Source organism: Bidens hawaiensis, unplaced genomic scaffold (assembly GCF_021521415.1).
Source record: "Bidens hawaiensis isolate Kalapana, Puna unplaced genomic scaffold, B.hawaiensis_p1.1 tig00006395_1, whole genome shotgun sequence".
Lineage (NCBI taxonomy): Eukaryota > Viridiplantae > Streptophyta > Magnoliopsida > Asterales > Asteraceae > Bidens > Bidens hawaiensis.
The window spans coordinates 892,593-964,681 of record NW_027491433.1 but is presented as its reverse complement, the minus strand read 5'-3'; positions in this window follow the sequence as shown (position 1 = coordinate 964,681).

Sequence of the window (72,089 nt, the reverse complement as noted above, 5' to 3'; positions counted from 1 at the left end):
TCTGTGCGAACTACGATAAGGTGAGTTTCACGACCCCCGCTTTCTAAACTGTTTTACGAACTTTTGGGGTGAAAAGCATGTTTACATAAACTGTTATAGTTGAAAACGTGTGATGATGTGGATTATCTAAGTACTAACACTTGACAAGTCCCCACAAACACAAGTGATTAACTTCGTGCCGGTGGCGTGTGGATAGTACTATCGGTTTGACAAACCCAACTGTGACAGAGCCGGTGGGGTAAGCCGGAACATATGTAAAACCAGTTGCACATTGTCATTATATATTTACATACTGCTATGTGGTGTTAGACATAGTACATACATGGGGCAAAATTGGCTGTTAAATGCCAACAGGAGTGCATGGGCAGGAGAGGCCATGCAGTATAGCTCGTTTCGGTTTCACTTGTGGCTTAGTATAATGCATCATACACAGACATATATACATACACACTGTAAACTTTACGAACTCGTGTACTGATTTCATTGAAACTCGTGAAACTTGAAACTCACCAACTAGACGTAGTTGACCCGTTTTACATGCTTTTCAGGTAAAGCAAAAGTGGAATGATTTGCTTACATGCTTGGTGTTAAAAAGACAAGTTGAATAGCTGTGAATAGACGCTGATATAATACTGTTTAAGAAGCTCGTAAACCGGTTATGTGTTTTTCACCTAGTTTGTAAACATAGTACCTACCAATGTAATATGATGTAAATTAGCTGTTGAATTTTCTTTATAAACAATGTTGTTGATACCAGTGTTATCTGTTACATTCCCGTATTACGCTTCCGCAACTACCTAGTCGGGGTGTGACAGAAGTTGGTATCAGAGCCATTGGTTATAAAGAGTTAGGATGTCCCTTAGGATACCCTAAGATAACCGTAGGCTCGATTAACTCTGGGAATAAAATAATATTAAAAAATATACACGAATGATTCTTGTGATGAACACGAATGGACAAGTGGGTTATTATGGTCCGGAACGTAATAACGGACTTGTTTGTACGAGGAAATTCGAGAAGAAGTCGATAAACAATCGGATAGGTAAAAACAGCAACATATGTGTATAAAATATAATAATAGATAAATATTTGAGTATATAAACGATTATTTGTGCTTATGTGTATAAATACTTACATATATTTTACTATGATTAATATAGAAGGATATTATTCTTATCACTAACAATTGTGCAGGAATATGTCAAGATCTACTGATCGTGTACCTAATACCCAACCAACAGAGCCTGAGGAGGAGGAAGAGGATCCGGAAGAAGAAACTGAGGAGGAGCCAGAGGAAATAGGAGAAGGTGCAGATGCGGTAATTCCACGTGAGGTACCCGCGGATCAACCCGACTTATCGGGTTATCGTTGTGACACCTATCCCCCTAGGGAATCCCCTAGGAATGCTGCAGGACAGGGAGCTACTAGTGCTTATCGTTCACCTGTTAGAGCACCCAGATCCCCTACTCCACCTGTACAGCATGCACCAGTACCCCCACCCACTATTAGAAACCGTCAGACCGCTCGCATTTCAGTGCGTCCACCTAAGCACACTTCTCTCCCACCTCGATCTACGTACCATAGGGGAGAAACATCGCGTGTCCGGGTAACAGAGATACCTGTTCCTACTTGGGGTTTACCCGCCCCGGTACCCGAGCCACCTCGTTATTCTGATTCAGCATGGTTTAGTTTAGCAACTGATCAGCTCTTAGAACACTCACACATGATAAATAGTCTAAACCAGCATAGACACGATATGTATGATCACATGAGGTATATGCAGCAGGAAATCAGAATTGTACAAAGATCCAGTGCTGATAGCCACGGGCGTCAGGATCGAGCGATGATACTACTGGGGGCGTGTTTAGCAGTTAATGCGGCCCTAGTGGCTGTTGTGATTTGGTTGTGGTTCCATGTTGCAAAGAATGGATAGGACCTAGTAGTCTGGTCTTATGTATATAGTCTTTTGATATCCCAAGTAGCATTTTGTACAGCGTGTTGGGCTGACTTGGGAGTTGTTGGTGGTTTAGTACTATTTCAAGCACTGGCCCTTATCGGGTTAAGTCTACATGTCACTTGGTGACAAATTTTGATACGCATATACAAGCGCTGGCCTATACCAGGTTAAGCCTATGCGCTAATTTTGGATGCATATGTACAGTAATGATTATAATTAATACAAACGTGTTTTCTTTGGCATAGTTATGTGTTGTGAAGGTGTAATATTGTAAAGTTGTGTTGATCATAGTGAAACGATATTGATTATTATATAATTGATTATTCTATAGAATGGCCCCGAAGAAAGTAAACACTTTGTCTGAGGCGGAAGTGGCCGCAATGATTGCTCGTCAACTACAAGCAGTGATACCAACAATTGTAGCCCAAGTCACTGCAGGCATACGTGCTAACAATACTGTTAATCAACCTACGAGCACCACCACGGCCACTGTTAATACACCTCCGCCGGACACTAATGTAGCCCCGGGTGTTACTACCCCGGTGAATACTGATAATGTCATAAATAATAATAACACTCTCCCAACTATGAATGTCACTGGGAACCCAGAACCTGTTATGCACCCTGATAATATCCCGAACCCTGTACCGGTTGTTAACACAACTAATAACAATAATAATAACCGAGAACCCCCGCGTCAGGAGTACTCATACAAACAATTTACATCATGTAAATCGATTGAGTTTAAGGGTATTGAAGGACCTGGTGGACTGGTCGAATGGATAGAAGACACCGAATTAGAAATTAATATCAGTAAGTGTCCACCGAACCGCGTGGTCAAATTTGTTACCAGTATGTTTCTAGACCAAGCGCTGATGTGGTGGAACACGGTAGTCCAAATAAGGGGACAAGATGCCATTAATCGTATGTCATGGGCTGAATTAAAAACCCTTATGTTAGAACAATTTAGCCCAAGAGATGAGATCCTGAAATTAGAACACGAACTTTGGAATTTGGAAATGAGAGGCACTGATCATCGAAGTTACATAAATCGTTTCATTGAATTGACTCGTTTGGTACCATGGTCAATTATTCCGGAATCCAAGCGCATTGAGCGTTATATTTGGGGACTAACCCCAGCTGTGAGAAGTATAGTCTATTCCGCAGCCCACCCAACTTTAGAGAGTGCCATGTTACAAGCCAGCATCGCTACTTTTGACCTTACAAGAAATGGTGTATTAAGAGTTCCAGGAGAATCATCCAGTTTGAAACGAACTAGTTATACCTCTAGAACACATGTGAAATCTCAGAATAAACGATTATGCCCTACAACTCAGGACTATGCTATGACCAGTTTCGACATGAAACATGATACATACAAGGGGTCATTTCCGAAGTGTGGAAAGTGTAATTTTCATCATACTGGAAATTGTCAAACGATCATACGTCAGAGAAGCGGAAATATTGGGCATAATACCCCAAGTGGTAGAACAATAATGAATACTTCAAACCGACAGTTTCAAACAACCCAACCCCGTCGTTCACAAACACCTAGTCACCAACCAATCCGACAACAATCTAATCAGCAAACTCCATCTACAATGAACCCTCATACATGTTATAAATGTGGCAGTACGGGACATTTTCGGAGATACTGCCCCAATTTGAACCCGAGTACAGTGAGAAGGCAGAACCAAGCACAAGCATCAACCTCAAACACAGCTAAGGGACGTGCGTTTGTATTAGGACCGGGTGAAGCGCGTCAAGATCCGAATGTGGTGACAGGTACATTCTTAGTTTCGGGTCAATATGCTTCAGTTTTGTTTGATACGGGCGCCGATAGAAGTTTCGTATCTGTTAATTTCTTACCTTTAGAAAATATGCCGGTTAGTGAACTAACAAAACCATATACTATAGAACTCGCTAACGGTAAGTCTATACTTGTTAACCGAATAGTCCAAGACTGTTCCCTTATCCTAAACGACCACCCATTCCTTATTGATTTACTTCCAGTGGAATTGGGAAGTTTCGATGTTATAGTCGGTATGGACTGGCTATCTAAGTATAAAGCTGAAATTGTCTGTAAGGATAAGACCGTTAGGATACCTCTTTCGAATGATGAAGCTATGATTGTTCAAGGTGAGAAATCTGGTACAGTACTGCCTCTCATATCTCAACTTATGGCATTGAGATATTTACGCCAAGGTTGTACTTTATACTTGGCGAGTGTAACAGTTAAGGAACCCGAGGAAAAACGAATGGAAGACATCCCAGTGGTACACGAGTATTCAGATGTATTCCCCGATGAGTTGCCTGGTTTACCACCGACCCGACAAGTTGAATTCCGTATTGACTTGATACCGGGAGCAGCACCCATTGCTAAGGCACCTTATAGACTTGCGCCTTCTGAAATGCAAGAACTGTCCAACCAGTTACAAGAATTACTGGACAGAGGTTTTTTTCGCCCTAGTTACTCACCGTGGGGAGCACCAGTGTTGTTTGTAAAGAAGAAAGACGGGAGTTTTCGAATGTGTATTGATTACCGGGAATTGAATAAAGTGACTATAAAGAATAGATACCCCTTACCTCGAATTGATGACTTGTTTGATCAGCTCCAAGGTGCGAAGTATTTTTCAAAAATTGATCTTAGATCTGGTTATCATCAAGTAAGAATTCAGGAAGAATACGTACCAAAAACAGCCTTCCGAACTCGGTATGGTCACTATGAATTTTTTGGTTATGCCGTTTGGGTTGACAAATGCACCTGCAGTGTTTATGGACCTCATGAACCGAATTTGCAAACCTTACCTTGACAAGTTCGTGATAGTGTTTATCGATGACATTTTGATATATTCGAGAAGTAAGGAGGAACACGAACAACATTTGCGGGAAATCTTAAAATTATTGAGGCAAGAGAAGTTATACGCAAAGTTGTCCAAATGTAAGTTTTGGCTACAAGAAGTACAGTTTTTGGGACACATTGTGAACCATCAAGGGATCCAAGTAGACCCAAGTAAAATTGAGGCCATTAAGAATTGGCAAGTGCCTAAGTCACCAAGAGAAATTCGTCAATTCTTAGGACTAGCCGGGTATTATAGAAGATTCATTGAAAACTTTTCAAGTATTGCACAACCTCTAACCCTCCTAACTCAAAAAGATCGAGCATATGAATGGGGAGAAGAACAAGAAATGGCCTTCCAAACGTTAAAACAGAAGTTATGTGAGGCTCCAATATTAAGCCTTCCAGATGGAACTGATGAATTGGTGGTATACTGTGACGCATCTCGTAAAGGTTTAGGATGTGTACTGATGCAAAGAAAGAAAGTAATAGCATATGCTTCCCGACAATTAAAAGTACATGAAAAGAATTATACGACCCATGATTTGGAATTGGGAGCAGTTATCTTTGCATTGAAGATTTGGAGACATTACTTGTATGGCACTAAATATACCATCTATACTGATCACAAAAGCCTACAACACATATTCGATCAGAAAGAACTAAACATGAGACAAAGGAGATGGGTAGAACTGTTAAATGATTATGATTGTGAGATTAAATACCATCCGGGTAAGGCCAACGTAGTAGCTGATGCTTTAAGCCGAAAAGACAGAATCAAACCATTAAGGGTACGAGCACTCGGAATGATTGTTCAAAGTAGCCTAACCGAACAAGTTCGCGTTGCACAAGATGAGGCCTTGAAGGCAAATCAGCTAAAAAAAGAAGAACTACATGGAAATGAAAAGAATTTTGAAAAGAAAATTGATGAAGTATATTATTACAAAAACCGGGTCTGGATTCCAACACTTCATAAACTCCGAAAGTTGATTCTTGATGAAGCACACAAATCCAAATATTCTATTCATCCAGGTACTGATAAGATGTATAAGGATGTTAAAGAATTTTACTGGTGGACTGGTATGAAAAATGATATAGCCGTGTATGTAAGTAAATTTGCAACATGTGCAAGGGTAAAGGCGGAATATCAAAAACCTTCGGGAATGTTACAAAAACCCGAAATCCCACAATGGAAAATGGGAACAAATTACCATGGACTTTGTGACACACCTCCCTAAAACTTCTCGAGGACACAACGCAATTTGGGTAATTGTGGACCGATTAACCAAATCCGCACACTTTATTCCCATCCGTAACAACTACACCACCGAAAAACTCGCTCAAATTTACATCGATGAAATAGTATCTCGACACAGAGTACCTCTTTCGATTATTTCCGATCGAGACAGTCCAAACCGATGGTCAATTTGAACGAACCATCCAAACTTTAGAAGATTTACTTCGTGCTTGTGTACGGGACTTCAAAGGGAATTGGGATCAACACCTCCCGCTCATTGAATTCTCTTACAATAACAGTTATCACAGTAGTATACAAGCAGCACCTTATGAAGCTCTATACGGGCGAAAATGTAGATCACCACTATGTTGGACAGAAGTGGGTGATACTCAAATTTCAAGATCCGATTTAATTCAGGAAACCACTGATAAGATTCACCAAGTTAAACAAAAATTGAAAGCTGCCCGTGACCGACAAAAGAGTTATGCCGATGTTCGCAGAAAACCGTTATCTTTTGAAATAGGTGATAAGGTATTTTTAAAAGTATCACCATGGAAAGGTGTTATAAGATTTGGAAAGACTGGCAAACTAGCCCCGAGATACATCGGACCTTTTGAGATTGTCGCAAAAAAATTGGTCCCGTAGCTTACCGATTAAAACTACCCTTAGAACTGAGCACTATTCATGACGTGTTTCATGTATCGAATCTGAAAAAGTGTTTGACTGATGAAACGGCAATAGTACCACTGGAAGATGTTCAGATCAACGAAAAACTCAACTTCGTAGAGGAACCGGTAGAAATTGTAGACGGGAAAACCAAACAGTTACGACACAACAAAATTTCATTAGTAAAAGTTCGGTGGAATTCAAAACAAGGACCCGAATATACTTGGGAACGAAAGGACGAATTCCGAAAGAAATACCCACACCTGTTCCCTAGAAAACCGATGACACATTAAATTTCGAGGACGAAATTTCTTAACGGGGGGAGAATGTGACATTCATGACAAAACGAGGTACACTATATTCATTACGTAACAAGTAAACGATAAATCGGTTAATTCGTAGTGCTTAAACGAGTAATCGACCGATACTAATTATGACCCGTATACATACTGAGGGGTCATATACGAGTTATATATATGTTATAGAGGCTAACATATTGATATTTAGGCCCCGGTACGTTTAAAACTCTATAAACGAAAAAGGTTTCGTTTATCGATATGCTATAAGCTTAAACGCAATCGTTAATATCAAAACAAGCATTGTAGCATCCGTTAAGCCGAAAAAGATTTATAAAACACTTATATGACATGTTCTAAGCAATCCGTGAAAATATTTTGGAATTTTACAACGAGTCAGTACGTTTTTCTTATTTTACAAGAATAAGCTGAAAAACACTCGTTTTTGCGCTATTTCTCACACCCGAATTAATTTTCTTGCGAAAAACCGGACCCGAATTAAATTTTGGACCGAGGCCGAACCTGGACACGCAAAACGAGGAAATAATGGGCCAAAATAAAGACCCATTGGGCCTTTACTTCTTCCGTACGCAATAAAAGGGAACCCCCCCTTTTTGATATTATATATATATATATATGCCACTTTACTAGAAGTGTCTACATCCCAAACCAAACATAAACATACCAGCCCTGTTCTTGAAGTTTTCTAGCAGAAACTATAAAGGTATGGATCAAATAACTATTTTTAATCTTGTTTTACTCACCCTATGATCATATAAACATGTTTTGATTAGTGTTAAACATGTTTAACCATCCAAAAACCCTAAAAATCAAGTAAAACAATGTTTTGGTGTTAAACATGTTTACAAACCAGGAACATATACTTTTTTGGTCAAAAACGCGGATTAGAACATGAATACAACGTTTTTACGGTTAGAAAGTTCGGTTTGAACCCAAAACCGAAACCCTAATTATCAAGGCTGTTACATGGATGATTTATGCTTGGTTTGATGTTATATGATATGTAGATATACTGAGTTTGCAACCCGAGACCCGGAAAGTCGTTTAAGCTAGCCAAATTCATCGGAAACCGACAAGGTAAACCCGTAATACTCGTTTAGGGGCTGTTTAGTATTAGATTGTGACGTGCTTGTTGTTAGCTTGTGAAAATTTGCAGGGACATTAGGGATCATATAAATGAGTCCCTGTTCAAATTTGGTAATTTTTCGATAAACGGAGAATATTTGGTGAATTTATTCCCGTTTATGGGCGTTTATTTGGGAAAAATAGCAAAACATATTGAAAAATTATGAAACTTGGTTTTGGAGTTTGATATGGGATGGTAAGATCACTGGTAAAGTTTGGGAATCATTGGAAATGTCTAAGTATGGTTTGTGCAGCCATGGTTGAACCGAATTTTAACAGCCGAAAAACGCACAAAAAGGCATTTTGTCAAAAGAGTTAAGTTCTGGAAATTTTGTAGGGGCTATGTAATAACATTGAGGTCATTGGTAAAAATTATCAGATTTTTCGGAGGTCGTTTGATATAAACGGGCCATTTATTACACGATTATAACCTATTAAATGAATTTTTATAAATAAATAAATAATCATAAAATTTCTGAAAATATTTTTATAAAATTCTCCATGTCTTAATGTATTTTTACAAAAACTTTCATAATTTATATATAAGTACATATTTAGTTATGATTAATCAAAGATTAAAATTATAATTGTTTTAACGAAACCGGCAGTTTTGTGTTTAACGGACTGACTGGTATGTCAAAATGTCAAAAGTGGCCAAATATCATATTTTTGAATGATATTACTAAAAACGAACTTTTTACGAGAATTCCGGACAATTCGGGTGGATTGTGCGCGTTTTGTATAATCAAACCCGTGTGAAAACGGAAACGAACCCTGCGATCAAACCAGACACCGAAACCTTAAAATTCTTTCATAAATCGAATCATTTTATCAATCAATATATTTACTTAAGTTTTATGTGATCTTACCTAATCCCGAAACGTATAAACGATCAACTGAGCTAGGCTCGGAAAACGGTGAAACTGAGCCAAATCCAGTTTTAAACATTTCATAGTATACAACGTCACAATCTAAGACTATGGTCATGTTCTGGGCCTAACAGCTATACCCAGATTATCTATACAGCCCGACTTAGCTTGAACACTGTACTAGTATTAACGATACGATACCGTTTATAGGAATCAGGCTATAAACGAGACATCTGACTATTTGATACGTGATTTCTGTGCGAACTACGATAAGGTGAGTTTCACGACCCCCGCTTTCTAAACTGTTTTACGAACTTTTGGGGTGAAAAGCATGTTTACATAAACTGTTATAGTTGAAAACGTGTGATGATGTGGATTATCTAAGTACTAACACTTGACAAGTCCCCACAAACACAAGTGATTAACTTCGTGCCGGTGGCGTGTGGATAGTACTATCGGTTTGACAAACCCAACTGTGACAGAGCCGGTGGGGTAAGCCGGAACATATGTAAAACCAGTTGCACATTGTCATTATATATTTACATACTGCTATGTGGTGTTAGACATAGTACATACATGGGGCAAAATTGGCTGTTAAATGCCAACAGGAGTGCATGGGCAGGAGAGGCCATGCAGTATAGCTCGTTTCGGTTTCACTTGTGGCTTAGTATAATGCATCATACACAGACATATATACATACACACTGTAAACTTTACGAACTCGTGTACTGATTTCATTGAAACTCGTGAAACTTGAAACTCACCAACTAGACGTAGTTGACCCGTTTTACATGCTTTTCAGGTAAAGCAAAAGTGGAATGATTTGCTTACATGCTTGGTGTTAAAAAGACAAGTTGAATAGCTGTGAATAGACGCTGATATAATACTGTTTAAGAAGCTCGTAAACCGGTTATGTGTTTTTCACCTAGTTTGTAAACATAGTACCTACCAATGTAATATGATGTAAATTAGCTGTTGAATTTTCTTTATAAACAATGTTGTTGATACCAGTGTTATCTGTTACATTCCCGTATTACGCTTCCGCAACTACCTAGTCGGGGTGTGACAAGAAATCAGTGATTAATGTTAACGAAGCAAGAGACACGAATTAACTACAGTTGATAACAAATCAACTACAGTAAATAACGAATCAGATTGTTAGAAGGTTATAACAAACTCTGACACGTGGCACGAATCTGTTCAGAAAAACGAATGAGGACACTTGTGTAACGAATCAAATATAACGAACCAAATCATGTAATGAATCAACCATAACGAATCATCTCCATTATTGAATATTCAAACCTTCAATCTATTTTTCCAGACCAGATTCAGGAACACGCTATCCCATTATCAAATTTGTAAAAGAAACTCAATACTCAACCAAATCGTTCAAATTATGGCTCAAAATACTCGGAAATCAAACGCGAATCCAATTAACACATTCCCATAACCTTAACCGATCAATCAAACCAAAAACAAACCAAAATCAATCCAATGTTCCATACATAAACTCATCCAAACCAAAACCAATCTAAATCCACACCAATTCACCAGTCAATCCACACACTATCACCTCAAACCTTCCCGAACACAAACCAAAACAAATTCAATCCATAATTGACAGATCCAATTATTAATTCAATCAATTCAAATAAACTCAATAACACCGAAAATGATTCAATAAACAGATCAATAATGCTAAATCAAGAGCAATCATAACACCGAAAGCTCTGATACCACTTGTTAAACACGAATCCGATCTGAATGGTATCGATTATCAATTATAGATCTAATACTATATAGGATCTAGTTTATGATTATACTCTTAATCAGTTATATATATATATAGGTATTAGTTATTAGATATGTGTATTAGTAATACTTTAGGTGAAGAATTGAGAGAGAGATAATCTGGACAGAGGTTCGTTACTTTAATCTCAAAAACTTAAATTAACAGGGGTATGAACACCCTATATATAGACGATGGAACCAATTCGTTACACATCCTGTAGCGAATTGGTATCCAGTTCGTTAACTTACAAACTCAAAAGGAAAGCATAACGAATCTTTGATTCGTTATTCCCCATTCGTCAACATTCCATGACGAATGGGAACATACATAACGAACTAGCAGTCCATTCGTTAAACATTCTTAACGAATGGACTTTACATTAAGGGTCTATTTGTTATGGGGTAACAGAATGAACAAGGGAATGAAATAGGTAAAGGAATGGAATGAACACATGAATGAAATGAATCATTACTATTCTATTGTGTTGTTTGGTTACCACATAGGAATGAATGAATCGTCACTTTATTATTATTTTTTATTAAATAGTAAATTATTCAATCATAATATTTTTTTTTGTCAATTAATAAAACGATAATAACATAATGCGATATAGTAATAAAAATATAATAACAATTATTATTTAATAAAATTTATAATATAATAAAATAATAATGATGATAAAATAACAATAAAAAACAGTTGGAGTAATAATAATAATAATAATAAAAATAATAATAATAATAATAATAATTATATTATAATATTGATTATTTTCCATTTCATTCCTAGAAGGAATGGAAGAAAAACCACATTTTACTAAGGAATGAAAAATGTTATATATGGAAGAAATTACATTCCATAGGAATGATTCATTCCATTATGAATGAAAACCACACATGTTTTATTTCATTCCTTTGGAATGAGTCATTTCATTCCACCTATCATTACTTTATACCAGACACTACCTAAACGAACTAGCTAATTCATTAAACATCCTTAACGAATTAGCCTTACATTAACGAACTGACATTAATCTTCAAATAAATACAAAGACTCGAGATGACAAAATCGTGCACTAACAATCTTGACTTGTAAAGTGAGTGGAAAAGCCTTTATCACATATTTGTGAAATACTCAGCAGATTATTCTCCAACTCAGTGATGTAGTTCACATTCTCAAACATCATTTTCCCATTTGACAAAGTACACTCAGCAACAATTTGACATCCTAGATTTCTTGCAAACCCCACATATTCTCCTCGAATTGATTTAACATTATTTAGCAAATGAAGAGTTCCAGTCATGTTCGAGAGGCTCCACCATCCATAATCCAACGTGAGTCAATATATCTTGAAAGCCACTACAAAAGTATGCGACTCAAACAACGAACAACAAAGACTCAACAGATGAACATGAACTAGATGAAACAGACATAGAAGACTCACTTTGTTCAATAGTTGGATTAACTTGTTCATGTTGTTCAATAGGTGGTTTAACATTTTCATCTTTTATTTTACCCTTTACCATCCAAATCTGCCCAACAGAACTTGATTTCATATAATAACCATCATTAACTTTCTTCACATTTGAAGATTCACCAACCTCAAAATTGTTTTTGAACAATTCCTTCTCCATAACTCTTTTTAAAATCTTTATGGGTGTAGAAGTAGGTCTCCCAGATGAAACATTCTAATGGGGTTTCTTGTTTACCACATGCTTTTTCACTTGGAAATTTGAGAATCGCTTGGGACATGAATAGAACAAATGTACTTCCTTATTACAACAAAAACATATCCTCCTGTCAACAAACTTGTTAACTGGAGAAACTTGATTCTCTACCCGATCTCTTTCAGCCTTAAGTCTAAAAAACTTATCATTAGATTATTTTCAAAAGATGGCCTCTTTTTGATCCTCAGAGGTCTCACCATTAACAAAAACAATCTTTTGAAAACCATCATTCGGTTTTACAGAGTCTTTTTTACCCTCTTTGAACCCGATACCTTTTATTTTGTAGTAAAAGATGGTTTTAACAAATTTAGAATTCTGATTATCAGTTTTATTACGTGATTGAGTTTGAGATCTAGTTTTAACATTTTGATTACCAGTTTTATTACTTGATTGAGTTTCATATTGTACCTCAGAAAGCACAAATTCAGCTGCTTGTTTACCCACCTCACTCTCACATTCGGAACTGTGATAAGACTTAATAGCTTGCTCATCACATGAAAGAGATGATGGAATATCATGATGTGGCGAATCGATTACCACAGTCATCGCCTTGAAAAACCCTTTAGGTTCTTTTGGAACATAAGAGCTTCAAATAGGTGGCGGTACAACATGATATTTCGAAATCTCTTTTGGAACAATATGATCAAGGACATATGATGAAGCGGAATAACTCTTTAGTATATAGCATAGTTTCAACTCTTTCAGTTTCAATTTTAATTAGTTGAAGTTCTCTTTTAAGTTCCGCTTTCTCATCAATATGCCTATTGACGGCAATCTGTTTGTCCTGAACCATGTGTTTAGGCATAGAAATTGTTTTCTCATCTTGTAGGATTTTCACCCATAAGTTTTAATATCACACATTCAAAGCTTGTCATCAGCCTCTTTTATGTTTTGATAATCATGAAACATTTTATTGTAGTCGTTTATTAATAAGTTAATCACTAAATCTTTATAATCATATGATTCACCAATATGTTTAACCTCTTGAGTAGAAAATGTTACATGCCCACACATGTTAGCATGATGAATGGTTGCTTTTGGAACATCTTCATTTTTCACTTCATCAAATGTTGTTGGAACACCTTGAGCTGGCACAGTTGTATCTCTCAATTCTTCATTATCTATCTCAATCTCATCTTCTTCATCAACCCCAAAATCAATCTTTCCATGAGGCACTTCCTCTCCATTAAACCAACCTGCAAAACTTTTAAACACATCAGGTGGCAAAAATGTTTTAAAAAAATTCATTTGGAATTGAATCAAAACTCTTAGGAGCATCTGTCCCCTCATGATCACTTGTCATTTCCTCATAGTTGTTCTCCACTTGATCATCATATGTACAATCAATCTCCGTCTTTTCATCATCAGTGAGATCAGCTACTTGGTTCTCATTGTCTTCATTTTCCACATCTTCCACTACTTCACCTGCATTCACAAAATTTACCTATTCTACAGCTTGTTCACCAATTACCTCAGCTGCATTTTCCTTGTGAACGATAATATTCCAGTTGAACCCTTCATCCAGTTGTGCGTGACAAGCTTTTGATGACGAGGCATCGGGTGGATGATTTAGCTGGTGCTAGAGAGCTTTGATGATAAATGGTTTGTTTGTTGTAGTCCCTACCAAAAGGATTAGGACTAGTTTCTCCAATTTCTAGGTTCGTGCATTCCCTTTTGAAATGTCATTTCTCCTTCCATAGAAAACATCGTTCCTTTGACTTGTCAAACCCCAGTTTTGAAGTCGTCTCATCAAGACAGTTCTTCCTAGCAATTTCCCTAAATCTTTGAGCTCTTCTGACAACACTAGCCATACACCAACGTATATCCAACATCTCCATTTCTTCAGGATCAATTTGATTATAATCCTCCTTTGTCATGTTGTAGTTTCCAATTCTTCCCGCAATAAAGAATTCATATGACTTAAGGACGAATCCTAGAAACGCCATATGTTCTTGAACATTCTCGACAGTAAGTCCATTGTTGTTCTTGAAGTTAACAGCTATATTGCATTGCACAACATCAGATGATGAACTCGTGGGTTTTGAGGTTTGATCATGAGCAGAGTTGGTTCTAGTGTAGGTGCTTGTGTAATGTGGTATGTTAGGTGGTTGACTTGATTGAGAACTACCACCAAAACTACTATTAGTGACAAAAGAAGTTTGGATTTTCGGGCTAGGTGCCACCACAGATTGTGATGCGTTGAAGTATCATCCGATGTCTTGAGTTACTATAGTATTCTTCATTTTCTGCTTCTTGCAGACTTCAAGCTGTTGTGCTTCCAATTTTTCAATGAAACGAGCTAGAGTCAATCTAGCATATTGTGACAACCGGTAATTTCCCAAACCCATAAGCTAAGTAATCAACCTAATAATTAGGTGATTGTAAATATTAAGCGCGTGCATTTGTTATATGCACCCTGCGCGAGCGCACCATGTTAAGAACCAGCGTGAGCATATGTTATATGCGCCATGTGTGAATGATTTGGCTTTATGTTTTCATGTAACTTAAACGTTATGTTGTCCATGGGTTGACCATCCCGCATGATGCTAAGGCGGGTGCATCCTACATCGTTTATGCGCGTGCGGAAGGGAACTAACCTACCCGCATGGCGGGAACGTTGAGAGCTAGTTTGTCTGAAGCTCCAAGATGGAATTGACTTCAACATGACTGATCACTATGTTGAAATACCAAGACCACCTGGAGAATCTACAAATGAAACTCAAATGTCCCTAACTGCGAGAAGGTTACGCCCTACCCGCAGCAAAGACATGTCCTATACGCAGAAAGCTATGCGCACCAAGTTATACGCGCAGAACACTTGGTCTATTCTCCAGTTAAGGAGATTACTCCCGCCCGAAAGGAAACAGTAGCGTGTTTCAGAGATTTTCCACTTTTTACTGTACACTGACAAAAGTACCTGAAAAAGCACACTGTAACATGAAAAGTCAACTGTCAGCCACCCTATTCTCACCAACCCCAGACCTGCATGTTCTGTCCAAATCAAATCAAAATCTTTTATCCACCACTCCACTCTTAAGTAAATAATAATAACTTCCATACTTTATCATCATTACATTTAGATATGAAAAGATTTCAATCCCCTAAAGCAAGGGATTGTGTTCCCTTGAGTTTGCCTATAAATTTGTAGCCTAAATTATCACCCAAAACACACTTCAAAGAACTACAAACTTGCACTAATCCTTTCCCAAGCATCCGTTGTTTCCAGCTCCGATCCTGTTACTAGGTAAGCCGAGAATATAACCTTGAGACCTACTATCCAACCCTTATATTCTCCTATTTCTTGATCTTAATATATATACTTGTTATTTAATCGTATTCTAGACCTTCGATTCCGAGGCCAACACCAAGAAAACCCGAATCTCGATTAATCCCTTAACAAGAACCACAGGTGAGTCTCACAGCCCCTATTTTCACTGTTTTCACTGTTTTTAAACTGCTTTCGGGGCGAGGGACACGTACTTAAATAATGTTTTATCATGGTATACTTACAAGCTATGCAAGCGATTATGTGTTTAAGTTATGTTTCATGATGAACAATGCAAACGGTTATCTAAGGTTTTCAATGTATGTGCGCTAGAACTCGAGTAAGTGATCACTTTACCATTGGAACTCTAAGGGTAGGGACTGCTGGTTTGATCCGCCCACTCGTAGGGGTCGCACCTCTTTGCATGGACGAGTGCCTGGCATGGGGCAGTACTATGGGGTTGAGCCCGCTCGTAGGGGTCGCGCCTCTTTGCATGGACGAGCGCCTTGTTTTCCGGCACAACGTCTGCGCGTAACCCGCGGGACGGTATCCTTAGCTCGTAGGGGCAATGCCTCTTTGCATGGACGAGCACAGTTTCTCAGAATTGTTCGCGCGTAACCCGCGGGACAGTATCCTTAGCTCGTAGGGGCAATGCCTCTTTGCATAGACGAGCATAGTTTTCCAGAAACGTCTGCGCGTAACTCGCGGGACGGTTTTACGTTATTTTAGCTCGTAGTGGCTGTGCCACTTACATAGACGAGCACCGTATCCAGAATTTGTTCACGCGTAACCCGCGGAACGATTTTTATCAGAATATTGTCAGAATTATGTGTTAATACGATTTTACCAAGCAGATGTTAATGATGTTGCCAGAAATGTTTCAGAATGATTTTATCAAGTTACTAAAACTTGTGAACTCACTCAGTTTATACTGATTCAAATGTTTTTACGTGTCTTTCAGGAGATAACTAGGTAGCGCATGGAGTCACACTTAGAGCACCACACGCTGAACATCTAAAACAAGCTTTTTGGAAGATTTTGGTTTTATCCCCTCGATGCGCACGGTTACCCGCCGCGCAAGGGGATATGGCGAGGAAATCTTCAGTGTTATACTTGGATGTTTCTTTTTTTGTAATCTTTGAACAATGTAATGTGTTTGTACTAAACTTCTCATGCGCAATAAAAACCTTTGAATGTTTTGCAATGGCCCGTGCTTAATTATCAATCCCCACTCGTGCGCGCCCGGCTGTTTCCGCTGCTCAGGGCCGGGTGTGACAGATTGGTATCAGAGCACTGGTTATAGCGAACTAGGAAAAGAAGTTTTTAACCTAGACTATAACCTTTGGGGAATCGCATGAAATATTTTTCAAAGAATATTTTCAAAAGAATATTTTCAAAAGAAAAATCACACACGCACTTAGGAACACGGGTCACAGTGTCTAGAGATAAGAACATTATGTGCTCTGAGTACATGCGCTAAGTTTGTTATATTTTCTTTTTATGAAAAGAATGCCTCCAACCAGAGCCAAGGGAATTACCATGACACCCGAGGAGCTCGCAGAAATAATCGCGCAGGCGATTGCAACGCATGAGGCCAGCAAGGCCGAATCTAGTCAGGGTCGCCAAGAGAACGAGACCCCAGAACCCGAATCAGGAGCCTTGAACAAAGGATGCTCCTATAAAACATTCATGGCCTGTAGGCCTTGGCCGTTCAAAGGCACCGAAGGAGCCATTGGGCTCTACAATTGGAATGACAAGATGGAGACCGTTCTCTCCATCAGCGGATGTAGTGAAAACCAGAAGGTCCTTTACGCGACCTGCATGTTCCAAGAAGCAGCTTCGTCTTGGTGGAAGCTCCAAGTAAAGACTTTGGGGCGAGAAGTTGCTCTTCACAAGACCTGGGAAGAATTGAAAGAAATGATGATGAGAAAGTTCTGCTCTCGCGCAGAAATTCAGAGCTTGCAACAAGAATTCTGGAACCACACCATGGTAGGAACGGATATCGATGCCTACACCAATCGTTTCAACGAGCTTTGCCAGCTGGTGCCAGACATGGCAAACACAGAAGAAAAGAAAATCGAGAGGTACATCTTTGGGTTACCTCCTGTCGTTAGAGTCCCGCTCAACGCCGCCGCACCTCCGACCTTTGACGAGGCGGTTGCGCGAGCCATCACCCTTACAAGGGATACGGTTCGTGCGGGTATGTTGACCGTTCGCTTGAACGAGCAGCGAACCTCTGACTCCAAGAGGAAATGGAACTCCCACCGAGGGTCAGACTTCAAGCAGCCACCGCCCAAGAAGCAGGAAAGCACAAGGGTTTACGCGATTCAAGCCGCGGAACCATCAAGGAAAGGATACAGCGGGCCTCGCCCATGGTGCAGCAAATGCAAGTATCACCACGAGGGTGAATGCGCAAAAATCGAATGCGCCAAATGTGGCAGACCAGGACACAAGGCGATGAATTGTCGCATCAGAGAAGCTGGATCGAGCGACAGCTGCTACGCATGCGGGAAGCCTGGACACTTCAGTCGGGATTGCCCACAGAAAGGAAACCAAGCTCGCGGGAGAGCTTTTGTGATCGGCGCGGGTGAAGCAAAGGAAGAGCCGAATGTGGTAACCGGTACGTTTTTGCTTAACGGTCATTATGCATCTGTCTTATTTGATACTGGCGCTGACCTAAGTTTTATATCCCATGAGTTTAAAAACTCCCTGGGCTTAGCGACCAGTAGGCTAGACAAACCTTATACTATAGAACTAGCCAATGGTAGGCAGTTATGCGCGAATGAAAGGACTGAGCAATGTGTATTAGTCATGGGAGGTCATGAGTTCAATATAAACTTGTTGCCAATAGATTTGGGAAGTTTCGATATTGTGGTAGGTATGGATTGGTTGGTCGAGAATCTCGCGGAGATTGTTTGTCATGAGAAGCAGGTTCGGATTCCACTGTTGAACGGAGAAACTTTGATGATTCAAGGGGAAAGAAAGGGAGTTGCGACGAAACTGATTTCGTGCCTAAAGGCGCGCAAGTGCCTAAGGAAAGGGTACTACGCCTTCCTGGCGCATGTAATAGAGAAGGGAGATGAGCGAAGAATTGAAGACTTACCTGTAGTGCGCGAATTTCCAGAAGTTTTCCCTAAAGATCTGCCCGGATTGCCGCCACCGCGACAAATCGAGTTTCGAATTGATTTGGTCCCAGGAGCTGCGCCAGTAGCCCGAGCGCCTTATCGATTAGCTCCATCTGAGATGCAAGAGCTATCCAATCAGTTACAGGAACTTTTGGATAAGGGTTTCATACGCCCAAGCTTTTCACCTTGGGGAGCTCCAGTACTGTTTGTTAAGAAGAAGGATGGTTCGTTCCGGATGTGTATTGACTACAGGGAGCTGAATAAGCTGACAGTCAAAAATCGGTACCCCTTACCGAGGATTGACGACTTATTTGACCAGTTGCAGGGATCCAGTTATTATTCGAAGATAGATCTACGGTCAGGATACCACCAACTTAGGGTCCATGAGGAAGACGCGCCAAAGACAGCCTTCCGAACCAGATATGGCCATTATGAGTTCTTAGTGATGCCTTTCGGGCTAACTAATGCGCCGGCTATATTCATGGATCTGATGAACCGTGTGTGCAAACCATACTTGGACAAGTTTGTGATTGTGTTTATAGATGATATTCTAATTTACTCTCGAACCAAGGCCGAGCATGAGCAACACTTGAGGTTGATTTTGGAATTGTTAAGGAAAGAAAGGTTGTATGCAAAGTTTTCTAAATGTGAGTTTTGGCTTAGAGAGGTTCACTTTCTCGGTCACGTTGTAAACGAGAAAGGAATACACGTCGATCCTTCTAAGGTTAAAGCCATCGAAAACTGGGAAGCGCCAAAAACCCCAACTGAGGTGAGGCAATTCCTTGGACTAGCCGGCTACTATCGACGCTTCATTGAGAACTTCTCCAAGTTAGCTCTACCTCTGACCGCGCTAACTCAGAAAGACAAGGCGTTTATTTGGGGCGAGAATCAGGAAGCGGCATTTCAAACGTTGAAACAGAAGTTATGTAGTGCGCCAATTTTATCTTTACCAGAGGGGACGGATGACATCGTCGTTTACTGCGACGCTTCACACCAGGGACTCGGATGTGTCCTTATGCAGCGAGACAAAGTTATAGCGTATGCCTCGCGCCAACTCAAGACCAATGAAAAGAACTACACAACGCATGATTTAGAACTTGGAGCGGTTGTCTTCGCGCTAAAGATTTGGCGCCATTACCTCTACGGTACGAAATGTGTAATCTTTACGGATCATAAGAGCCTCCAACATATATTCAATCAGAAGGATTTAAACATGAGGCAACGAAGATGGGTTGAATTGTTGAATGATTATGATTGCGAGATCAAGTATCATCCGGGGAAAGCGAATGTGGTAGCAGACGCGCTAAGCAGAAAGGAGCGAATAAAAACACTACGGGTCAAGGCCCTAAAGCTAACAATTCACGCAGAGCTCTCTACGCGCATCCGAGACGCTCAGCAAGAAGCCTTGAAACCAGAGTTTGTTAAAACTGAATCCCTTGGGGGTATGATTAAGAATTTGGAACTTAAAGGGAACACTCGATATTTTGCCAACCGCATATGGGTCCCTCTCAAGGGAGGACTGCGCGAGCAGGTATTAAACGAAGCTCACAAGACGCGGTATTCCGTACATCCTGGCGCAGACAAGATGTACCAAGATGTTAAAATGTTGTATTGGTGGCCCAATCTTAAAGGCGCCATCGCGACACATGTCAGTAAGTGCCTGACGTGTTCAAAGGTAAAGGCTGAATACCAGAAGCCGTCGGGGTTACTTCAACAGCCAGAAATTCCCATGTGGAAGTGGGAACAAATCTCCATGGATTTCATCACCAAACTACCAAGGACACCTGGGGGTTACGACACGATATGGGTTATCGTAGATCGGCTAACTAAGTCAGCGCACTTCCTGCCGATCAAAGAAACTGATAAAATGGAAAAGTTAGCCCGACTATATATTCGAGAAGTAGTTTCAAAACATGGAGTCCCAGTGTCCATCATTTCTGATAGAGATAGTCGGTTCACCTCAAGGTTTTGGAGATCATTACAAGAGGGGTTAGGTACTCGACTGGACATTAGTACGGCTTATCACCCCCAAACAGATGGACAAAGCGAACGAACGATCCAGACATTGGAAGATATGCTGCGCGCGTGCGCGATCGATTTTGGAGGTAGTTGGGATACCCACCTTCCGTTGGTTGAATTTTCTTACAATAACAGTTATCACACAAGCCTCAAGGCAGCGCCGTTTGAAGCGTTATATGGGCGCAAGTGTAGATCCCCACTGTGTTGGGCTGAAGTGGGCGACAAGCAAATGACTGGTCCAGAAGTGATCCAAGAAAACCCGAATCTCGATTAATCCCTTAACAAGAACCACAGGTGAGTCTCACAGCCCCTATTTTCACTGTTTTCACTGTTTTTAAACTGCTTTCGGGGCGAGGGACACGTACTTAAATAATGTTTTATCATGGTATACTTACAAGCTATGCAAGCGATTATGTGTTTAAGTTATGTTTCATGATGAGCAATGCAAACGGTTATCTAAGGTTTTCAATGTATGTGCGCTAGAACTCGAGTAAGTGATCACTTTACCATTGGAACTCTAAGGGTAGGGACTGCTGGTTTGATCCGCCCACTCGTAGGGGTCGCACCTCTTTGCATGGACGAGTGCCTGGCATGGGGCAGTACTATGGGGTTGAGCCCGCTCGTAGGGGTCGCGCCTCTTTGCATGGACGAGCGCCTTGTTTTCCGGCACAACGTCTGCGCGTAACCCGCGGGACGGTATCCTTAGCTCGTAGGGGCAATGCCTCTTTGCATGGACGAGCACAGTTTCTCAGAATTGTTCGCGCGTAACCCGCGGGACGGTATCCTTAGCTCGTAGGGGCAATGCCTCTTTGCATGGACGAGCACAGTTTCTCAGAATTTGTTCACGCGTAACCCGCGGAACGATTTTTATCAGAATATTGTCAGAATTGTGTTAATACGATTTTACCAAGCAGATGTTAATGAGGTTGCCAGAAATGTTTCAGAATGATTTTATCAAGTTACTAAAACTTGTGAACTCACTCAGTTTATACTGATTCAAATGTTTTTACGTGTCTTTCAGGAGATAACTAGGTAGCGCATGGAGTCACACTTAGAGCACCACACGCTGAACATCTAAAACAAGCTTTTTGGAAGATTTTGGTTTTATCCCCTCGATGCGCACGGTTACCCGCCGCGCAAGGGGATATGGCGAGGAAATCTTCAGTGTTATACTTGGATGTTTCTTTTTGTAATCTTTGAACAATGTAATGTGTTTGTACTAAACTTCTCATGCGCAATAAAAATCTTTGAATGTTTTGCAATGGCCCGTGCTTAATTATCAATCCCCACTCGTGCGCGCCCGGCTGTTTCCGCCGCTCAGGGCCGGGTGTGACACATATGCAATTGGGTTTGATTGTTGAATCATAATGAATGTCTCCCATTCGACATATAGAGAATCAGAAAGTTTATCAATGTACTCATACTCTTGCTTATCAATGCCCAATCTCTTCATTTCATTGACCAAATGACAGTACCTCTCGATCAATTATGCCATTGATTCTCCTTTTACCATGTTGAAGATATCAAATTATTTAATAGATTAATCTTAGACTTTCGCATATCTGGATTCCCTCTGTCTTTGTTAAGTAAAGCTTCCCAGATAGAGTGACACGGGCCATTGTGTTGTAACAATTGGAAAATCTCAAACTTAATGGCTTGTTGGAAAAGATTCATCATTTTCTTCTCTCGAAGACATCTTGCTTTATCACCCTCAGGTATTTGAGATAACCAATCATTTGTACCATTCTCATCACGTGGAATGATGTATTTCACTTTAATCACTTCCCATGCCTCATAATTCACATCTTGAACATAGGTCTCGAACTTATCAGCCCAACGTGGATAATCTTCCATCCTCAACAACTTCGGGGGTTTAGTAGACGTCCCCATTTCATTATCCAAATTTATATTCTGAAGTATCCGCGAAGGGTGTGTCACGAAAACATTCAATTCTTTCATCGTTGCACGTAAATCAAGATAAAACAGCAGCACTGGCATATATGTTAATGAAATGTGTAATTTTGAACGTATAAGTCTTTACAGCGTGTAAGTATACTTATACGTGAAACACAAACTTATACGGTGAACAATCTTCAACATATAACACCCTTATACGTTTATACACACACTTATATAGAGAAACACCTTATATGTCAAAGCAAACATATACGGAGAAATTCACTTATACGGCTTGATGAACTTATACGTTGAGAAGCTTATACAGTGAATAGTTTATACGGAGATCAGAGAAACACTTATACGCTGCATCTTCTATGATCATGAAACTTGATCTGATCTTGATGAGTTTGATTGAACTGATTAATATACTCGTGTAGAAATGATCAACACATGATTACGAACTTGTCACTGAGTTTAATTTGATTTTGAACCATAGATGAGTGAGTAATTTAAGAATAAGAATCTGTTTATAACTTTGACTTTGTAATCTTCAAATATTCAAGTATAAACGAGTTGATGTGTTCAATTCAGTAGTAAACACGAGCTATAAGCTCTGATACCACTTGAAAGACCTGATGCCCGATCATAATACTTTATCATAAACGTGTAGATACGATATGAAATGGATCGATAACGTTGTGATTACGATACTATGCTAAATGGTGGAAACATGTATCAAAGGAACTAAACACATGATTTCCATATTACAACCTACTTCAAAATGTGACAGGTTAAGCCAATTTATACAGGTCCTATGGAACCGTATAAGTTTCCTCAGTGTATAAGACTTATACGCTATGTATAAGTCTTATGCATTGACTACCAACTTTTACGCTCCTTTAACAAATCCTACTAGTGGTTCAGCTCGTTTAATTAATACAAGACCTAGCAATAGACATTATGCACTAACAATACCCTCCGGAAGGGTTAGAATCAGAGCATTGCAAAGCATGTCCTTTAGGGTTTGAAAGGCTTATTCTTTCTTCGACCCCCACTCATAAGGCTTACCCTTGTGAGTTAAGGCGGTGAGAGGTTAAGCAAGTTTAGAGAAATTTTGAATGAAACAACGGTAATATCCCGCTAAACCAAGAAAAGATCGAACTTCAGTGGGAGAAGTCAGAGTTTTCCAATTCTTGACGGCTTTGATTTTGGCGAGATCAACGTGAATACCTTTGTCGTTTAAGACATGGCCCAAAAATTGAACTTCTTTTAGCCAAAATTCGCACTTAGATAACTTAGCATAAAGTTGTTCTTTTCTCAAGAGATCGAGAATAGAATGTAAATGCTTCTTGTGATTGGTTTCGGTTTGAGAATATATCAAGATGTCACTAATGAAAACGATTATGAATCTTTCCAAGTAGGGTTTGCAGACTGGGTTCATGAGGTCCATGAAAACCGCGGGTGTATTGGTTAGCCCAAAAAAGGATAGCATAAAATTCATAATGCCCATATCAAGTTCGGAAAGCCGTTTCTGATATATCTTCTTCATTAACACGTAGTTGATCATAACCCGAACAGAGATCGATTTTTGAAAAAAAAGATACTCCTTGAAGTTGGTCGAAAAGGTCATTGATACGAGGTAAAGGGTAACGGTTCTTGATAGTTAGTTTGTTGAGTTCATGATAATCGATGCACATATGGAAGGTTCCGTCTTTCTTTTTTCACAAATAAAAGTGGTGTGCCCCACGAAGATGAACTAGGACGAATAAAGCCCTTGTCCGAAAGTTCTTGGAGTTGTTTAGAAAGTTCTCCCATTTCGGAGGGTGCAAGACGGTAAGCTGATTTGGCAACAAGATTAGCGCCAGGTACAAGATCGATAAGGAACTCGACTTGTCGAGGGGGAGGAAGTCCGGAAACTTCTTCGGGGAAAACGTTGGGAAAATCACAAACGATCTGGATATTGGAAATTCATCTTATCTTCGGGATTCTTCTCGGTTACATGGGCTAGAATAGAAAAGCACGTATTTCTTGCATAAACAACATTGGGCTTTAAAACAAGACATGATGTTAAGTTTCGGATAAGGTCTTTCTCCATAAACGTTTAAGACGACACCATTCGGGAGGGGAATTCGGATATATTTCTCGAAGCACAAGATTTTGGCACAGTGTAAGGTAAGGATAACCAATCCATGCCTACTGTAACATCAAAACTTCCCATCTTCATCGGTATGAGGTCAATAGAAAATCTATATTAGTTGAGGGTGAGAGTGCAATTACAGATAACAGAATCAATAAAAATCGAACTACCATTAGCAACTTCTACCGAGAAAGGCTTAAATAACTTAACACGAGGCTTGGAAAGTATATACTCAAAATGAAAGTAAATGAAACTCCTATCGGCACCTGTAACAAATAAAACCGAAGCAGAATGATTATTCATGAGAAACGTACCGTTCACCACATCGTTGGAGTTTTGGGCTTGGTTCACATTAAGCATGAAAAAACGCCCACGAGCATCTTGGGTTGCTTGAACGGCTTGGTTTGGTGGTGGAGCTTGAATAGCGGGGACTAGAACGGGTTGCATGGGGGCCATGAACTGAGGGATTTGAGAAGCAACAAGTTTTGGGACTTGGGGTTGGTAGGTTTCGACTTGGTAGGCTTGGGTGGTGTAGTAAGGAGTGGGTATAACTTGGGCTTGGTGAGCATAAGCAAGTCGAGGACAAGCATTGCGGAGATGATTAGGGTCTCCACAGTTATAGCAAGCCTTAGAAGGAGCGTTGGGTTGAGCAAATGACACGGTACGGGATTGAGAGTTTTGCGGAATGAACCGTTGTGTAGCGGTTTGTCCAGGCATAACTTCACGGAAAATGTTTGAAAGATGACCATAACAGTTACAATTGGTGCACAACCTACATGAAGAGTAAGCGGGATGATGACGTTGGCAAGTGGTACACAACGGGTGAGCCCCGGTATAGGGTTTCTTGTTGGGATAGGCTTGTTGGGCTCGAAGTGATGGTTTAGATTAGGCTAAAGCATAGTTATGCTGATCAACCTTTTGTTTGTTTTTGTTAATATAGTAGTGGTTATCATGGTTATTGGTTTTGGAAGAATATTCTGCCATGACCTCCTTTGCGGGTTCGGTCACGACCTTCTCGGCGATTTTCTTGATATTTTTCCTCGTCAAGGTCTCGGCCTTAACGTGGTTTTCGGTTAGAGTAGCAGCAATAGTGATGGCAGCTTGAAGGTTATTGTGGTTTCTACTTAGAACGGAGTCTTGGATTTGCATGGGCAACCACATTATATACTTATCAATGGCTCGGGAGAGAGGAGTGACCAAGTGAGGAACCAATAGACTTAGTTCATGAAAACGGTTGTTGTAGGTGTCATTTTCACCGCTTTCTTGCTTATGTATCCAAAATTCAGCTTCCAATCTTTGTATCTCGTGCTTTAGGCAAAACTCCGTGAGCATGATTTCCTTGAGGGTGTCCATGACATAGCCATGGAAACTTCGGCTCCACATGAGTATTTTTCATTGTTCCACCATGTAAGGGCTCTTTTCTCGAAGACACTTGAAGCATAGGTGGTTTTCTTGTACTCGGGACATTGGCAGTGGAGGAAAACACTCTCCATGTGTTTAAACCATTGGAGGAGGATAATAGCATCCTTATCTCTAACAAACTGGGTAGGTATAACAGAGGTGAATTGCTTATAGGAAAAAGCAACGGGTTTTGCGATGGTGGCATTAATAGTTTGCATTTGAATCATGAGTTCGGGGAGCATGGTAGCCATCTCCTTGGCAAAGTATGAGGCCATTTTCTTCTCAGAGTCCTTATTTTTTCTTGCGGAGCAAACGTAGCGACCGGAAGACATTCTATAAGGAAAAAATATGAAACTTATGAGACGAAGGAATTCATGAGTTATTATGAAAATAAGGTATCAAGTTTGGTCTTTATTGTGTGGTTGTGATTGTGTTGTGATTGAGGTTCAAGATTTGAAGGTTTAAAATAAATTATAAAAATCTTAAAATCTGATAATTTTATCGGATAATTGAAACATGCATGAACCACCATGAATTTTTATGTTTCTATTAACAATAAAATTAAAAATAATTAAAATAGATGAATGTATTTTTCATGAACCACCATGTGTATCCAATAAAATACTTGAAATTCAAAATAATAATCAAAATGTTGGGTGTTGGGTTGTCCATGAACCACTATGGATCTTCAACAAAACAATAAAAATAATAATAATCAAGATGAAGGGGGTTGAAGTGAACAATTGAAGTATTTTTATGAACCACCCCATTACTTCACTCATTCATTCAACAAAACAATAATAAGAAAACCGAGTTTAGCTACGTATCACCGTGAATTCGGTTATAAAGGAGGAACGTAGTTATCTTTATTCAAGATAACCACTAGACTACTTAAAGCTTTGAAGCATGTGATATGTTTTCGCTTTGGCCTATAAGATCGAATACTATGTTCGGATTTAAGCCCTGAGGAAAGGAATAGTATCTTCCCTTTGATTCTCGGTAATCGTTTTGCCAAGGTCCGTTCATAGTATTCTCCCTCTTCCAGTTACTACGAAAACATGTCACACCTTCCCATACTTTAAGGAAGAAGGGAAAAAATCGAGGGAATTCTTAAGGAATATCCCAAAAAAAAATTTAAAAAAAAATATCTAAAGTTTAAAAAAATAATTTTGAGAATAAAGATAACCTCATAGTTATTTGAAATTTAAGTAGTTAGTTAACAAGCTAAGTCAATCAAATATGTAAAATAAAACAATTAGGGTAGCACATAAGCACATATGGGCCCCTAAGCATGCTATTAGGTCGTTTTTCTAACCACCTATCTTATAGCCTTCGGCTCTGATACCAAGCTGTCACACCCCAACCTACGACGAAATGCCGGGACGTAACAGATTTTACAACAGATCACATGACACTAACAATTTTATATTGACAATAAGTAATTCTTTAATTTCAAAATAACCAAGTACATCACAATTTTAAATAAACACTATCCAAATAAACCATAACTTAAAACAAATAAATTTCAAGATAAACATTCGTTGATATCCTAAAGGTATCAAATCTACTTGTCACACCCGGCCCTGAGCGGCGGAAACAGCCGGGCGCGCGCGAGTGGGGATTGATAATTAAGCACGGGCCATTGCAAACATTCAAAGTAAGATTTTCATTGCGCATGAAATGTTTAATACAAACACATTACATTTACATAAAAACATCCAAGTATAAAACTGTTGAAGATTTCCACGCCATATCCCCTTGCGCGGCGGGAACAACCACGCGCATCAAATGGATAGAACTAAAATCTTCCAAAAAGCTAGTTTTAGATGTTCAGCGTGAGGTGCTCTAAGTGTGACTCCATGCGCTACCTAGTTATCTCCTGAAAGACACGTAAAAACTTTTGAATCAGTATAAACTGAGTGAGTTCACAAGTTTTAGTAACTTTATAAATCGCATTGCATCATAGTCTTGTTAAAAATCATATTGAAACACATTTCTGATTTCATGTCTAAACATATACTTGATAATCCGTATGAAAACATAGATCTGACACATATTTCTGATAAAAGTCGTTTCGCGGGCTACACGCGAACATTACTGTAAGTGTGCTCGTCCATGCAAAGTGGCGCTGCCACTACGAGCTAAATAATATAATGCCGTCCCGCGGTTTACGCGTGGACGTTGTGCCGGAAAACAAGGCGCTCGTCCATGCAAAGAGGCGCGACCCCTACGAGCGGGCTCAAACCCATAGTACTGCCCCATGACCATACTAGGCACTCGTCCATGTAAAGAGGTGCGACCCCTACGAGTGGGTGGATCAAACCAGCAGTCCCTACCCTTAGAGTTCCAATGGTAAAGTGATCACTTACTCGAGCTCTAGCGCACATACATCGAAAACCTTAGATAACCGTTCGCATTGCTCATTATGAAATATAATTTAAACACACAATCGCTTACATAGCTTGTAAGTATACCATGATAAAACATTATTTAAGTACGTGTCCCTCGCCCCGTAAACAGTTTAAAAACAATGAAAACAGCGAGAATAGGGGCTGTGAGACTCACCTGTGGTTCTTGTTAAGGGATTAATCGAGATTCGGGTTTTCTTGGTGTTGGCCTCGGAATTGAAGGTCTAGTAACAGGATCGGAAACGAAAGCAACAGATGCTTGGGAGATGATTAGTGCAAGTTGCAGTTCTTAAGAGAGAAGTTTGAAGTGTGTTTTGGGTGATAATTTAGGTTACATATTTATAGGCAAACTCAAGGGAACACAATCCCTTGCTTTAGGGGATTGTAATCTTTTCATATCTAGGTGTAATGATGATAAAGTATGGAAATTATTATTATTTATTTAAAAGTGGAGTAGTGGATAAAAGATTTTGATTTGATTTGGACAGGACATGCAGGTCTGTGGTTGGTGGGAGTAGGGTGGCTGACAGTTGACTTTTCATGCTACAGTGCGCTTTTTCAGGTACTTTTGTCAGTGTACAGTAAAAAGTGGAAAATCTCTGAAACACGCTACTGTTTCTTTTTGGGCGGGAATAATCTCCTTACAACTGGAGAATAGACTAAGTGTTCTGCGCGTATCACTTTGTGCGCATAGCTTTCTGCGTGAAGGACATTTCTTTGCTGCGGGTAGGTGCGTAACCTTCTCGCAGTCAGGGACATTGAGTTTCATTTGTAGATTCTCCAGGTGGTCTTGGTATTTCAACATAGTGATCAGTCATGTTGAAGTCAATTCCATCTTGGAGCTTCAGGCAAACTAGCTCTCAATGTTCCCGCCATGCGGGGAGGTTAGTTCCCCTTCCGCACGCGCATAAACGATTTGGGTTACACCCGCCTTAGCATCATGCGAGACGGTCAACCCATTAGACAACATTAAGTTATAGAAACATAAAACCAATACACTCGCGCATGGCGCATATAACATATGCCCACGCAGGTTCTTAACATGGTGCGCTCGCGCAGGGCGCATATAACAAATGCACGCGCTGATTCTAATATGGCGCGCTCGCGCAGGGCGCACATAACAAATGCACGCGCTGATTAACATAGCGCGCTCGCGCAGGGCGCACATAACAAATGCACGCGCTGATTCTAATATGGCGCGCTCGCGCAAGGCGCATGTAACATAATTACCTAATATTTAGGTTGATTTAAGGGATTGGGAATTTACCGGGTGTCACACTACTTGCTTCAACTTCTTTAATCTGATATATGTACCTGAAACATGCGTGTGTGTATATATATATATATATTTATTTATATACTGTAACACAACGGTTGGTGAGCAAACACAAATTATCTTGATATATACAATACTAATAACAATTCAATGTGGAATACGGTAATTACAACAATTAATTGAAATAATAACAAATAAAGTCCGTTCATCATGACACTAAGTCATGCTACTAGGATAGATGTATGATCATACCAATAAGGATGAGGTTCACCATAACAATAAATAAACAGCTTGACAAATAAGCATATAACAATTAACTAGCAATTACACGTAAACGCATTAATATGAATTGTGGTTGAGGACTCGTTTAAAGTAAATATTATAATTTGCAGTACGCATGCTACCCCAAAAACAAAACGGTTTAGGGGTGTGAATTACTCACCTTATAATATAGATTTTAGTGAGAAAAATATTTAAACGAGTTGGTTAGTTTTTCGGAGATTTCCGACTATTTTGCCTATAATTAAACTTATAAACATATAAATAATCTAATGAGTACAAATGAGTAAAGAAATACGACATAACGGATTTGGGATCGGCAGGGTTTTAAGTAAAAATAATGTAATTAAAATATTATTACTTTTAATAATAACATTATTATTATTATTATTAATTGGTTTTTAAAGTGTTTAAAAGCAAAAATAAATAAATAAAATACAAATCGGGCCTAGGAAATTTGAACCCGCGCCCTAGGCCGGTTCAAAGCTTTAACAAACATCAGCTGGCCATCAGGAAAGCCTCTCAATTTGTTTATCTGACCGAAACAAAAATAAATATAACCAGATTATATTCAGAACCCCAATTTTGATAAAAATTATAGGATTTTAATCCTAATTGAGGATCAATTGCTCTATGGCAATAGAAACTGACTTAGGGCTTTTAATCATTGTTTAATTCCGCTTAAGAACGTTAATAAATTTCAAGAAAATCGTTTGAATTGACAGTGAAATGATATGTTAGTGTTTCGGCCAAGAACACGAGATTAATCTCGATCCTAAACGACTTCTGAGGTGAAATTAAATTTGTGGATAGGTTAGCGATGGTGAAATGATTGTGTGGTTTCGTTTAATTGCGTTATGGACGTGTATATATAGCGTAACAAGGTCGAATTACCCGTGGTATGATAAGATTGAACATTTGAATCAATTAGGTGATATATATATATTAAGATAAACGATGTTTTAAACGAATTTTGTTAGATAATGGTGAAAGATTGTTCCAGAAGTATTAAATTTGAATTCTAGCTCGAATTGGATAGAGACTTGAAGATAAAATGAACTAAAGCGGGCTAAACGAGTCATAAACGAGCTGAACCGGCCACGAAACAGACCAGCTGCTGCAAACCGGGTTAAACAAACTGAACACAAACCAACTAAACTAACTACAATTTATGCATTTGGTTATAATTTATATAACTTGATTTTTAATATATATAAACGAATTATAATGATACAAACATAAAATAAATGAATAAACTTCCATTAATAATACCAAGGCCCGAATTATAATACGGGTCAGGTACAACGAAAACGAAAATAACAAATGTTACACTATTGGCCATGTGTGGCAACGTTAGCGATAGTGGGCTTTGCTTGTTGTGCACTCTAAGGGTAACTCGATTTCCGACGAATTTTGCTACAATTAGAGTGTCGCACCCCGAAAACCTTTATTTAAACAGCGGAAGACTTTTATCCAAGTTGTTCGGGTTGTGACAGTCGCTGATAGCCAATCATAATAAAGTATAGTAAAATAATAATCAATGTTTGACTTTTCAAAGAAACTTTATTATTACTAAAAACATAAGTTTGCACGTGTATAAAAACATGGTTATTACACATCCCAGTTTCTTCCCATATTCAAACACCGCTCGCCTCTTTTCCTCCATTATCACAAAGCCATCACTTACCCGAAAAGCATATTAAAATATCGATTGTCAACACATTGTGTTGGTCAGTTTCTCTTTATAATAAAATAGTTTGTATATATATATGTGTGTGTGTGTCGAAAACAACATTCATATAATGATCTTTTGTCATTATATATCAATATCACTTCGTGTGTAATCGTCACCACACCCCGAATGATATCAAAAACATCCCATGTATAACGGTTTATCACCATTATAACACAAACCCATGTGCAATGATCTACCGTCATTACATCACAATAATAGGCATTTTACTTCTTAAACAAATTGTGTTGTTGTAGACGAGCAAAGAATACAACATTACGTATGACTATCATAGTGATAACCTGATACATACCAGACTCAAAATACGCCCACTTCTAACCCAACATGATGGAAGTAGGGGGCGTCACACTGATAGATCTACCTATATTTCTGTGCCCCTTTCTAGGGTTAACCGTTATTATCCAACTAGACTCATCTCGCGTTTGACACAGTTTGTAAAATAAAATGCCTTCAAAAATATCAATGAAATCAATATGTAATAAATAATATACTTTTCCCCTAAAACACAATAAAAACATTTAAAATGATTCCATTTAAAAATGAGGGGGTTCGATAGAGAAACTCACGGTTTGAAGTCCTTTCCTCCTAAATACGCGTGTCCTATAGTAGTGCACGTTTTGTTAATAAAACTTTGTTTGAGTCTTAGTTTATAAAATTCTTTTACTTATTATCCCTACTCTAATGTCCACACAAGCATGCAAGCAAATAGAGTCCTAACAGTTTAACACACGTGTCGTTCGGTTTTTCGTCGATTATTGTTTGTAAAATAATTTAATTAATAAATAAATATAATATATAATTATATTAAATATTAGGGTTTTAGTTGCTGGAAAGTTTAAGAAAATATTAATTTATTTATTTTTAATAATTCTTGTCAATTTCATCGGTTTTCCGGTTTTGTCGGCTTTCGGGTTCAAAAACGAACCGATCGGCATTTCGTATAAAATATAATTTTTACGACTTGGAAAACATTTTTTACATATATATTAGTTAAGTTTTATAATTTATTTTATAAAAACATGTCATTTCTCTTTTTTGTTAATATTTTCTTAAATTAGCAACTTTTGACGTTTTCGTGTCGGTTTTTCCGACACGAATCGTCTTTGACCAAGTCTAGTCTTTTTGTCCTTTTCTCACATATCAACTTATGTTATATATGAGAGTTATACCACTTTAGGGGATGTTCTAAAACAGTCCCTAACCATGGTGTCGGTTTTACGTTAAAAAGTCAGTTTTTTGACCGTTAAAGTTACCAACAAGTAAACTACACTTAGAAATTTCTAACCAAACATCATACGCACTAATCATACACATCATAAACCATAATTTGTCCTATATTTCCAGATCTCAAAAATTTATTCAAATTATCAAGCTCATGTATTCCATAATTTCCTAAGTGTTCATTTTACCAAGTTTCCTACTTTAGTAATTTGCAACTCTTGTTACCCTTTTTCATCTCAATATTTACAAGTATTATCAAGTAGCAAACTTGTTTATCTCATTCAACTAGTTGATCTAGATTTCATGCATCTTACGATTCTATTCAAGTTTTAATCTCTTAGTATTCACTTTTCCAAAGTTTTCATTCATAGTAAATATATATCAAGCAATTCATGTATTTAAGTTTTTGATCATAATTCAAGTTTGTATGAATTTCTAACATACAACCTATCAATCAATCATCCATTTCAGCCATTCCAATCCAAGTTTCATATCACAAAGAATAATTTGTCAAAATTCTTACAAGTTAACAATTAAAGTTTTCTTAATTAGTAACTTTAATAAATTTCTAAATTTTATGTTTCAACTTCATAAATTTTGATGGTTTAATCTAGCATATAACCTATTCCATTTCATCCTAATTTCACCAATGTCATTAATTTATCCAATATATTTAAATAAAATCAAAAATTCCAATTTATAAATATAAACAAGTTCTTGAAATCTTTAAATCAACCATTACCCATTTTATGATTCAAACTTTTCCAATAAATCAAAATCTGATCCTAACACCTAACAATCATCAATGCAAATCATCAACCTCTCATTAATATTAATTTCTAAACATCTTTTTATCCATGATTTTATCTAGATATATTAAAATTATTTCTAATAAATCTTGTAAATCAAAAATCAACTTTATGGTGAATGTATGTATGCATGAGTGAGTTTAATGCTTCCACACACATACATACACACATTCACGGCACCCATATGCACACATATACATATACACGGTTCACACACACATACACCCAAACCCATTATAATCAATCCTTCAATCCCAATTCCAACCCAAGAACATCGAATCTAGCTTATGGAATCATAAAAATTTAATTACAATCTCTACTTACTTGGGTTTTTGATAATGAGAAGTTGATATTGATGATATTATGAGTGTGATTATGATGTTCTTCTTTCCTATCCTTCCTCCATAGCTAATTGATCTTCCTTGATTTTTAATTAATCTTCCATGGATTTTATGTGTATGTGGGTAATAATATGGATTTTGATTATGATGATGGAGTGATGGTGGAGGGTGGACGGTTTGTAAGGAGAGAGAGAGAGAGAGAGAGAGAGAGAGAGAGAGAGGAGGGAATAGTGTGGTGATGTGGGTAGTAGGTTGATGTTGTGTGAAGGTTCAGTTAATCCAACACATGAATCTAGGTTTAGGCATGGTGATGATGATATTTGCATGGAGGATAAGTGGATGTGAGTTGTCAAGAGAGGGGGAGGGGGAAAGTGGACGGCTAAGGGGGGGTGTGTGTGGGGGGGGGGGGGGGTAAGGGTTGGTAAATAATAATATATATTGTATAGTTTAGGTAATAAGGTTAACGTAAAGCGTAATTTATCTAGTCCAACGAAGTCCGTTTTTAATAATTTTTGTCAGACTTTGAGCGAAACTAAATTACGGTCAATGTCTGCCTAATAACTTAGTTTTCTGAAAATCTTGATGTCGGGCTCTTACAGTGTCCTCTACTGGCTTTTGGTTACTTATTTTCTAATTTTCACGATTCGAACCTTCTAAAATTAAGTTTATAAATTATCTAGACTACTTTAATTTGTATTTTAATTTTCGAGATCATTTAACCCCTTTAATGAATTATTTACTTTCTGACATGTTACCCGGGGCCATTCCATGTCAGATTCGTTACGTGGCGATTTTTGCATTTTTTGTTGACTTTGAAACATATAGATCACTAATAAAGAAGATTCTTCCCATAATGACGAAATTTTATTGCTAAACATGATTTATTAACGAAACTTTTTGGCATATGTTACATAGAGGGTCTGTGTTGGGTGCCCAATGTCCATTTCGGTGTGAATCTGTCATTGTTCTCTATGGTTTTTGGTTATGATTATGTTCCTGTTTCTCGCGCGACAATCTATGTTGCAGCCAACCGTTTAGCGGATCTGAGCATTGGTTAACAACCCCGCGTAAAACTTTTTAGTTTGGCTTATGATGTTCTTTTTGAGTCAAGATTTTGCAAAGTTCGGTTTATATTTTATTTGGTTTGACTCTTCTTTATGTGTTGTCGGTTAATTTAGTGATATATGATTTGATTTGGCTCTACTTTGTGTATTGTTACTAGATGTTTATATTCTGTATGTGAGTTGTTCGTGCAACCATGTGAATCTCAAAGACGAACTTTGTTTGATTGTTGGGTTTTTGGTTTTCATTATACATCATATTTGGATGATAAAGGTTGTGATAATGATGTGTCTATCTGTCTGAGCCTGCTTGTGTTGATTCTTGGTTGTATAGATCAGTTTTTGTGTGTTGATAAAACGGGTTATCTTTTTCAATGGTCTAACACCATCGCTGCAATGCGTGCGTGTCATTTAGATTATATATGTTTTCATGTTTGCTTATGTGTCAACTTAAGCCTTACTAACAAATATTTGAAGGTGATAAGTGACATTTGTTGCAAGATTATTAAAATGTTAACTGAGTTGCAAGGGTATGTTTTAAACATAAAAAAATTGTTTCCTGTTTTTAGTGGTTAAGAGCTTGAATTTGTAGATTTGGTGCTTGCTTACTATAAGGATGCAAATAAATAATTTACTTTCAGTTGGGCTTTATTGCATTCAAGGGAGTACATTGGAATGATTGATTTTTATAAGTCAAAAGTTTAGTTTTGATTTACTTTGCTAATAAGATTGTGATTTGTAAATATTTTGGTTGACATGACTTGGAGCAAACCGTAATCTAGCACGGCTTAAAAGGCACTTTGAATAATAAGGTAGCGTTTGGTATGCAAGAATGAAGGATGGAATGGAATGATCCATTGTGAGGGAATGAAGAAAAATGTGTTTGGTTGATCAAAGGAATGGAATGACCCATTACCAAGTCCATTCTATTCCCTCTAAAATACCCCAATTTCATTCCCTCCATACCCCCATGTTTTTTTTTCATTCCATTGCCTCTTTCACCCTACATCACTTCCATCACCCTTCCACCACCACCCACCATTAACACCCACCACCATCACCACCTACCATCGCCGCCACCTGCCACCACCCACCTCCACCAACCATCGCCATCAGTGCCAACCAGCACCGCCAGCCGCCCACCATCACCGCTGTCCACCACCGCCGCCACTGCCACCAACCACCACCATCGTTGTCCACCGCCATCACCATCAGTGCCAACCACCCGTCACATCCATCAACCATCCCCCCACCATTACACCCGACCCGCTCACCACCACCTCCACTGTTACCGCCAACCACCATCACCGTCCACCAATGCACGACCGCCACCTACCTCCCACCACCACCACTCACTACCATTTTAATTTTATTTTTTCTTTTTTTCCTACCTACCAAACAATATAAAGTAATGATTCGTTTCATTCCCATGTGGTAACCAAACATTTCATTGGAATGGTAATAACTCATTCCATTCCTTTGTCTATTCCATTACCACGTTCATTCCATTCCGTCGTCCATTCTATTACCTCATACCAAACAGACCCTTAAGGTATAGTCCTAAATATCATTATCTGTATGACTGTATCTGTGTGTCTATGTGTTAAGAGAGACTAATGGAGTAATTTAAATTATTTGTTGCGTGCAGAACAAAAATCACGGCTAAAATTGCCATTGCAAATGGACAGTGGCGGACCCAGGATTTTTTGTTAATGGGGTCCCAATTTTTTCGGTTTACAAAATTTTTCGGGTCGGTCGTTATTCGGGTCGGGTCGAGGCGAGGAACATAATAAAACACGGAACTACGGTGTCATTGGAAACGAGTAAGTAGAAAGAATCTAAATTATAAACTAGATGAAACATACACTTTCAATTCATACCCGAAAAACATGAACGTAATCTATATATATGGTCTTACATAATTGACCAAAACATGAAAAAATAACTCTAACACAAATAAATGATTAATTATAATATACATACACAAGGTAAATAATAAAAGAATATGCAAAATCCATGTTAACATTATATATGTTGCATGGTGATAATGACTATATGAGAGAAACTAACAAAAAGCACAAATACCCTAACTGAATAACTAAGACTAGGATATTAAAAAAACAACAAAAAAAGAGTATGATGGGGCTTGAACCTACAACCTCTCACAAGTAAAACAAGGGACTTTCCACTGTACCAGTTCAATCTTAATAGTATGTGTTCCAAGTATTAATTTTTATGGGGTCCTTACAAAATTTAATATATCGTCTCTAAGTAATTTTAAAAAACATCGGTGTCCCGGGACCCCGATCGGACCTATGTGGGTCCGCCCCTACAAATGGACTATTTGGGTTGGAAGAAAGCTCACGTGTTCTGCCATTCAATGGGTTAGTCTCATTTGATATCTGATTGCACTCATGTATTGATTTTTATTTGCCCATTTTACTTCACGAATCCACTCTAAGTCACGTTTTTTAGTTTACATTTCATTTGTGGCTTTTGTGCATATTAATGATTGGTAACGACATATTTGGCTATGTCGTGCAAGTGAGCTGTTTCATGGTGGTTATTATTCGGTATTTGGTAAGCGATGGCTTTTAGATTTTCCTAAGTAGGGTTATTGTATTTTATTCTTGATCAACCCAAACTAAACCAATTTTTTAATTAAATTAACATTTGTTTAAACATTAAAGTTTGTTATAAATATAAAAAAAATATTTTGTTTCAAACAAAATTATTTTAAATATACAAAATACTAAAAAGATAAAATTCAGTTATCAAACATAATAATAATAATAAAAATAATAATAATAATAATAATAATAATAATAGATTCTACAGATAATTAAATTTTAACTTTTGAAATAAATCAAATCTGATTTTTTTTAATAATTTATAGAAATGAATACAAAAACTAACAAGACTATATATTTGGAAATTTTTTTTTAAAAAATTAGTTATTGTTAGCTATTATTATATAATATAAATGAGAAGTTTGGTGCCGCTAGCCAAGTGGCGGCACCAAAGTTTTCCATACCATTTTTACATTCTTTTTTAGTACCGGTAACATAACGAACGTAAGCATAACAAACGTAACGAGAACCGACCTAATGCCAGATTTTGTTTACGTAACAAAAACAGACTGGATTCATGTAAACTCACTACATCAACGTCCGGAACTGACAATGCTAGGGTTTTGATGCCATTTGTTTTTTTTTGTTTTAGTTCCGGTACCATAACGAACATAACAAAAACCGACCGGATGCCAATTTTCTTTTTTATTTTTGTTCCAGTTCCGTAACGAAAGAGAAAGAAACCGACCAAATTCACGTAAAGTCACCACCTTTTGTTTTAGTTCCAGTATCACCACCCAGATTTTACCGATTTGCCCGGCGCAACACGCCGGGTAAAATCCTAGTTATCTAATAAGTATAAATGAAAGGTTTGACGCCGCAAGTTGTGTTTTAAACTATTGTTTTGGTACATTAAAGAATAGTTTCATGTCTTTGGCCGTATGGTTATACTGTTTTTTCTTTAGCCCTTTTAAGGTGGGCCGAGGTGTGGAGGCAACAGTGTTATGAGAGGTGGCTTAAATCACCATTTGCGGTCTTAGTAATATGTGATTTCTACATTGAATTGTTTACAAATGTTCAGCGGCCAAAATTAAATGAACATAAACTAAATCGTAGCATTCAGTTCTTTATTCATATAGAGTATGATAAGAGGTTGTATTAGTATAAAGAAGAAGTTTGGTGCCACAAAAATCTTATCGGACCGTTTATTTAGCCAATTATCGGTGTCCATCTATGGCTTCATCTTCATAGTCACGTTTCACGTCGCCCAATTTTCTGAACACCCTAAATCCCGATGTCACATGATACGCTCCTCAGAAAGCCAAAAAACTGAACTTAATTGAACGATTCATCAAGTCGATATTCATACAAACCTAAAATCAGTTTATATTCTTCTTTGTAACTCAAAAGATTTCCTAAACTTCTTCAAGCTGGTATCATAGCAACAAAGTTTTCTTCTAACTGAATTTTGTATTATTTGGTTCCTTGAACTCACGTAAGTATTGCTTCTGTAGATTTTGTTTTTGATTGAATGTTATTACGGGCTTAGTTTAGTTGCCCCTCTTATCTCCGTACCCTTCCCCCAATTAATTTATAGGGTTCTCATTCGTTTTAATACTGAATTCAGCTTATGTTAATTGCGTAAGGTAGAAAAACGCAGGGCACCGTTATAAAAATATCAAATGGCGTTTTCACAATACACAAAATAATACTTACCAATATATCACTCTAGGATACATGTAGTCCAACCTGTGGCATATAGACCAACGGGCTAGGTCCAACCTACATCTGTTTTCTTACCCATGATTCGGAAAGAAAGTGACAATAGAGTGAGATCGTACTGGAGCCCTAGATAGAGAAACTGAACGGCGGTGGTCCTCAGTCTTGTCGCCTCTTTCTCTTTGTTCTGCTGCTGCTTCTCTCTGTTTCTGAATGTGGTGGTGTTTCAGCAACAATCTTCAAACTATAGAGAAATTAAGAACGACAAATTAGGGTTTTAAAAACGATTGTACCAATAAACATTAAACACTAACCAAGAACATCACTAGCAAACAACTACCTGTTGAAGAAACGCAATCGATCATCGCTTTCACCTGGCATAAGGAAGAGGAAAAAACCTCATACGTGTAACTGTAACATCCTACTCAGCCAAATCATTCAATAAATTAGACATAATAATTGTATATATATAAATTGAATTTGATTCATGTGCAAACACTTTACTTTGTTACTAATCTCTACAACTTTACTTTGCTACTAATCTCTAACTGTATTTATATTAGCAATAGCCAAACTGCATTTAAGTCTAAGAAAAATATTCATACAAAATAAAGTATGGTTTAGGTAATAACAAAATGATAGCATCATGTTTGCGTATGTATGTATAGGTTGAATTGAGGAGGGAGCTTGGCATGGATGAACTCTGAAGATATACCTTTCATGTTACTAATGGGACCCATTGAGGCTGCAGCTAAGGCATGGGAATGCATCAATGCATTATATGACAACAATTTTGGTGAGTAAATTTGTGTTTAACTTCGACTTGAAAGCAGGTATCTTATTGCATCTGAACCCTTTTTATTTTAAAAATTGCTGATATTTTTTTAAAAAATGCTGATATTTGTTTGCATTATTATCATTCTACTTGTATGTTACATAACGAATCTGAAGAGGTATGTACCCGCCTCAACACCGAGCAAGGCGGGTCAACCCACAAAATATAGACAAGAGGCTTGAAATCAAGACACTATGAAGGCACAAAGCCAAAACCTATGCGCATGGCGCATATCACATATGCTCATGCATCACATGCTCAGGCATCATATGCCCAGGCACCACACATGCTCAGGCATCATATGCCCAGGCACCACACATGCTCAGGCATCATATGCCCAGGCATCACATATGCTCACGCATCACATATGCTCACGCATATCACATATGCGCGTGGCGCATAAGCGCGCGGCGCATATCACATGCTCGTGCATATCACATCTGCGCATGAAACATCTGCGCGTGAGAATAAAGAGAAGACCTCGCGCATCCTCAGGATTGGCGCATATCACACATGCACATAATCAACCTCGTCCTTATCCAAATCAGGATTAGGGCAACCTTGATTGTGCACGTCAGACAACCTTCCAGAAGGTATCTTTTTAAGGAATAAGAATATGCTGATGTCGACAGCTGCCAATGAAAGGTGGACAACTCAGCATAAACCATGTGCTACCACGTGATTATAACCAATGAGAAAGCACCAGGTGTCCCAGAGGACACGTGGCGCAGAGCAATTGGAGGAGGCCAACAAGGCTGAGCCCAATCAGTGGAAACCCTAGCACTATAAATACAGCATCAACTCTACAAGGAGAGACATTCAATCATATTCAATTACATTCAATCACAGAGAGTTACAGCCAGTAACACACACAATAACATCCAATTACAGAGTATTAAGCTGTTAAGCAATACACTCCAAATTCCTTACTCTCACATATTATTATCTTCTCCCACAAATACTTATTCTCACACCGGAGGGTTACCCCAAAGAGGACCCCTCTGTCCCTTTCTGAGGGGTAAGTTGACGGTGCTGTTCATTTTGTAGGTGGAAGAACCCAGATCCAAGAAAACCATCGGTGAAATAGTATAATCATACCCGAGGAAAGTAGATCGTCTACCAGTGAGTCGATCCACGCTTCTTCATTGGCGCCATCCACTGTTACAACGACAATCAGATCTCATCAGATCTATATATAAAAACAAATTTTCACTATGGTTTCTGGTGCTCGTAACGTCGATCAAGTTCTGGAGGATATTGAACGTGAGGATGTTAATGAGGGACAACAGTTTCTGAGGGGGCCGCGTGATTCTACGCGCACCACCAGTAACCGTCCCTTCACCACAACTCCTCACGGCCAGACTGAAACTCCTCCAGATGATCTCACGTTACAAAATCTTGCCGGCGCGAAGCAAAAAGGACCAATGGGTCCAGAAGATGAAACAAATGATCCAAAAGAATGGCTCATAAACGAGCAGCGGCGTCTAATGGACAAGTACAATGAGATGGTCAAACAGAAAAAGCTAGCCGACTTAACACAAAGGCAGGCGTTTGATAAGCAAACTGTTCATGGAGCAAAAAGGCCGCGCGCGCCGGAAGAAGGACATTCTGTTCACACTGCACAGACTGAGTTCAGTGATGAAGAAGTGCACAGCATGAGGAAGACGCGAGATACTCATGCAGGAGGCTCACAGCTACGCGCGCCTGTGAACATGGCGCCTGGAGCCAGAGCCGATCTGGATCTGCACATACCGTACAGCCCACCAGTTAGAGGGCAAGTGGACGGAACCACACCGTACAGACCAGCCATCTTGGTGAAACATTCAAAGTTCACTGAGCGCATCGCGAAGGCTCCCATCCAGCACAAAACCAAGATGCCAAGTGGTTTGGGCAAATATGACGGCACAACAGATCCAGATGATTTCTTGCAAGGTTTTTACAACACGGCAAACCTAGAGAGCTGGACGATGCCAACATGGTGTCACATGTTTGCTCGCTGCCTCACGGGCGCGGCGCGTGTCTGGTTCGAGAGCTTGCCGACTGGGCAAATCGATGGGTTCGAGGAACTATTGGAAAAGTTCCAAGCCCACTTCGTACAGCAGCGCAGACACACGTGCGACCCTGATGACATCATGCACTGCGTGCGCAGGAATGATGAAACGATTGAAGACTACATAACACGTTTCAATCAGGAGTCTCTGGCAATCGGAGGAATAACTGAGCAACTCCTGCGCGTGGCCTTTATACAAGGCGCGCGCAGTGATCAACTCCGCCGAGCTCTCGTAAGCAGAGATGGCATGCCCACCACTTGGGCCAAATTAATGGAAGCATCGCGAGTCTTCGCGAGAAATGAAAAACAAATTGCCCAAGATAGGGCAAGGGAAAGAGCGCATCAAGCTGAGTCACCGCGCAACAAAGAAAAAAGGGGCAAACAGAACTCTGTATGGTCCAGGTTGCAACCAACCAGTTTTTCTTCCGCAGAAAAGCAGGCGCAACCAAGCTCACCCCAGCCCCAAAAAGATGTTCGTAATCGCGGGGAGGGTGACAAGAGGGAAGGCGGCAGAGATCCTAACAGACCTCTGCCAAGAATATGGACTCCCCTCACTAAAACGCCTTCACAGGTGTTAAGCACTGAGAATGTCCAATTCAAAAGCCCCAAGCCACTACACTACAAGGGACCTTCAGACAGTGGCAAGTACTGTGAGTTTCACAAGTCCACAGGACACAACACTGATGCATGCCACCACTTGAAGGATGCAATTGAAAAGGATGTGAAATCAGGCAAGCTGGCTCACCTGGTAAAAAACTCAAGACCAGAAAATGAACAACCAGAAGGAGCCTCTGCCAGCAAAAAGTACAAAAGAATCTGTGTAGCCGAGGGAGGAAGGCAAGGGCAAACATCAAGAAAAAGAAGCGCGCAAATCCAAGGAGATTGGCGCGAGCAACAAGTAATCTTCCCAAGAATCAGGGGAGGCCCTTCAATTAGCAGTCCTCTGGTCATCACTACACACATTGCTCATTACGAAGTGTCAAAAGTCCTGGTGGACACTGGCAGCGAGTCAGACATCATGTATGAGCAATGTTTCAGGAAACTGGATCCGGCAGACCAAGCAAGGCTTGAAATTGTGAATGCACCAATCTCTGGTGTTTCAAATGAAATCATTCATCCCCTAGGTCAAATACAATTTGAGCTAACTATGGGGGATGAGAAACACAAGCGAGCCGAAGTTGTTAACTTCTTGGTCTTGCCCACCACTTCTTGCCACAATATGATCTTGGGTAGGGGAACGATTGCCCAATTCAACGCCATACCGTCGCCAGCGCACGGCGCGTTAGGGTTCCCAACACCAACAGGTGTAACTTTTGTATACCGAGATCATTTGTGCGCAGTGACAAGTACTCCGCGGGAGGGGAGAATGAAAATTCCAACGGCAGAAAACGCGCCAGAAGAATGGATTCTCAACCCGAAATTCCCGGAGCAAAAAATCACAATTGGCACTACGATATCAGACGACACGAGGTTGAGAATGAAAAGGTTGCTCACAGCATATATGTCGGTCTTCGCGTGGCAACACTCTGATATGACTGGGGTTCTGCGAGACCTGGCACAACATTCTCTCAACACGTTCAAGTCTGTAGAGCCAATTGCTCAAAAGAAGAGAGTCATGGGGGATGAGAAAGCGAGGGCCATGAATGAGCAGGTTGAGGATTTACTGCGCGCAAACATCATCCGCCCGATACGATACCAGACGTGGGTAGCCAATCCTGTGATGGTAAAGAAAAGTAACGGGTCGTGGAGGATGTGCATTGACTTCAAAGACCTCAACAAAGCGTGCCCAAAAGATTGTTACCCCCTCCCAAACATCGACGCAAAGGTGGACTCCGTGGCGCCATTCAAGCTCAAATGTTTCCTGGATGCCTACAAAGGCTATCACCAGATTCAAATGGCACCACAAGATGAGGACAAGACCGCATTTAGAACCGACAAGGGTGTTTTTTGCTACACAAAAATGCCCTTTGGTTTGAAGAATGCGGGCGCCACCTACCAAAGACTTATGGATGCCGTTTTCAGCGAGCAAATCGGAAGAAACCTAGAAGTCTATGTGGATGATTTGGTGATCAAGAGCAGGGAGGAAAAGCAAATGCTCAAAGACATCGAAGAAACCCTTGGGCGCCTAAAGGAAGTTAACATGAAGCTCAATCCGAGCAAATGTACTTTCGGCGTACTAGAGGGAAAATTTCTAGGTGTAATGGTCACCAAGGATGGTTTCAAGGTGAACCCTGAGAAGGTGGAGGCCATCCTTGACATGCCCTCGCCATCCACCATGAAAGAGGTCCAGAAGCTGAATGGTAGATTGGTTTCAATCAACAAGTTCCTATCGAACCTTGCAAGCAAATCTACCCCATTTGTCAACACATTAAGGAATTGCTTAAAGAAAAGCCAATTCAAATGGACTCCTGAGGCCGAGCAAGCTTTCAGGGAGATAAAAGAATGTTTGATAAATCTGCCCGCACTCACAGCTCCACTTCCTGGTGAAACTTTGACATTATACCTATCAGCAGGAGAGCGCGCCATCGGCGCAGTATTATTGGTGGATCGCAAGGGAATCCAAACGCCAATATACTATGTGAGTCGGGTGCTGACAGATCCTGAGACGCGCTACTCCATCATGGAAAAGTTAGTTTTATCACTAACACACGCATCGCGCAAGCTTCATAGATATTTCAATGGTCATCCCATTGAAGTTCTGACTGGTTACAACATCCAGCAAGTCTTGCGGCGCCCGGCGCTCTCAGGAAGGCTAACAAAATGGGCGCTGGAATTAGGAGAGCACACGATCTCCTATAAGCCCCGTCCAGCAATAAAGGGACAAGTTTTAGCTGATTTCATCGCGGAAATTCCAGAAGAAAAAATTGAAGAGGCACAGCGCGAGGTAGACCCTCCACGAGCCAATGATGAAGAAAATGGTTGGAGATTGTTCACTGACGGAGCTTCAAACAACGAAGGGTCCGGCGCAGGCCTAAAACTGGTAGATCCAGAGAATCATGAATATACTTACGCCATCAGGTTGGACTTCAAGAGCACCAACAATGAGGCTGAGTATGAAGCCCTGCTGGTTGGCCTGAGCATCGCGCACAAATTCGGAGTTAAAAAGCTAGAGGCCATGTTGATTCATACTTGGTAGCAGCACAGGTCAATGGCCTTTATGATGCCAAGGAGAACACCATGCCTCTGTATCTAGAGCAGGCGAAAAAGCTCATCGAGCAATTTGACTGCTTCAGAATTATTCATATTCCGCGCAGTGAAAACAAATCTGCAGACGCGCTGAGTAAGATGGCATCAACCAGTTTCGATCACTTTGGCAAAGATGTCAGGATAGAGGTAATGAGCAACCCGTCGGTGGTAGCGAAGTCTGTCCTTGTAACTCATACAACCCCTTCATCATGGATAACTCCAATAATGGAATTCTTGAAGGAGGGAAGAGTACCAGACGATCGCGCACAGGCGAGGAAGATAAGACACAAGGCGCAGAACTATGAACTGCTTTATGGTACATTATATCGACGCTCTTATCTTGGGCCGCTCATGAAATGCCTAGATGCTGAGGAAGCAAGCTATGTGATCAGAGAGATACACGAAGGAATCTGTGGAATTCATGCTGGCCCGCGCATGGTGGTTGCCAAGGCAATGAGCGCAGGCTACTATTGGCCAGGCATGTACTTGGACGCTTTAAAAGAGATCCAAAAATGCAAAGCATGTCAGAGCTATGCGCCAAACACCATGCGGCCAAAGAACAACTTGATTCCGGTGACCTCCGCATGGCCTTTCCACAAATGGGCAATCGACATTGTGGGTCCCCTACCGCAAGCGCCTGGGCGAGTAAAATTTTTGGTAGTGGCAGTAGACTATTTTACAAAATGGGTTGAAGCCAAGCCACTAGCAAAAATCACAGCCGAAGCGATGAAGCAGCTTATCTGGAGCCACATCATATGCCGTTTTGGCTTGCCCATGGAAATTGTGAGCGATAATGGCAAAAATTCACTGACAAGAAGATATCCAGCTGGCTCAAGGAATTGCGCATCAGCCAAATTTTCACTTCAGTTTATCACCCTCAAGGGAATGGACAAGTGGAACGCGCGAACCAAAGCTTGCTGAATGGGCTGAAGAAAAGGTTAGAGGGAGAATCCCATTCTTGGGTCGAAGAGCTACCTAATGTCCTGTGGGCGCACAGGACATTAAGCAAAACCAGCAATGGCGAGTCCCCGTTCAGCCTAACCTATGGAACGGAGGCAATGATTCCAGCAGAAATTGGATGCCCATCCCATAGAGTGCTCATGATGAACAAGATTGATAACGAGCGTGAAAGAAGGTTGGATCTCAACTTACTTGAAGGGCGCAGAGAGGCGGCTATCATCAGTGAAGCCAAATACAAGAAAAAACTGGAAAAATATTACAACCAGCGCGTGAAAGAATGCCACTTCAAGAAAAATGATTTTGTCCTTCGAAACAATGAGGCTAGTCGCGCGATACCCCCGGGAAAAATGTCCCCCAATTGGGAGGGACCTTATCAAGTCTCGGAAGAATTGGGAAAAGGCGCATACGCCTTAAAAGATTTGAATGGAAAGAAGATCCCGCGCGCATGGAACGCAGCGCAGCTTAGAAAATGTTTCATGTAAAAAATGTCAAGTTTGTAATCAAGGCTTTTTAAGCCATTATGAATAATGATACGCGCTATCTTCTCTTAATGTGAATTCTATTTCCTTTTGCATACATGTTTCACACTTCCCTTTATTAGTTTTGAGCAATATGACAACATTGTATTGACATCAAAACGAAATAAAAACGAAGTAAAACATACATGCGCGAGCTTCAAGCTCAAACGCGTTAACGAGTCTTAACTCTAAAACGCCAGGGCCTTAGCCCAATTCTATTACCTTTTGCATACATGTTTCACACTTCCCTTTATTAATTTTGAGCAATATGATAACATGGTATTGACATCAAAACGAAATAAAACGAAGTAAAACATACATGCGCGAGCTTCAAGCTCAAACGCGTTAATGAGTCTTAACTCTAAAACGCCAGGGCCTTAGCCCAATAATGTGAGCCTTAGCTCAAATCACTCATAACATCCATCTTACATGCTGCGCAGCCTGACCATAAAACACATAAACACAACTAAGGCAAAGCAAATGCCAAAACATAGTTGTTAAGGTCTCAGGTTGGGGTCGCGCATGAAATTGGAGTGGATATCTGAGTAACACATTGACGCGTAAAGGCTAAACAACTCATAATTCCATAAACGCGCGATAACGTCGCGCAAAAGAGGAATAATGAAAGCGCCAAGACACGTGTCAACATAATCAAGATATGGCAAAATCACTTACAATATGACAAGGGTTAAGTATAATAAATTCCTTACAACCATGTTCTTATTCCAACGTGCAAGCATATCTTATATTCAACAAGCAAACATTCAATATAAAGAGATGAATGGGGAATGCGCAAGATGCGAAGAAGGGAAAAACAAAATTTCATTCCAAAGCGTTGAAATTTACAAGTTTACAAGATAAGATACAAACTACAAATAAAAAAAAAAAAATTGAAGGGCTTCTCAAGTCTCCACGTTGACATCAGCCTCTTCATCATCCTCATCATCGCCCTCGGCATCTGGCGCAACCTGCTCCTCGTCATCTCCAAACTGACCATAGTCAAGTTGTTCATCTTGAATGGAGTCTTCTATCACAACAGTGTCTGGAGCGGATCCTTTGGCCACTCCAGAGCCGCTTGCAGGAGCAGCATCCCCGCGCCATCATCGCCGCCACCAGCCCCTTCGCACTCGTCAAGTAATTTCTTTAGCGCGCCGAGGTCGGGCTGGTCAGCAAGCGCGGATATCTGCAAATCATAAGCAAAAATATGAGTACAAAAAGACTTAGAAAATAAGTCAAGGTAATCTCATTAAGGTTAAAATACCTGCGCAAGGATGGGAATGGGAGTATTCATATACTTCTCCCCCATCGCGGCCATTTCCGCGCAGGCAGCGTCGCTCTGATAAGGGTACTCGGATGGGTTCTTCTTCAACATGCCATATTCATAACCATCCGTGAACCCTTCAGCTCGGCCCACCAAGCGCGCGGCAGCGTTGCAATCCATCACCAGGGCCTGAAACTCGCCTGAGTATTTCATCGCGTAAGCGCAACGAGTCATGCCCTGTGAGATCAGCCATTGGCGATCCTGCGCGAGGCTAGCAACAGACGTCTCGAGGGCAGGAACCAGAGAGTTTAATAACTCAACAGTTTCCTTAGTCTTTTTTAGCTCCTCTTTGTCGGACGCTGCTGCCGCCAACATTTCTTCTTTTTCCGCCCGCGCAGCATCAAGTGCTTCCTGGCTAGACGCTGCCGTCGCCAGGGCTTCATCTTTATCTGCCTGCGCGGCCGCCAGCTCTTTCTTCAGGCGCGCAACCTCACTCTCCAGTGATGATTTTTCAGTGATAGACTGGACAAGAGCTCGGTCACGCGCCTCCGCCTCCAGCTCCAAGTCGCGCGCTCTGCGCGCGTACTTGTCCGCGTCCGCCTCCGCCGCCTGCAGCTTCTCCCGCGCAGCCTGAAGCTCATGACCGCGCTTCACGAAGGCGCTGTTGGCACTTGCTCTGTTCTCACTGAGCTCTACTTGGAGCTTCTCAGCTCTCTCGCGAGCATCAGAAAGATGCCAAGCAGACACCTTAGCCTCTTACTTGGCTTCCGCAAGAGCATCACGTACTTTTACGTAATCATGGCGAAGCTCTTGGGAGGCAGCAAAGAAGGCCGACCCATCAAACATATGATCGTTGAGCAAGTCGTCGCGAGCGCGGTCCTCCTGGAACCTCCTTTCAGATGGAGGCACAGCATGAGCCCAGAATTCCGCACACACACCCATGGACTGAAATGTGCTATCTTCAGTTATATTCCATCTCGGGCGGTAAATGTGATCGGCTTCCTGCAAAAGCAAAGTAATTATCTAAGTTATCAAAACATTAAGATGGAAGTCCGCGCAGCGGAGCAAAAAAGAAACTATACCTGCGGGGATGAAGCAGAAAAGTCAGCGCCAGACACACGAGAAGGCTCCGCCGCGAAGCCTCGTGGCGCTGCAGGACTGGCGAGACCGCGGTCGGAGTCTTCAACTTCAAACTCCTCATCCTCCTCGGAAACAGGCCTTTTCTCCTGCGACCTGGAGCCAAAATCGGTCTCGCGAGGAGGGCTGTGCGTAGGAGGAGGAGAGGGAGGTCTCGACGCCGCAAGGTCGGCGCGCAAAACGGCCTCCTGCTCCTTAGTAATCCCGATGAGGGGAGATTCATCGCTTGCAGGAGCAGGAACAGAGCCAACGGCGCTGGCACCCGGCGCCAGGAGTGCCGCCAGAAGCTTGTACGCCAGCTACGGCTTCTATGAAAAATCAACAAAAAGAAATGGTTCATGACTTGATCTAAAAGAAAGTCAGAAAATAAGAGCGCAATACGTACCTTGGCGCAACTGCGTTCGCGAAGCAAACATCGCCATGAAGTCCATTCTACCCTTCTTTGAGGGTAAAACGGGGGACTTCGAAGCGACCTCCGGCGCAGCCTCGGCATCTTGTCGCGCTGTCGCCGGCTCTACAATCATTTGAGTGAGCAAAGATTCATTAGTAATTCTATCAGAATCGCGCTCATAGAGACATAAAGGATAAGCAAAGTATACCTGTGGAAGGCGCAACACCGCTTCCCTTTTCCGCCGCCCGAAGGGAGGAGGTAGTGGCACCATGCCTCAGGTGGACAGGAGGTCTGCCCACTTTTTGCGGCAGGGAAGACAAGGAAACCTTGGTGGTAAACTCATGGGTTTTCCCAAATCCCCCCGCCTGAGTAGGAGGATCCTGAACAACAGGGGCAACATCTTTCTTCTGTTTCTTACTGGCCCCCGCGCCAGTTTTCCCCTTAGCTTTACGCTTTAGTTGGGGCGCCTCCTCCTCCTCCTCCTCTTCCGAGAGCTCCAGCTCGTAGTTTTCAAGCGCATCTACAATACACGCAACAGAAGTGTTAGCAAAAATTGGTATTATAAAGGAAAATGCATAAGTACAAGGGCTTACCAGGCGCATCGCCGTAGAAGACAAATCCCAGATCAACAGGGATGAACATGTCATCGAAGCGATCGGGGAAACCAACCTCCCCAGCGCCGAGCGCGACGGAGCCACCCTCCATATGCTCATCATATGCGGCGTGGATATACTCCTTGGTGACTGCACAAAACAAGTCGAATGATATCAGCAAAAGGAATTATATTCGCGTAGAAGTAAAGCAATGAGATAAACTTACACAAGCCGTCGACTTGGATAACGGGCTCAAGCGCGCTCTCCGCCCACCTCCTGCTCATACCAACCCCAACCAGCGCCTCCTCACAAATGTTCTTGCCTGGGGATGGTTCAGCGGTCAACTTATTAACCCAGGCGCCAGTTGGGTTCTTGAGGACACCCACATCCGCAGGCGCAGAAGTGATCGCGCGCATGGTCATACGGATGGGGATCACGCCAGCCCTGATATAAAAAAACCTCTCAGACCAGTCATGAAGGCTCTTGAATGAAACAGTGGAGCACTTCACCTTCTGACTGCGAGGAATGAAGGAGAACCAAGAATCTTGGATCTTGGGCTTATAAAAAAATTGAAAGCGCCGAGGGGTGGGCTCCTCGCGCTGGGATTTGCACATGAACTCAAAGTGAGTCATGCGCACAAGACCAAACGGATGGACTTGGGATATATGAATCCCATAGAACTTAAGCAGCGCACCCACAAACCTTGTCATCGGGAGACGAAGGTTGCAGTGGGTGAAAAAATGGCTATAAAGGGATATATAGCCGGTGGGCGGGTCCGCCGCCGTTTGCCCGGCCCCAGGCAACATGCAGCCAAACAGAGGGGGAAAACCCTGAGAGGCGATAAGGCTGTCAAGATCAGCCTGCCTCAGTTTGCATGGGATTTCATTCCACCTCTTCACGGCCTTGGCCCTCCCTACCTCTTCCGATGAGACCTCAGCAGCCTTCTTCCCCTTGCCGGTCTTCTTCAATGTAGACATTACAAACGATTTTCTACGGCAATGGATGGGGGAGATTGTGTTGTCTGAGCTATCAGACATACAACTGTAAAATCGAACAGGGGAAACTTCTGAAGAACAGATATCTTTCATAGTCTAGGTTATGTATTTTCTAGAAAATAGACGTGTGGTGCAATTCTTGTAAATTATACAAGGAGTATAAAAGGGTATGTAACAAGTCCTAGTTTGTTATAGAGTTTATTCATCTGGACCCAGGTTTATCCGAATTAATCTGTTGGCTGTTGTTCAATCATAAACATGAGGCTTGAAATCAAGACACTATGAAGGCACAAAGCCAAAACCTATGCGCATGGCGCATATCACATATGCTCATGCATCACATGCTCAGGCATCATATGCCCAGGCACCACACATGCTCAGGCATCATATGCCCAGGCACCACACATGCTCAGGCATCATATGCCCAGGCATCACATATGCTCACGCATCACATATGCTCACGCATCACATATGCTCACGCATATCACATATGCGCGTGGCGCATAAGCGCGCGGCGCATATCACATGCTCGTGCATATCACATCTGCGCATGAAACATCTGCGCGTGAGAATAAAGAGAAGACCTCGCGCATCCTCAGGATTGGCGCATATCACACGTGCACATAATCAACCTCGTCCTTATCCAAATCAGGATTAGGGCAACCTTGATTGTGCACGTCAGACAACCTTCCAGAAGGTATCTTTTTAAGGAATAAGAATATGCTGATGTCGACAGCTGCCAATGAAAGGTGGACAACTCAGCATAAACCATGTGCTACCACGTGATTATAACCAATGAGAAAGCACCAGGTGTCCCAGAGGACACGTGGCGCAGAGCAATTGGAGGAGGCCAACAAGGCTGAGCCCAATCAGTGGAAACCCTAGCACTATAAATACAGCATCAACTCCACAAGGAGAGACATTCAATCATATTCAATTACAATCAATCACAGAGAGTTACAGCCAGTAACACACACAATAACATCCAATTACAGAGTATTAAGCTGTTAAGCAATACACTCCAAATTCCTTACTCTCACATATTATTATCTTCTCCCACAAATACTTATTCTCACACCGGAGGGTTACCCCAAAGAGGACCCCTCTGTCCCTTTCTGAGGGGTAAGTTGACGGTGCTGTTCATTTTGTAGGTGGAAGAACCCAGATCCAAGAAAACCATCGGTGAAATAGTATAATCATACCCGAGGAAAGTAGATCGTCTACCAGTGAGTCGATCCACGCTTCTTCAGAATCAATTCTCTGTTTCATCAAATTCTTATGCGCCGACTTCCGAATGAATTTTTGTTTTGGGTATCACTCTAATAGTAGTTTTTCACATTAAACTATTTTGAGCAAAATACAAGTAACTGAGCAATAAAAAAAACATATTGTATAATGTTTATTTGGAAGCACCACCAATAAAAAATAATAAAGAAAGAAAGCAACTTTATAATAAATATTTTTTAATAATATGAAAAATCAAGTGTGGTTTTCTTTACATCAACAATGTGCGTGTGTAACACCGGAGCCGATAGAAGTTATATCTCCATTACGTTCTGTAAGCTGTTAGGAAAACCTGCCAGCCTTAGAGTCAAATTATAGTAGAACACACATTCTTAAAGAATGTAAGTTAATATTTTCCACTCATACGTACGACATTGATCTTATGTCGGTAGAACACGCTAGTTTTGATGTAATAGTAGTTAGTATGGATTGGCTGTCTACCAACCAAGCCGAGGTCGTCAGTTATGAAAATATAGTTCGTATTCCTCTCTCTAGTGGAGAAGTTATAACTGTTCAACGTGATAAGAGTGGTGGTGCAATCATGGGCTTCATCTCTCTTATGAAGGCGCAAAAGTTATTACGCAAGGGACACATGGCTGTTTTAGCATCGTTGTCTGACAATAAGTCCGAAGATAAACAAATGGAGGATATCCCGATAGTTAGGGATTTTCTTAAAGTCTTTCCTGAATATTTTCCTGGTCTTCCACCACACAGACATGTCGAATTTCAGATAGGCTTAACCTATAAATCAACTCCTATTGCTCGTGCGCCTTACGGACTTGCTTATAACGAGTTGGGGGAGCTGTCTATGCAATTACAAGACTTGTTGGAAAAGGGTTTTATTTGTCCAGGTTCGTCTTCGTGGGGATCCCCTGTATTACTTGTTAAGATGAAAGACATAACTTTTCGACTGTGCATCGACTATAGAGAACTCAACAAAGTTACAATTAAGAACCGATATCTCTTACCCCATATTGATGATCTCCTTGACCAGTTGCAAGGATCTGGATACTAGTCAAAAACCGACCTTAAGTCGGGTTATCATCAATTCAGGGTTCGGGAAAATGACATATCTAAGACAATGTTTCCCAATCGTTACAGTCACTGCGAGTTTGCGGTTATACCGTTTGGGTTAACAAACGCTCCAGAAGTATTCATGGATCTCATGAATCAAGTTTGTAAACCTTAACTAGATAAGTTTCTTAACGTATTCATTGAAGACATTCTAATCTATTATAAGACCAAGGAGGATTATGAAGAGCATCTGCGTTTGATTTTGAAACTCTTCAATAATGAGCAACTCTATGCTAAGTTTTCGAAATGTGATTTTTAGGCCATGTGGTTAACGAGAAAGGGATTCACGTTGACCCGTCTAAGATAGAGTCTATCAAAGAGTGGCCGACTCCTAGGACGCCGACCGATATTCATCAATTCCTTGGTTTGGCAGGCTATTATCGAAGGTTCATTGAAGGGTTTTTGAACATCGCACAACCTCTCACAACTCTGACCCACAAAGGTACTGCATATAATTGGGATGAAGAACAAGAAGCGTCAGTTCATGCACTGAAGTAGAAGCTTTTCAATACGCCAATTTTGTATTTACTAGATATAGTCGACGATTTTGTAGTCTATTGTGATGCTTCCATCCAAGGACTTGGATGTGTACTTATGCAGCACGAGAAGGTTATCGTGTATGCTTCTCGACATTTGAAAGTCCGTGAACAGAATTATACGCCTCATGACTTGGAGTTGGGAGCCATTATTTTTGCGTTAAAAATCAGAGGTACTATTTGTATGAAACCAAGTGCACCATCTACACTGATCATAAGAGCCTCCAACACATATTCGAGCAAAAGAAGCTGAATATGATGCGACGAAGATGGGTTGAACTGCTTAGTGATTACGAGTGTGCCATTAAGTATCACCCATGCAAGGCTAAAGTAGTTGCTGACGCCTTAAGTCGGAAGGAAAGTCTGAAGCCTAGAAGAGTTCGAGCATTGCAGTTCAATATCCACACCGAATTACCTAAAAGAATTCGAGAGGCTCAGCACAAGCCTTAAAAACTGAGAATTTTGATTTCGAATCTTTGCGTGGTATTTACGGAAATTCAGAAGATAAGTCCGACAATATTATAGTGAGCAGATTTGGTACCTCATTAAGGAATTTTGCGAGAATTGGTCATGAATGTGGCACACAAATCTTGATATTCGATACATCCAGGTTAAGACAAAATGTAATAGGACTTAAGGAAATTCTATTGTTGGAAGGTAAGAAAAAAAATTGCTAGTTATGTGGCTAAGGGCCTGTCTGGCAATGGCTTAATCATTAAGTGCTAAACCAGTCAGAAGTCTGACTGATTAATAGAATCTGAGCCAGTAAGTGCTGAATTAATAAGTGTTGTTTGGTTGGATCTCTGAATGACTACACAAATGACTATTTTACCCCTTTGAACTATTTAGTGCTTAATGAAATATATCTGTTTAGTCAAGAGCTATATTAAATGACTAAACTTTCATTATAACCGACCAAAATACATCTTAAACAAATTCAAGTTGCTTGATGAGTATTCAAACAAATCATGTCTTAAAGGATATTAAATCAATACAACATGGTGGTAATATAAACCCAGACTTTTTAAAAATATACAATGAAGAGTATGAACTCTGGCTATGATTGTGAACTCGCAAAGAAGGTAAGATTTGAACGAGATCTACTCATTTTCAATAATTCTGTACTTTGTTGGATTATCATTCAATAGCTAGCACCTTTCCATTACGTTTTTAGACTTCATGAACTCAACACCCATTATGATGTTCAATTGAACTTCATTCATACCATTACCTCTACCTCATTGAAGAAATACAGATCCAATCCCCGGGTATGGGTCTTGGATCTAATGAGTCCACAAGGTAGGATACGATAATTACAACCAAGATATGATTACAACCTCCCAAAGTCCAGTGACCGGAACCTACAAAATAGACACTGTGAATCTCGTTACGGGAAGGACAAGAGGGGGGTCTTCCCGTAACCACCCTCCGGCGTGAGAATAAATACTGTTCTGTAGAAGATAAGCACTTATTAAATTCAGAGAGTACAGTGGGAGTGAATGAATACCTCATGGTAACGAAGAGAGTATTTATAGCCGAAGAGTGTGGGAAGAGTGATTGGGCCAGCTGCCCTTAAGAAGATGCTCTCGTAACCACTTGGACACGTGTCCTCTTTTGATAGGTTCGGTTTATACGTTGCATGTGCATGTATAACCACCTGGACACGCGTCCTTTTGATATAGGTTGATGGGCAACACTGACCATGTGCACAGTTATAACGGCCTTGCCAGGTGTCCTTTATTGATTGGTTGAGAGGTCACGTATTGCCCAAGAAAGCATCTTGGTAGATCTTCTGGAAGGTATTTGACTGTTGACAGCTGTTCCCAAGGTAATACCTCACAGTCATTAACGCGAAAGAAGGTTCCTTCTTGCGGATGACTCCTGAGGGTGCCAAGGTGCTTCCGCATGTTCTCCGAGGGTGTTTCTTCCTCAAATGCTTATGCGGATGGTTTATATGTCCCGCGGGTGACTTGTGTATTTGTGTCTTTTCATTATCCTACCTCTATAAGTCCCCCCAGTCCAGTGTTTCTTCCGCGTGAAGTACTTTATGCGGGTGAAATTTTGGACTTAATGTGTATTTGGGGGGTTTTATTCTTTATAAGTTGGTAGAAAATATTTTCTGTTTGTTGTGGATAACCATGAAAAAAGGACAAGTTGACAGCTTGCAGGCGCGTGTGCAGGTGACAGGACGTTTGTGACGGCTGCAACTGTACTCGACTGTACAACCTTTTCACTTTTCGAATTTTCCGCGTGACGTGGCGAGTATCTGTTGGTCAAATTTTTCTCTCTCCACTGTTCGTATCCCATCGCATTAATTGCGATGAGTATATATAGGGGGAGTTAACTTCTTTTTGAAGCTTTATCGTCTTTGTATTTTGACTACTCTCTTATTTTCTTTCTCTGAAACTCTCTGCGTATTCCTTTGATTTTATCATCATACTAGGCATTTGACGTTTATGACTAGCACGATGGCAGAAGTTGATGAGATAGAGGTGCAGTGGGACCAAGATGAGTATCAAAAACTTATTGAAACGTATGGCATTCCACCGGAGTGGGGGTCGGAATTCCCTTCTGCCGGTTCTATTGCCAGTTTCCCCCCTCCCGGGAAGATGGCATTATATGCTGATTATTTTGTGTCGGGAAACTTCCGTCTTCCCGTCACAAAGTTTTTTATGAAGGTGGTGAAGGCGTTTGGGATTCACTTGTCCCAGCTTCACCCAGGTGCCGTCATGCGAATTCGTCACTTCGAGTTCGTATGTATGGCTCATGAGATGATACCTCGGCTGGATCGTTTCGCCGTATTTTACAATATGACCCGTCAAAATGGGTGGTTTTCTTGTCATTCGTTGTCTGACAGGGCTTTCGGGAGCGAGGTTGGAACGATATCCAAAGACTGGAAGAGGAAGTTCTTCTGGATATCGGAGGATGTGGTGCCGGAGGCCATGGTTCGTCAGTCAGGCAATGAGCCGTTAATTGACCTTACTCCGGCCGCTCATGAGAACTGCGACTGGGTCCGCAAACTGACTGCCCCGCTAACACCAATGCGGGTATTGCCTGAGGAGGCCCTTTTCTGGGCGGGGATGAGCCGCCTATGGCCTGCTCCCGGTATGGAGCCTAATTTCGTTGAGCCGGACGGTCGTAAGTTTACAACTTTTTATTTTTTTTTATTTTTTTATTTAAATCTCCGAAGTTCTGTTTTTAAACTTCGTGTTTGTTTTTCAGGTTTCGGATCCATGCTTAACGCCTTGTATGATGATAAGGGGTGTGTGGGGAAAACTATCCGCAACCTGAAGCAGGTGCCTGTCCTGGAAAGGAATGCCAAATACTTCCTCTTTCCTGTGATTGTGCGGGCCGAGCCGGTTGTCTCGGATTCTATTTTTGAAACAAGTGCGTATATTTTGAACCCTCCTCCTCTCAATGTGCTAACCTCGGATGGAACAATCGCTATCTTAAGTGACAATTCTACCACTTCCGAGGGGGAAAGCTCGGATGACGCTCCTGAAACTTCGTCTGTTTCGCATTTGTTGGCAGAATTATACCGGAAGAGGTCTCTCCAAACTTCTCAGGCAAGTGACGTGGGTACTAGCGCCGCTGATGACGGGAAAGGACCTAAGACAAAGAAACAGCGAACCCGACGCTCAAGGAAGCCGGAGCCTAGTCTTGCGGAACGTCTGGGAACGGTGACTGGTGAGTTTCTATTGCTAAAATTTTTTTAACTTCTCTTAACGTGTGGATCTGATTGCAAATTTCTTGTGTAGATCCGCTGATTGTGGAGGATGACGTGGTTGAGAAGTTATCCACGCCTACTCCGATTGTTGAGAAGCAACCATCTCTTTCCCCAGAAAAGGTGGTTGAGGACAAACCTGGTACTCCTCCCACCGAGGCGCGTGCGGAGGGGACCGGTGTGCGCCCAGCATCCAATCAGTCGATAGATTATCTTTTCGATGCTAGGGTTGCTACCGGGAACGAGGAAGATAACCCAGTTGTTGACGATGCTGGGTTTCTGATTCGTGGGTCTCCGTTTCGTCCTTCTACTGAGCAATTTTCCCCATCACCTTTGACTACTAATCTGATGAGGAGTTCGCTGTTTGGACCATCCGTCCATGAAGCCGGGAGAGGGTCAACGCAAGGTGCGCCACCACAATCCTTCTCGATGCCTATACGGCGTGAAACCTCAAGCTCCCAGTATTACGGGGATGCGCAATTAGGAGGGTATTTTGATTTGTTTGTCCCACCATGGGATATTATCAATGGGTCACGTTTTACCAACCTTGAAATGTGTATGAATTTTGTGAAGCACTGCGTGCATTCTGCCGAAATGACAGATCTTCGGGACCGCTCTCGCGATGATCTTCACACTGGTTTATCCGTGTCTTTGGCTAATACTGTAGCCCAGACCTAAGAGATCTTGCGGGAGTGGCGTACAATGGGTGGAAAGCTGAGTGTGGCTTCCGAGGCCGTTAAGGCCGCGGAGGTATATGCTGAGGAGCAGCGTAAGGCGGCGGCTTCGGCTAGGTGGAAGCTGATTGATGCTCAAGCCGCACTTAAAGCTGAGCAGGACCGGAGTGCTGCTGCTGCTCAAGGTTGGAAGGAAGCTTGCGAGAGGTCTAACAACACTCTCGAGGCTTCCCGAGCTGAGACCCAAAGGAAGAAAGATGAATTGGCGAGGACTCAGGACGAAGTGTCTTGCCAAAATGCCCGAATCCAAGAGCTCGAGGAGGCGTTACGATTGCAAGGGGATCAGTCTGAGCTTAAAGATAAAACTATTGTTGATATGCAGTCTGAATATGACTCCCTCTTGCAATCTCACACTGAAGCAAGTACCCATGCCTCCGCCGAATTACAAGGACTTCGTGATAGAGCGGAGCGTGCCGAGCGAGAGAGACAATACTTACTCAACCGTGGTCTGAACTCGGTAGGATTTCTTCATATTTAATCTATCCGTGTACTTCTATCTTTTTGCTGACATGTCTTTTTTGTTTTGTTGTTAGGTCATTCATTATGTTAAAAAGAGTAGAGAACTCACTGACTGCTTTGTTAACTTGACGACTGCTGCTAAGGAAGTTGGGCAAGTGGGAGGCTTCAACGAAGGTTTGGTGTTCGCTCAGTCCGGATAACCTACTGAGAACCACCCGCTACATGGCCTTGACGCGAAACAAGAATTAGACATGCGGGTTCAAGAGTTTGATGATCTTGTTTTGCCACTAGAAAATATGCTTCTGGAGTTTGCTTTGAATGAAGATGGCGTAAAACAATTACGCGTCTATATCAAAGATGAATCTGAGGATGACGAGTCCGAGGACGAGGCTCCAAATGCTCCGGAAGGCACGTCTGCTCCTAATCTGTAGATAGGTTTTGGGATTTTGGCTTTTGCAATTTCTTTTCCATATTTTTGTAATCACTTGTGAATATTTAAATGGAAAGAACTTTTGGTTTGATAATATCTTTGCAAGATATTTTCCTTTTTGAATTTTGAATTCGTGTATCTTGGGTAACACCAGTGACGTGGCGGGGAGAGAAATTTTAAGCGACGGTTGACGAGACATGTGACATGCCCTTTTTGACAACCTGTCACGCTTTTTGAATCTCCCGCCTGACGTGTCGATCATCCCATGGTCCGCGTTTTCTCTTTCCTCTGTCAGTCAGAAGGGAGCATTTATTGCGATGGGTATAAATTAACCCTTTATGAATCCAATTCGGTCTTATCACTTTCAACATCTAGAGTAATCAGAAAAAACCTCCATCTTATCTGAGAGATTTCTGTAAACTTCTATCATATGGATGGTGAGAAGAAAAATACTCCGTCGATCCATGAGGTTACAGTGCATTTGAAAGAGAAGGAGTACGAGGACATCATCAATATTTACGGATTGGCTCTAGAATGGGAGCCGGAACGCCCGGCGGACGGATCTATTGCGACTAATCCTCCGACGGGGAAGTTAGCCATATATACAGAGTTCTTTACAACGAGCAACTTCCGGTTACCTATAACGAAGTTTGTGAAGGACGTTCTGACTTCCTACGGCCTTCATCTTTCCCAGATTCACTCACTAGGGATGCTCCGAGTACATCCCTTTGAGTTTTGTTGTCAGGCTCATACTATCGACCCGACGATAGGTCAATTTGTAGCGTTCTACAAGCACCGCGATGGGTGGTTTGGATGGTCCGCTACCAAAAGGGGCCGTAACGAGGGCCCTATTGGTACCGAGTGCTATCGAAGTTTTTACGAATGGAAACCTAAATTCTTTTGGGTTCGGGAGGGTGTAAATCCATTTACGATGAGTCATCGTAAGGCTACAGATACCCTTCTTTCCGTTACTGCTACCACGGCGACTAATCTCCCGTGGTATACTTCATTAATAAAGACGCCAATGCCCATGCGGGCGATCTCTGAGGCGGCGTTAGTGTACGCCAAGATGAGCCGTTTGTGGACGTTCCCGACCTTAGAGCCTTTCTATGAAAATTCTGGTGGAGGTAAGTTTTTACTTGCAGTATTCCAATGTATTGTTCTTTTTCTTACCTTTGTGTTAAATTTGCAGGGGAAGGATCCATTCTTTTCTCTTTACTGGATAAGGTAGGAGGCATGATGGCACACCGTCCTATTGCTGCAACCGACGTTCCATTTCTTGAACGCAATGAGCATAACTTCTTATTTTCTCCTCTCCGCACGGAGCCTGTTGTTTCCGAAGCAATGTTTGCGAAAGGTGAGAAGAGGATTGCTGAAGGTGAGGAGGTTCTAAAACCTCAACCTCTTACTGCTGTGACTTCTAGTAGGGTGGTTGTGCTCCTTTCTTCTAGCGAGGAGTCATCACCTCGCGTAGAAAGACCATGTACTGATACTACTGAATTTACCAATGTCTTGCCTATGGCCACATGTTTGACCCACAAACTTGGTAAGGTTTCCATCGAGAAGATCTCAGGATGTGGTGACGATGCTGATATCGCCGATGAAGCTGCTCCTGATGACGAGGTCCCAATTGTTGGCGAGGGACCATCTAAAGTTGTTAAAAAACGCAGATCTCAACTTGCCGAGACCGCCTTTCCTAAGAAGAAGAAGAAAAAGACGAGCCAACCTGCGGACTTAGGGACCCGTTTGCAGGAACTCGATGCCCAAGATGTTTCTATGGGTAAGTTTGTTTGTTTTTGGCAAAAATAACCATGCTCCGCATGTCTTTTAATTGACTTTGATTAAATCTTTCAGTGGCCCTGAAAGATTTTTCTGAAGGTATTTCAGGTTTGAAGGATCCGGGGGCTCCGAAACTTCCAACTCCGCCTTCCTCACCCAAGAACACTTTCCAAAACCCGATCAATCTGACGGGTATCTCTCCTTTGAAGGATATGGAGAAAGGAGGTCATGAGTCTGATACCCTCCGCATGTCTTCGAACTATAACGTTCATCATTTTCGAGACCAGGGGGTATTAGTATGTTTCCTTACAAAAGTCAAAGTTCTCGTGCTGCTCATGAGGGAGAAGCTGCTCTGCATTGTCCACGTTGGACATTACGTGAAGATTCCACATTCAATGACGCGGATCTCTGTTATGAGTTTCTTCAAGAGAGTCTTCCTCCTGCGGAAAAGAAGCGGCAGAGGGAGCGTATTCGCCAAGAGTTGTTGAATTCCAACTCTTATCTCATGGCGAATCTTGTCTCCACCAATCAGGAGATAGCCCGGTATTGGTTGGCTATGAACAAAGAACTTGATGAAAGGATCTTGAGCTGCTTGATGCCAAGAAAGAAACCTTTGCGGCTTTGACTGAAGCTAAGGAAAGTTACCAAGCTTTCAAGTCCTCTGAGGAAGCTAAAGCTGCTCTTCAAAAACAATTGGATGGGCAAGCTGAACTGATAAGGTCTCTTCAGGCAGAATCCGCGGCTAAGGAGAAGCGTTTAGTCGACCTTTATGCCAAGAACCGAGATCAGGCTTTAGAATGTGCTGGACATAAGATGGAGCTTGTCCAAGCCAATGCGGACAAGAAATGGTTGTTACCAGCAGCAATTCCCAAGGTATTCAATCTTACACTTTGATTATAACGACCACTCTACTCGTGCTTATGCATGTCTTAATTATTTTATCAGGTTATTACTGATGTCCGGAATAGTGATGACCTAGGAAATTGTGTCGCGGTGCTTCTGAAGGCGTCCAAACAAGCTGGACGACATATGGGCTTTGCGGAAGGCTATAAGTTTGGTTCCGAAGGTCGACGTCCGGAGGAGTATGCCTTGTTTGGTAAGGATACTGCTTCCGTCCTCATCGAGAAGACCAAGAATTTTGATACTCTTAAGTTCTCTCTTTCCGAGCATATATCAGAGCTTGCGGATAAGGAGGATGCTATAGATCAACTAAAAGAGTTATTGGGTCTTGATGAGGAGGAAGAGGAAGCCGAGAAAACGAATGATAAAATGAAAGACGAGGATGTCGCCCCGTGAATGTATAAATAACTTTGTTGTAAACGATTCCTTTTGCTTGTAATCTCTTTTGACTGGTATGATAAGAAGTTTTGTTTTCCTCCGGTGCACTTTGTCTTATGTACCATAATATAAGTGTCTATCCGTATCTTCGTTCTTGTCAATAAAAGATTACAACATATGTTACAAGTACGAGATTTTCATAGATTGGGCATAAGCCTTCTCACAATAAAGGAAATTATATGGCTTGTTAGTCTATTGAGGCACGCAGGCCAATAAGAAAACACTTGTGCTAAATATAACATCTTTTCAACTGAGCCCCATTCCAAGTTCTGGGGATCTCACTCCCACCTATTTTCTTTAACTTGTAGGCACCTTTAGGTAACACTTGCTTGATTCTATAAGGTCCCTCCCAAGTTGGGGCTAACTTGCCCAGAGGTTCCTGACCGGAAGCCTCGTTGTTGCGGAAGACAAAGTCTCCCGCATCACATTCGCATTTTTGGATCCGCGAGTTATAATATTTCTGAAGCTGTCGCTTGTAATTATGCTCGTGGATCGATACTATTTCTCTCCTTTCTTCGAGTAAATCAAGATTCAACCTGAGTTCGTGATCATTATCATCGTTAACAGAACTCGTGCGGATGGAATCCCGATTTCAGCGGGAATCATGGCTTCGGTGCCGTAGGTCAGACTAAATAGGGATTCTGCGTTGCTAGAATTCTTCTGGGTGCGAAAAGCCTAAAGTACATGGGGCAGTTCGTCGACCCAACCTGTCCGTTTAGTTCTTAATCTCGCCTTGATCCCCTCCTTGATAGTTCGGTTGGTCCTTTCGACCTAACGATTTGCTAGCGGATGAGCTACAGAGGTGAAAACTTGAGTGACTTGAAGTTCTTTCAGCCACTCCTGCAGTCCGCTGTCAGCGAATTGGGTCCCATTATCATTTATCAATTCCCGCGGGAGGCCAAACCGGCATATGATGAATTCCCAAAGGAATATTTTTACGCTTGATGCCGTTATTGAGGCAACTGGTTTGGCTTCCACCCACTTGGTGAAGTAATCGATGGACACTATCAAGAATCTGACTCGTCCCGGGGCTTCTGGGAAGGGTCCCATGATGTCAATAGCCCATTTTTGGAACGGCCAAGTAGATGTTACCGGAACCAGTTCGTTTTTAGGTCGCAGGGTGTTGGGGGAATGGCGTTGGCAAGAATCACACTTTCTGATTTCTTGCACCGCGTCCAGGTGCATGCCAGGCCAATAGTACCCCGCGTTCATGATTTTTGCAACTGCCATTCTCGGTCCCTCGTGCAGTCCATAGATACTCTCGTGGATTTCACGGATTAGGTAATTTGCATCTTCTGCGTCTACAAATCGTAACAGTGGGCCGAGAAATGATCTCCGGTACAAAATGCCATCATTCATCGGGTAATTTAAAGCTTTGTGTTTGATTTTCCGAGTCTCGACTTTTCCAGCTGGAAGTGATCCGGAAGATAAATAAGCTTTGATGGGTGTCATCCAAGATTCAACACCAGTTTGTATTAACAGGACTTGGTTTTGTGGAACGGATGGATGGTCTTAGACTTCGACACGAATATCTTTTGCAAAATGCTCGAAATTCGTTGAAGCCAGTTTACTAAGAGCGCCCGCTGATTTATTTTCACTCCTCTTAATGTGAATAACATTGAAAGAGGCGAACTGGCGAATCAGGGCTTTTACTTGGGACAAATAAGAAGCCATGACATCGTTCTTAGCTTTATACGTTCCATTTATTTGTCCCGCAATTAGCATGGAATCCACCCGAGCTTCTAAATGTTTCACCCCAAGCTTTTTGGCTATCCGTAAGCCTGCCAAGAAAGCTTCGTATTCTGCCTCGTTGTTGGTACTTTTAAAATCCAACTTTATGGCATATGTAAACTCATGGCCTTCGGGATTGACTAGCCTGAGGCCTGCGCCGCATCCCTCACTGCTTGAAGCTCCGTCCGTGAATAAAGACCAAATCTGTCCTGATTCCGGAGGTGCTTGGGGTTGTTGCTCGGTCAAACATTCTCTTTTTTTGTGATGCGGGACTTCTGTGATGAAGTCCGCCAACACTTGCCCTTTGATTGCTGGCCTAGGTTTGTATTCTATTACGGACTCACCTAGTTCGATGGCCCATTTGGCCAAGCGCCCAGACAATTCTGGTTTACTGAGAACGTTTTTAAGCTTGTATCCGGGTAAGACATTGATGGGATGTCCTTGAAAGTACATGTGGAGGCGTCGGGTAGCATAGACCAATGCCAACACAAGTTTTTCAAGCATGGAGTATCTTGTTTCCGGGTCCGATAATGTTCTGCTGACATAGTAAATCGGTGTTTGAACGTTCTTTCGATCTGTCAGAAGGACAACCCCGATGGCAATGTCTGAAGCCGATAGATATAACGTTAAAGGTTCTCCCGCGTGAGGTGCTGTTAACGTGAGAAGTTCCATCAAACATTTTTTAACCTCCAAGAAAGCTTGTTCCGCCTCCGCGGTCCATTTAAACCGTGCTTTCTTGAGACAATTCCTCAGAGTTGAGATGAAAGGATGAGACTTGGTTGCATGATTTGCCAAAAAACGATTCAAAGCAACCAGTCGGCCATTGAGTGCCTGAACTTCCTTGAGGGAAAACAGGGAAGGCATGCGGGCTATAGCTTGAACTTTATCTGGATTAGCTTTGAAGCCCGCATCCGTGACAATCACTCCCAGAAACTTTCCCTCTTCCATTCCGAATGAACACTTGGTTGGGTTCAACTTCATGTTAATACCTTTCAATGTTTCGAAGGTCTCTTCAATATCTCTCAACATCTGGTCCTCCTCAACACTTTTGATTACGAGATCGTCCATATACACCTCTAAGTTTCGACCAATTTGGTCTTTGAACGCTATATCCATTAATCGTTGATATGTGGCTCTCGCATTCTTTAGTTCGAAAGGCATCATTTTATAACAAAAAGTGCCCTGGTCTGTGCGAAATGCTGTCTTATCTTCATCACCTGCTGCCATGCGGATCTGTTGATAACCCTTGTAGGCGTCCAGGAAACACTTTGAATGGTTCCACAGTATCAACCTTGAGGTCAATCTCTGGTAAGGATAACAATCCTTAGGACATGCTTTGTTTAGATCTTTGAAATCAATGCACATCCGCCACGCCCCGTTGCTCTTGGGGACTATGACTGGGTTAGCAACCCATGTCTGATAGTGGATTGGACGGATGATCCCGACCTGTAAGAGGTCCTGGACTTGCTCGTTTATTGCTTTTGTCTGTTCCGTGCCCATCTTACGTTGTTTCGGAAAAATCGGTGTAAACAACGGGTTTACCCTTAATTTGTGTTCCGTGATAGTCCGTGGGACACCAGTCATGTCTGCGGGCTGCCATGCGAACACATCAACATTTTTTGATAATAACTGTTTCAAGAAAGTCCGTACTATCTCGGAAATAGCAGGTTCAATTGTTACAGTTTGATCGGGGAAATATTTGTTCAAGACCCACTTCTCTGGTTCGGTTCTCAAAGTTTGTTTTGGGATCTTGCTGGGTTTTGAGCTCTCAGTTGCAAAGCAATGTCGATTGACGTGAATTATTGCTATACCAGTGCAGGTCGGAACTCCTACTGCACCGTGTGCTGTGGACGGATGGGAATTGAAGTCACCAATTGCTTCTCGTCCGAGAATAATGTCATGTTTTGATATTGCTAGCAAAACCAGAAATTCGACCTCCTCGGTCCTCGAATGAATTCCGTCGCTCAAGGTAACTAGGAATGAAATTACCCCTCGCGGATGCATTATTTCCCCTCCAAATCCCGACACTGGAGCGTGGATGGGCTTCAATCTTTCTTTATCTTCTTCGTCAAGTTGTTCAAAGCATTGTTTATACATGATGTCCGATATGCTGCCGGTGTCGAAGAAGACGTAATGAGAACGATAATGCCCGAAAAGAGCAGTGATAATCAGGGGATTCTTATTGTTCGGGCCCCCTTTAATTCGAGGGAAGATCACTGGCTCATTCTTCCACTCTTCATTATCAGATTCTTTCCTCTTATTCCCTGTATGGGACTTGCCTTGTATCATATGAACGTTCAAATCTTTAATTTGCCTCTTACTAGGGCCTTGGATGTCCCGAACGGGCACTTTACCATTATCAGGTTTCCCATTTTTCACCAGGTGCTCGAGTTTTCCAGATTTAACAGCCGCCTCAATTTCATTTCTCAATGATCTACATTCATTCGTATTATGACCAATGTCATCGTGATACGAACAATGCTTCTTAGCATCTAAGAATGATCTTCTTGTCAATGGTTGTGGTTTTCTAAAACTTATATTCTCTGTTGTGAAAATTTTGGCGGGGGTCTTTGAAAGAGGGGTCCAACTGTTGGGACCTTGGTTCGAGGGTCCCGCTTTGTTCTTGTTGTCTATGAGGGACCTTGCATCAAATGGTTTAGATACGTCCGAGCTTGGTTGAAGTCTCGACCAAATAGGGCCTTTCTCCTGTCTATTAGGTCTCGGAGTTTGAAATCCGAATTTAAATTTTTGCTTTAGATTACCATTCCTCAAAGTTTTTTCTGTGTTGGCATATACTTTCACCGCAGTCATAAGATCGTCCCACTCTTTTGGCATTCCATCTCTGCCAGTGAGTGTGCGGACTAGATCATCACATTTAACATTTTTTCGGAAGGCACCACGAAGCATGTCCGTACTTATCCCGCCGATGTTCAAACTTTCATCGTTAAATCTAGTGATAAAATCTTCTATGGACTCGTTATCACGGCGGACAACATCCAAAATTTCTGATTGGTCTCGCGTATGTTTCTTTTGATGGCTGAACTGTTGAGAAAACATTTTACAAGTTCATCCCAGTTGGAAATTTGACCATCAGGTAACTTTTCAAACCATTCTCTCGCTGCCCCTGTTAATGTCAATGCGCACATATGACACCAATAAGGGAGCGTCCAACTACTAACACCCCCTACTGCCATGAAGTTCTGGAGATGATCACTTGGATCAGTCATACCATTGTATTTGCCTACTGATGTAGGTATTTTGGCATTAACAGGGAAAGGTGTAGTAGAAATACTAGCTATGAATTTCGATTTTTCGGCAAAGGCTGCCGTACGATATGGTTTGGTGAAGTCCCATTCAGTATTGCTGTGATACTCAGTGTGGCGGACTATGTCCTACGGTCGACTACTTCTTGCCCGTGAGCTCATCCTACTATCGCCGGTATACATACTGTATTCTCCCGGCTGATAAGCTGAGTCGTAACTATCAAATTCTTCTAAGTAAGATGACATCCGCATATTTATGCGAGGACGAGGGCGTAACCTCGGTAATTCGCCAAAATCTGATTCCGTCTGTTGGCTGTAACTGATCTGACTTCCTTTTACTGTTGGTGGAGGAGAGGGAGATCTCCTGGGAAATTCCTCATAATTCAGAGTGCGGGCATGAAATCGTTCATCACGTTTTCTGCGCTCATATTCAGCCACCAAACTTTGTTGTTGCACATGAAGCCACCCTCGGGAGTTGGCTTTTCTCTTGATTGATGGGATCTCGCCATGTCAGATTTTCCTGAATCATTTTCCAGATCAAATTCTGACTGGTTTCGGCGAGTCTCCTCCGTAATCCGTCTGAGATTACCCAAATTTGAATCTTCAGGTGCCGAGCCACGTCCCCCGTCTGTGGGAGTGGGACCGGTTGGTGTTGTAACATTTTCTAAGGTAAAACCCCCAAGTGTTACAATGGTGATTCGTGACCCTGGAGTTGTGACACGTTCAAGAGGACGGCCACCTGGAGTCGTAATACGTTAAAAAACACTAAAACCCGGAGGTGCTTCCGTGTCAGTCACACGTGAACCGGATGCAGGGGTTACCGTCGGCCCTTCAGGAAGTTTACTCATATCAAACGAACTAAAAAACCAACGAAAACTATTGCTGTTCTAACACAAAACACGGATGGCGCCAATGAAGAAACACAGATCCAATCCCCGGGTATGGGTCCTGGATCTAATGAGTCCACAAGGTAGGATACGATAATTACAACCAAGATATGAGTACAACCTCCCAAAGTCCAGTGACCGGAACCTGCAAAATAGACACCGTGAGTCTCGTTACGGGAAGGACAAGAGGAGGGGGGTCTTCCTGTAACCACCCTCCGACGTGAGAATAAATACTGTTCTGTAGAAGATAAGCACTTAAGTAAATTCAGAGAGTACAGTGGGAGTGAATGAATACCTCATGGTAACGAAGAGAGTATTTATAGCCGAAGAGTGTGGGAAGAGTGATTGGGCCAGCTGCCCTTAAGAAGATGCTCTCGTAACCACCTGGACACATGTCCTCTTTTGATAGGTTTGCTTTATACGTTGCATGTGCATGTATAACCACCTGGACACGAGTCCTTTTGATATAGGTTGATGGGCAACACTGGCCATGTGCACGGTTATAACGGCATTGCCAGGTGTCCTTTATTGATTGGTTGAGAGGTCACGTATTGCCCAAGAAAACATCTTGGTAGATCTTCTGGAAGTTATTTGACTGTTGACAGCTGTTCCCAAGGTAATACCTCACAGTCATTAACGCGGAAGAAGGTTCCTTCTTGCGGATGACTCCTGAGGGTGCCAAGGTGCTTCCGCATGTTCTCCGAGGGTGTTCTCCGAGGCCAATAATATGTTATTTATAAGTCCTCTCTTGCTGATGGTTTTATAATTTGTTGCTTCACCGCAATGCAAATACACACAAATGAATAATTTCATAATTTGTTGTAGCCACAAAAAAACAACTTAATCCTGATGGTTTTACTATAAACTTCATAATCCATGCTATATTACTATAATTCAGTTGAGCAAATTCAAAAGCACATCAAAATCTATCGTAGTTATCCATCTCATAACAATCCTAGAGATTTTACTATAAACTTCAATCTTGAACAAGTCATATCAAAATATAGTCTTAGTTACCAAACAATTAGAATTTTACAATATCATATATTACTATTTGTATCTAAAACATCAAAACTCATAAGCCAATTAATAAAGATGGGTGCTTTACCAATCTACAAAAGTATGTAACTTTACTTAAATAAGGAATGGACATTACACGATATTAGATTCACTATTCTAAAATCGTATAAACTACACAGATAAGAAAGATAAACATGTTGATTTAATATTAATCTGATTAAGATGTGGTTTCACTTAATGAACGGTCATTAATTTGGTTTCGCGGCCAGGTTCTTTTCCAAACTTTCGGTCGACCGGTTTCAAATATTTCAACCCGTAATGAACGGTTTATGCCCAAAACGGGCCGTATAAAACCGGACCGACCTGTAACATCTAATTTTATATCATATTTAAAAAAAACGAACACTAATTTTAGCTATTAGTTCAATCTAAATTAGTTATATTTGTGTTTTTCCTCTTTGTTGGCCAGAACTCAGAAGTGTATCGCCCGCAACTCCACTCTATATGCTTAAAACTAAGATGCGTCAATCATATGAAAAGTTGTGTTAAAGATGTATTATGTATTTTCAAATTGTCTCTTTTATTTTAAGCTTATGTGTTTTATATAAGATCCTAAGAAAGTTTAACCCATGAAACTAAATCGGAACAAAACCGTTTGTAATGGTTCGGTTTTTGTTTTCAACGGTTCAGTTTCGTTATCAATCATCAAAACCGTTACTCGCGGTTTGTTTTACCGTTTAACCTAAAAATCGTCAAAACTGGACCATGATCGCACAACACGTAATCACACATGCCACATGTTTAGCTTAACACAAAGAATTAGGAATCGAGTTTCCAATTCATAAGAAATTAATAATCTAATTTTTAATCATACTTGTCAACTAAAAGAGTAACATGTATATGAAATTGAATTGGGTTATTGAAACTGCCATCGATGGAAGAGTATACGATTAGCAGTGGGCTCAATTGTATTAACATATATATGAAAAAAAAATGAAAATTGATGGCTAAGGTTATTTCAAATCGGTTAGGAGAACAATTAGGGAAATGGGAGAAAGTTTCTATAGACTTTATAACTAAGTTACCCAAGACTACTAGTGGATGTGATACTATCTGGGTAATAGTAGATTGCTTGACGAAATCAGCGCACTTCCAAAGTAATCGAGAGACCGGCAAGATGGATGGATTTGTACGTATTTATATAAAGGAAATTGTTGCACGTCATGGTGTGTCGATCTCAATTATATCGGATTATGATGCTAGATTCATGTCAAACTTTTGGAAATCGTTACAAAGGCGTTGGGTACGCAACTTCTTATGAGCATGACTTATCATTCCTAGACCGATGGTCAGAGTGAACGAATGATATAGATATTGGAGGATATGCTTAGAGCATGCATCATTGATTTTGGAAACAATTAGGAAACTCACTTACCCTTATTAGAATTCTCTTATAATAATAGCTATCACACGAGTATAAAAGCAACACCTTTCGAAGCTATCTATGGAAAATAGTGTCGATCACCACTCCGCTAGGCGGAGGTGGGTGAAAGTCAACAAATGGACCAAAGATAGTTCATGAAATGAATAAAAGAATAGTTCAATCAGTAAGCATATAGTGGCAACTCGAGATCGTCAGAAGAGCTACACCGATAAGCGCTGAAAACCATTACAATTCGAAGTTGGAGACAAGGTACTTCTAAAAGTGTCACCTTGGAAATGTGCCACCCGCTTTAGGAAGAGAGGAAAGCAAAAAACCGTATTGTGAGGGACCATTCAAAATTGTTGAATGGACTGGCCTAGTAGCATATAGATTGAATCTTACTAAAAAACTCCGTGGAGTCCGAAATGTTTTCCGCGTGTTAAACCTCAAGATGTGTTTAGTAGACCAAATTCTGTTAGTTCCACCGAAGAATTTGGAAGTCGATGAACAACTGTGTTTTGTGGGAGAACATGTTGAGATCATGGATAGAGAAGTCAAGACTCGTAGGTATAGAAAAACTCCAATTGCTCGGGTTCGTTGAAACTCTAAGCGTGGACCAAAGTTCAAGTGGGAGCGCGAGGATTAGATGAAAGAAAAGTATCCTCA